Source organism: Hordeum vulgare, chromosome 6H, assembly GCF_904849725.1.
Source record: "Hordeum vulgare subsp. vulgare chromosome 6H, MorexV3_pseudomolecules_assembly, whole genome shotgun sequence".
Taxonomy (NCBI): domain Eukaryota; kingdom Viridiplantae; phylum Streptophyta; class Magnoliopsida; order Poales; family Poaceae; genus Hordeum; species Hordeum vulgare.
Window position 1 is genome coordinate 401074108 of NC_058523.1, and position 72089 is coordinate 401146196.

Consider the following 72089-nt stretch of genomic DNA (forward strand, 5'->3'; position numbering starts at 1 on the left):
CAAATATATCAAACTCGTCCTTGAAACCTGCATCAATCATGAATTCATCGAAAGGCCATTCACATGGTTGCACCGGTGCGTTCCTCGGCTGATAAGGATCGGGCTGCCGAATCGCGAGACGGGGACCCCTTTTGCTTGAGGAACCACCATGATAGTTCTTCCTGGACATCTTCCTTTTTCTGAAATAATTCTGAACTTTTTAGTGACTCAAAATAAAAGTGAACAAAGTTTAACAAAACTCATAGCAACTACTCCTACAAGTGCCTAGAGGCCATATCATGCATCAAAACTACTTGGGACCAACTAAAATTAACATGCAAAGGTCAAGAATAGGGTCACCAAGGCAGCAATGATATGCAATGAATATAGCACTAGAATAAAAACTAACTGGACCAATGGAGGGGTCACATACCAAGGAACAATTCCCCAAAACAGTTTGGTCATTGGGGCTTTGCACAAGGAGATCGAAAAATGTAGCAAAATGAGCAAGAACACGGATTTGAGCTATGGAATGATTTTTTCTGGAGGTAGACAAAGAAGATGGGTGCTGGAATAAGTGGAGGGGGGCACGTGGGACCCACGAGCCTACCAGGCGCACCCAAGGGGGGTGGGCGCGCCTCGTGGGCTCGTGGCCCACTGGTGCATCCCCTTGGCTAGTTATCTATCTCATAAATTCTTAAATATTCCAGAAAAAATCATATTTGAGTTTCAGGGCATTTGGAGAACTTGTATTTTCAGGCCATTTTTTATTGAACGGATAATGGAGGAAAACAGGAAAATAATGCTATATTTATTATTTTTCTACTAAATAACATAATGTAAAAGTTGGGAACAGAAGGTTGTGACTTCTAGATTCCTCCATCTCATGGTCATCAAAAGAAATCCGTCAATGAGGTTGATCAAGTCTCCTTGACAAACTTTTTTTTGAATCACATAAAATCGGAGAATTTTTGAATAATCACTAGGTTACCTCAACGGGGGTGTGCATATCCCCAATAACAAGTATATCATATTTCATCTTGACAGTAGGTATAGGGAATTCAAAGCTTCCAATAATAATTGATGAAGATTTTTCAATAGCATTAATGCAATGAACTCGATATTGTTTCTTCGGAAAGTGCACCGTGTGCTCATTACCATTAACCTGGAAAGTGACATTGCCTTTGTTGCAATCAATAAGAGCCCCTGTAGTGTTTAAAAAGGGTCTTCCAAGGATGACCGCCATGGCATCATCCTCGGGAATATCAAGAATTACAAAGTCCGTTAAGATAGTAACGTTCGCAACCACAACAGGCACATCCTCGCAAATACCGATAGGTAAAGCAGTTGATTTGTCGGCCATTTGCAAAGAAATTTCAGTAGGTGTTGATGACCCACAAGTATAGGGGATCAATCGTAGTCCTTTCGATAAGTAAGAGTGTCGAACCCAACGAGGAGCAGAAGGGGATGATAAACGGATTTCAGCAAGGTAATAACTGCGAGCACTGAAAGTAGCGGTAACAAGTGATTGTGTAGCGAGGTGAAACGTAGCGAGCAAAAAGTAACAAGTAACAAGTAGTAGCAACGGTGCAGCAAGTGGCCGAATCCCTTTTTGTAGCACGGGACAAGCCTGAACGAAGTCTTATAGGAGGAAAAACGCTCCCGAGGACACACGGGAATTTCTGTCATGCTAGTTTCATCATGTTCATATGATTCGCGTTCGTTACTTTGATAGTTTGATATGTGGGTTGACCGGCGCTTGGGTACTGCCCTTACTTGGACAAGCATCCCAGTTATGATTAACCTCTCTCGCAAGCATCCGCAACTACAAAAGAAGAATTAAGACAAAGTCTAACCATAGCATTAAACTAGTGGATCCAAATCAGCCCCTCACGAAGGAGCGCATAAACTAGGGTTTAAGCTTCTGTCACTCCAGCAACCCATCATCTACTTACTACTTCCCAATGCCTTCCTCTAGGCCCAAATATGGTGACGTGTTATGTAGTCAACTTTCACATAACACCACTAGAGGAAAAACAACATACAGCATATCAAAATACCGAACGAATATCAAATTCACATGACTATTATCAGCATGACTTATCCCATGTCCTCACGAACAAAAGTAACTACTCACAAGACATGATCATAATCATGACTAGAGGTGTAATGAATAGCATCAAGGATCTGAACATAAACTCTTCCACCAAGTAATCCAACAAGCATCAACTACAAAGAGTAATCAACACTACTAGCAACCTTAGAAGTACCAATCTGAGTTGCGAGACGAAGATTGGTTACAAGAGATGAACTAGGGATTGGAGAAGAGATGGTGCTGATGAAGATGTTGATGAAGATGCCTCCCCTCCGACGGGAGGAGTGTTGGTGATGACGACGGCGACGATTCCCCCCCTCCGGGAGGGAAATTTCCCCGGCAGGATCGTCCTGCTCGAGCTCTAGATTGGATCTGCTCAAGTTCCGCCCCGTGGCGGCGGCGAAACCACGAAAAAGCTCTCGTATGATTTTTTTCTAGGTCAGGACGCATCATATAGCAAAAGAGGGGGGTGGTGGCGGTGGGCAAGCTTGTGGGGCCCTGGTGGCCCCCCTCCGGTAGTTCTTTCGCCCAGTATTTTTAATATATTCCAGAAAAAATCCACGTAAATTTTCAGGGCATTTGGATATGTGCAGAATAGTGGACTAGGATTTGCTCCTTTTCGAGTCCAGAATTCCAGCTGCCTGAATTCTCCCTCTTCAAATAATCCTTGCAAAATAAGAGAGAAAAGGCATAAATATGGTACCACAAGTAATATAACAGCCCAAAAAGCAATAAATATCAACATGAAAGCATGATGCAAAATGGACGTATCGACTCCCCCAAGTTTAGACCTCGCTTGTCCTCAAGCGAAAACCAAGTTCCATAAACATGTCCACATGTTTGGGGACGAAGGTGTCGATAAAACATAATACAAACATGAGGGCATCATGATCACACATAGAACAGCTATATATCATAAAGATTCTTATGGGAAGATAACGATTCCTTCACAAAGCAAAGCATGAAGCAAAAAACCTTACCGAGAAGTAACCAACAATAGTCCATAGTCATTGAAGCAATTGCAATTTATCACAACATCAGAAAGAGTCAAATAAGAGCTTGTAAGGCAAACCCACATACTCAATCATCTCTTTTGTTTTCCACAATTGTTATAACTCACGTGGTACTCATGGTGTCAAAGTTTCAGCTGGACACAGAGGAATATAGGGGCTCATAGTTTTGCCTCCCAATGGTTTACCTCAAGGGTAAAGTCAACAATAATAAAGCATGAGTACTCAACTCCAAGTTGATATATGAATATAGATCTTTCCCAAGCATGTGACGGTAGCCAAGACAAAGGCAAAAAGGGAATTGGTGATGATCACCATGACTCTTACAAGGGTAAAAAGTAAAGGTACAAGATAGGCCCTTCGCAGAGGGAAGCAGAGGTTGTCTTGCGCTTTTGAGGTTTGAATGCTTGTCCTCTTAGTGCGGAGGAACGTCACTTTATATTGCCTCCTGTGATAAAGAACTTTATTATGCAGTCTGTCGCTTTTATGTCTTCCTCATCACAGGTTCGTACAAAGCTTATTTTCCACACACTAATAGATCATACATATTAGAGAGAATTTTTTATTGCTTGCACCGATGACAACTTACTTGAAGGATCTTATTCAATCCATAGGTAGGTATGGTGGATCTCATGGCAAAACTGGTTTGGAGGTTTATGGATGCACAAGTAGTATCTCTACTTGGTGCGGGAGTTTTGGCTAATATGAGGTGGAAGCAATCGTCACATGCTAAGAGATATCTAATCATATAGCATTGTTTGGAACCAAGCAAACACAATTCATTATTTTGTCTTCCTTGTCCAACATCTACTCCTAGGCATGTAATAGTTTGGTGAGTGCTCACAATTGTAGAAAGTGTCTAAGATGATATATTTATATGTGAACCTCTCTTTCCTTATTACTTCTTATTAATTGCAACAATGACTGAGGTCTATGTTAATTTATTCTCAACAAGTTTCAATCATCATACTTGTCATATGTGAAGTTATCACTTTCCATAAGATCATCTCATGATCTTTCATGCTATCTTTCTTTTCATACTTTTGATCATGGCCCAAAGCAAAGCCATTGACTAACAAACTCTATATTATATAGCTCGTAAGCTCGAATACAACGGGGGAGAGACAAAAGCGAAAGACTCAAACTAAAAACTAAAGACTTATTCCTCTAAAAGAAGAAATAAAAACTGAAAAGGAAAGAACTAAAACAAAGGTAAAAGCAAAAGATATAAAGGTGATACAATACCAGGGCAACTCCCCCAAGCTTGGCATAAGCCAAGGGGATTGCCCATACCAATGCTTAGTTGTCTTCCTTTGGTGTTGATGGTGGTGTTGTCGCTTTTGATTCCAAGAGAGCTATCAACCTTTGATTTATACCCCTGAGATCTGTGACATGGTTTTCCATCAAAACAACTTCACGAGAAAGAGAAATATTGCGAGCACGAGTTGTTTCGCAAAACCTCAAGACTTCAATCAAGGATGGAGACAACATGTGGAGGAAGGGTTGGAGAAAGTCTATTCCTTCAACGTCTTCAACGTTGAAAATAGGTTGAACTTCCTCCTTAGCTTGGGTTTTCTCCTTAGCTTGGTCCCTGGCTTCCGTAACTTCTACTCTTTTCAGATCAGCATCTACTTCCTCATGAACTTGATGAACATCATTCTCCCCAACAGATTCCTGAGACATCTTTGCTCTAAACTTGCGGCAGACAACAAGCTCGAAACGAAAACAGAGGAAAACTGCACGATACGGAGATCAAAACCTTCGGGCGACTATATATTGATTTTTCTGGGCCAGAAGGAGTCCTCCGCAAGAAAACAGAGTCCGGGAGGCACACGATGTGCCCACAAGCTTTCCCACCGCCACCAGGGGGTGGTGGCGGAGTGGGCCCTTGTGGCTGCCTCGTTTGCTCTCCGGACTGCTTTTCATTTTTCTAATTTTCCAGAAATTCCAAAACTGAGGAAGTTTCCTATTGGAAAAGTATCGGAGTCCAATTTCTTGCCGAAACAGATACATCTTCGTTTTCAAGGTCTGAAACAGGCTGATAAACATCCCTTATGTACTCCTCTGGAGTTATGACATTGATGATATTGGTCTCAACATTTATGGGAGTACCAGAGATGTAATGCTTGATTCTTTGCCCATTTACCACTCTAGGAAAATTTCCTTCTGTGTTATTGATTTTGATGGCACCGGAATGATATACTTCCTCGACAACATAGGGACCTTCCCATTTAGAGAGAAGCTTGCCTGCAAAGAATCTCAAACGAGAATTGTATAGCAAGACATAATCACCTACATCGAACTCTCGTTTCTGTATTCGTTTGTCGTGCCATCTCTTAACCTTCTCCTTGAACAACCTGGCATTCTCGTATGCCTGGGTTCTCCATTCATCTAACGAGCTGATATCAAACAACCGCTTCCCACCGGCAAGTTTGACATCAAAGTTGAGCTCTTTGATTGCCCAATAAGCTTTGTGTTCCAGCTCAAGAGGTAAATGACATGCCTTACCGTAAACCATTTTATACGGTGACATGCCCATGGGATTCTTATAAGCAGTCCTATAAGCCCATAGTGCATCGTCAGGTTTGCTAGACCAGTTCTTTCGAGATCTATTGACGGTCTTTTGTAGGATCAACTTGATCTCCCTATTACTGAACTCCACTTGACCACTGGACTGAGGATGATAAGGAGATGCAACTCTATGGTTGACATCATACTTAGCTAGCATCTTGCGGAAAACACCATGAATGAAGTGTGAACCGCCATCAGTCATCAAGTATCTAGGGACTCCAAATCTTGGGAATATGACTTCTTTAAGCATCTTAATAGAGGTGTGGTGATCAGCATTTTTAGTGGGGATAGCTTCTACCCACTTAGTAACGTAATCCACAGCAACTAAGATGTGAGTGTACCCATTGGAACTCGGGAAGGGTCCCATATAATCAAAGCCCCAGACATCAAATGGTTCAATGACAAGTGAATAATTCATAGGCATCTCTTGACGCTTACTGATGTTCCCTATCCTTTGGCATTCGTCACAAGACAAGACAAACTTACTGGCATCCTTGAAGAGAGTGGGCCAATAGAAACCTGATTGCAATCCTTATGGGCAGTTCTATCTCTAGCGTGGTGTCCTCCGTAGGCTTCGGAATGACACTTCTGCAGGATTTGTCCCTGTTCATGTTCAGGCACACAACGTCTAATGACAGCATCTACTCCTTCCTTATAAAGGTGAGGATCATCCCAAAAGTAGTGTCTCAAATCAAAGAAGAATTTCTTCTTTGTTGATAGGTGAAACTGCGTGGTATGTATTTGGCTACGATATAGTTTGCATAATCGGCATACCACGGTGCACTAAGTGAAGTGCAGATGACATTTAGTTGCTCATCAGGAAAGCTGTCATCAATTGGTAGTGGGTAATCAAGGACATTCTCTAGCCTAGACAAGTTATCTGCTAGAAGGTTATCAGCACCCTTTCGGTCAACTACGTGCAAATCAAATTCCTGTAGCAGGAGAACCCATCTGATCAGCCTAGGCTTAGCGTCCTTCTTCTGCATACGGTACTTAATAGCAGCATGATTAGAGTGAATAGTGACTTTGGAGTCAACTATGTAAGATCTGAACTTTTCACATGCAAACACGACTGCTAAAAATTCCTTCTCCGTAGTGACATAGTTTCTTTGGGCACTGTCTAGAGTTTTACTAGCGTAGTGAATGACATTCAACTTCTTGTCAACTCTTTGTCCTAGAACAGCACCAACAGCATAATCACTAGCGTCACACATGATTTCAAAGGGCAAGTTCCAGTCACGTGGTTGAACAATAGGTGCGGTTATCAAAGCCTTCTTAAGTATTTCGAAAGCTTCCTCACAATCCTCATCAAAAACAAAAGGAACATCCTTCTACAAGAGGTTGGTAAGAGGCCTAGAAATATTAGAGAAGTCTTTAATGAACCTTCTATAGAAACCAGCATGACCTAGGAAACTTCGTATACCTCTGATATCTGTGGGGCAAGGCATTTTCTCAATTGCATCAACCTTAGCCTTATCAACTTCAATGCCTCTTTCACAGATTTTGTGTCCTAAGACGATACCTTCATTAACCATAAAGTGGCACTTCTCCCAATTCAAGACGAGGTTGGTTTCTTCACATCTCTGTAAGACTCAATCAAGGTTGCTGAGGCAATCATCAAAGGAAGACCCGTAAACAGAGAAGTCATCCATGAAAACCTCGACAATCTTTACACAAAAGTCAGAGAATATAGCCATCATACATCTTTGGAAGGTGGCAGGTGCATTACATAAGCCAAAAGGCATACGTCTATAGGCAAAGGTACCGAAAGGGCACGTGAAAGTGGTTTTCTCTTGATCAGATTGTGCAACAGGTATTTGCAAGAAACCTGAATAACCGTCTAGAAAGCAGAAGTGTGTGTGTTTTGATAGCCTTTCTAGCATTTGGTCGATGAACGACAAAGGATAATGATCTTTCCTGGTTGCCTTGTTCAGTTTCCAGAAGTTTATCACCATTCTATAGCCGGTAATAATCCTTTGTGGGATTAGTTCATCCTTATCATTAGGAACGACGGTGATACCTCCCTTCTTAGGTACGCAATGTACTGGACTTACCCAATCACTATGAGCAACAAGATAAATGATTCCTGCTTCCACGAGCTTTAATATTTCTTTTCTAACGACCTCTTTCATCTTAGGATTTAATCTCCTTTGATGATCAGCAACTGGTTTAAAGTCAGGATCGGTTTTAATCTTGTGCTGACATAGAGTAGGACTAATACCCTTAAGATCATCAAGAGTATATCCAATAGCAGCGCGGTGCTTCCTCAGAGTTTTTAGTAACTTCTTCTCTTCGCGCTCTGAGAGGAGAGCACTAATAATGACAAGATATATCTCCTTCTCATAAAGATAGGCATACTTAAGAGTATCAGGCAACTTTTTAAGCTCGAACACAGGATTACCCTTTGGTGGGGGAGGATCCCCAAGCAGTTCAACATGAAGATTATTATTGAGAATAGGATGTTGTTCTAAGACAATTCTATCTATATCATCTCTCTCCTCCATATGCATATCCTTTTCATGCTCAAGCAGATATTGCTCTAAAGGATCCGCAGGAGGTACGACAATAGAGGCAAGAGCGATGATTTCATCTCTACCAGACGACTCTATTTCATGGGGTTGTCTTCCAAACTTGGAGAAGTTAAATTCATGAGACACACCCTCAAAACTTACTATGACAGTCTGCTTAATGCAATCAATGTGAGCATTGACAGTGTTGAGAAAGGGTCTACCAAATATGATGGGACAAAAGCTATCTTGTGAAGTACCAAGGACGAAGAAATAAGTAGGATACTTCGTCTTACCACACAAGACTTCTACGTCTCTCACAATTCCCAAAGGGCAGATAGTGTCTCTATTAGCTAGCGTGATAGTGACATCAATGGGTTCTATCTCAGCAGGTGCAATCTCATCTTTGATTTCATCATAGACAGAACGGGGTATTGCACTAACACTAGCTCCCATATCACATAAACCATGGTAGCAGTGATCTCCTATCTTAACAGAAACAACGGGCAGGCCAACTATAGGTCCATGCTTGTCTTTCGCGTGAGGTTTAGCAATTCTAGCGGAGTCCTCACATAATTTGATAACATGCCCGTCTATGTCTTCGGCTAAGAGATCTTTGATAATAGCAACACTAGGTTCAACTCTAATCTCCTCAGGCGGAGCAAGTGGTCTAATGTAACCCCTACGTATCACAGTTGGAGCTTTAGAATAATCCTTCATTCTAGCGGGGTATGGTGGTTTCTCAGTGTAAGCACAAGGAACAACAGGATCACTAAAAGCTATGATTTTCTCCTCAACTAGATTGGTTTTGGCTATGTTGCTTTCTACTGGAGGATGATATTTAAACCACTTCTCTTTGGGAAGATCAACATGAGCAGCAAAATATTCACAAAGAGAAGCTACTATCTCAGATTCAAGTCCATACTTAGCGCTAAAATCTCTAGAAGTGTTTGTCTCAACAAAAGATTTAACGCAATCAAACTGGAAATTCATACCTGAGTCCTTACCTTCCTCCAGCTCCCAATCTTCAGAGTTGCGCTTGATTCTCTCCAATAAATTCCATTTGTGATCAATATCCTTCTTCATAAAAGAACCGGCACAAGAAGTGTCAAGCATGGTACAATCTTCATGAGAAAGCCGAGCATGAAAGTTTTGAGTGATGATTTCTATCGAGAGCTCATGATTGGGGCATGAATATAGAATTGATTTAAGCCTCCCCAAGCTTGAGCTATGCTTTCCCTGTCACGAGGCCAAAATTTATAAATAAAGTTCCGATCACGATGTACTAAATCCATAGGATAGAACTTTTGATGAAATTCCAATTTCAACCGATTGTAGCCCCATGATCCAGCATCATCACATAGCCTATACCATGTCAACGCCTTATCCTTCAAAGATAAAGGAAATACTTTCTGATTTACCTCATCCTCGGGCAAACCTGCAAGCTTAAATAAACCACAAACTTCATCTACATAGATTAGATGAAAGTCTGGATGTGAAGATCCATCTTCGGTAAAAGGATTAGCCAACAGTTTCTCAAGCATACCCAAAGGAATTTCATAAAAGATATTTTCAGTAGGTACCTCAGGTTGAGGAGCAACTCCTCGTTCTTCCGTTCGTGGTGAACATACCCCGAACAAGCTCCTCAAAGGAAGATTTTCCATAATGACAAGTGACAATAAATTTCAGCACAGTATATAAATATTTCCTTACCAATTTCCACTTACCAAAGGCGCTTCACTCCCCGGCAACGGCGCCAGAAAAAAGTCTTGATGGCCCACAAGTATAGGGGATCAATCATGGTCCTTTTGATAAGTAAGAGTGTCGAACCCAACGAGGAGCAGAAGGCTCTGATAAACGGATTTCAGCAAGGTAATAACTGCAAGCACTGAAAGTAGCGGTAACAAGTGATCGTGTAGCGAGGTGAAACGTAGCGAGCAAAAAGTAACAAGTAACAAGTAGTAGCAACGATGCAGCAAGTGTACCAATCCATTTTTGTAGCAAGGGACAAGCCTGAACAAAGTCTTATAGGAGGAAAAACGCTCCCGAGGACACACGGGAATTTCTGTCATGCTAGTTTCCTCATGTTCATATGATTCACGTTCGTTACTTTGATAGAGTGATATGTGGGTGGACCGGCGCTTGGGTACTTCCCTTACTTGGACAAGCATTCCACTTATGATTAACCTCTCTCGCAAGCATCTGCAACTACAAAAGAAGAATTAAGACAAAGTCTAACCATAGCATTAAACTAGTGGATCCAAATCAGCCCCTCACGAAGCAGCGCATAAACTGGGGTTTAAGCTTCTGTCACTCCAACAACCCATCATCTACTTACTACTTCCCAATGCCTTCCTCTAGGCCCAAATATGGTGAAGTGTTATGTAGTCGACGTTCACATAACACCACTAGAGGAAAAACAACATACAGCATATCAAAATACCGAACGAATATCAAATTCACATGACTATTATCAGCATGACTTATCCCATGTCCTCAGGAACAAAAGTAACTACTCACAAGACATAATCATTATCATGACCAGAGGTGTAATGAATAGCATCAAGGATCTGGACATAAACTCTTCCACCAAGTAATCCAACAAGCATCAACTACAAAGAGTAATCAACACTACTAGCAACCTTACAAGTACCAATCTGAGTTGCGAGACGAAGATTGGTTACAAGAGATGAACTAGGGATTGGAGAAGAGATGGTGCTGATGAATATGTTGATGAAGATGCCTCCCCTACGACGGGAGGACTGTTGGTGATGACGATGGCGACGATTCCCCCCCTCCGGGAGGGAAATTTCCCCGGCAGGATCGTCCTGCCGGAGCTCTAGATTGGATATGCTCAAGTTCCGCCCCGTGGCGGCGGCGAAACCACGAAAAAGCTCCTATATGATTTTTTCCAGGTCAGGATGCATCATATAGCAAAAGAGGGGGCTAGTGGGCCAGTGGGCTGCCCACAAGCCTGCCCTGCGCCACCAGAGGGTGGTGGCGGTGGGCAAGCTTGTGGGGCCCTGGTGGCCCCCCTCCGGTAGTTCTTTCGCCCAGTATTTTTATTATATTCCAGAAAAAATCCACGTAAATTTTTAGGGCATTTGGAGATGTGCAGAATAGTGGACTAGGATTTGCTCCTTTTCCAGTCCAGAATTCCAGCTGCCTGAATTCTCCCCCTTCAAATAATCCTTGCAAAATAATAGAGAAAAGGCATAAATATGGTACCACAAGTAATATAATAGCCCAAAAAGCAATAAATATCAACATGAAAGCATGATGCAAAATGGACGTATCAGGTGTCAACTTATCCAATTCAAGTCTACGATATAAAGAGAGAGGCATAACACTAACACCGGCTCCAAGATCACATAAAGCAGGTTTGACATAATTTCCTTTAATGGAGCAAGGTATAGTGGGCACTCCGGGATCACCTAGTTTCTTAGGAGTCTCACCCTTAAAAGTGTAATTAGCAAGCATGGTGGAAATCTCAACATCAGGTATCTTTCTTTTATTAGTCACAATATCTTTCATGTACTTAGCATAAGGAGACATTTTAAGCATATCAGTCAAACGCATTTGCAAAAAGATAGGTCTAATCATTTCAACAAAGCGCTCAAAATCCTCATCATCCTTTTTCTTGGATGGTTTGGGAGGAAAGGGCATGGGTTTCTGAACCCATGGTTCTCTTTCTTTACCATGCTTCCTAGCAATAAAAGCATTCTTATCATATCTCTTGTTCTTAGGTTGTGGGTTATCAAGATCAACAGCAGGTTCAATCTCCACATCATTATCATTACTAGGTTGAGCATCAACATGAACACCATTATCAATATTATCACTAGGCTCATGTTCATCAATAGATTGTGTTTCGGCATCACAAATAGAAACATCATTTGGATTCTCAGGTGTAACAGCAACATGTTTACTAGCATGCAAGTTCCTATCATCTTTCTTTTTCTTCCTATTACCAGGATGACTAGGTGCATCAGTATTAACTCCTTGAGAATCTTGTTCAATTCTCTTAGGATAGCCCTCAGGATACAAAGCTTCCTGAGTCATTCTACCACCTCTAGTAACAACTCTAACAGAATTATCATTCAATTCATTAAGCAAGTCATTTTGAGCCTTAAGTACTCGTTCTACTTGAGTAGTGACCATAGAAGCATGTTTACCAATAAGGTTAAGATCATTAACATTTCTATCCACACAATCACTTATAGATTAATCATGCGAGCATTTTGTTTCAGTTGTGTGCTAACATAATCATTAAAACTTTGTTGTTTGGCAACAAAGTTATCAAATTCATCTAAGCATAAGCTAGCAGGTTTATCATAAGGAATATCACTCTCATTGAATCTACGAAGAGAATTTACCTCTACTACCTGTGTCGGGTTATCAAGACCATGTATTTCTTCAATAGGTGGTAGATTCTTAACATCTTCAGATTTAATACCTTTCTCTTGCATATATTTCTTGGCTTCTTGCATATCTTCAGGACTGAGGAATAGAATACCTCTTTTCTTTGGAGTTGGCTTTGGAGGTGGTTCGGGAATAGTCCAAGCATTATCATTTCTCAAGATATTATTAAATAGAATTTCAGCTTGTTCCACAGTTCGTTCCCTGAAAATACAACCATCACAACTATCTAGGTGGTCCCTAGAAGCATCGGTTAGTCCATTATAAAAGATATCAAGTATTTCATTTTTCTTAAGAGGGTGATCAGGAAAAGCATTAAGTAACTGGACTAGCCTCCCCCAAGCTTGTGGGAGACTCTCTTCTTCAATTTGCACTAAGTTATATATATCCTGCAAGGCAGCTCGTTTCTTATGGGCTGGAAAATATTTCCCAGAGAAGTAGTATATCATATCCTTGGGACTACGCACACAACCAGGAGCAAGAGAAGTAAACCAAGTTTTAGCATCACCCTTTAGTGAGAAAGGAAACAACTTAAAGATATAGTAATAGCGAATTTTTTCCTCATTAATGAATAGGGTGGCTATATCATTCAGTTTAGTAAGTTCTGCTACAACAGTTTCAGATTCATAACCATGAAAAGGATCACATTCAACCAAAGTGATTAACTCAGGATCGACAGAGAATTCATAATCCTTATCAGTAACAAAGATGGGTGAAGTAGCAAACTTAGGATCATATTTCATTCTAGCATTCAGAGATTTTTCCTTCTACTTGCGTAATAAATTCTCAAGATCATAGCTATCCTTACAAGCAACAAAATCTTCAGCTACCTCTCCCTCCATAACATAACCCTTAGGTATATTAGGTAATTCATATCTAGGAGAGCTAGGTCTAACAGGTGTCACAACAGGTTCAACTTCAATAATTTCATCAGTTTCAAAAGCATCATCAGATTCAGCAGTAACTCTAGCAATTTGTGCATCAAGAAATTCACCCAGTGGCATATCATTATCAAGCAAGGCATCATCATAAGCATCATGGATAGCAGAAGTAGCATCATCAAGCACACACGACATATCAGAATTACTAGTAGGCGGTGGTGTCGCAAATTTACTCATAGGAGAAGGTGAATCAAGTGCAGAGCTAGATGGCAGTTCCTTACCCGTCCTCGTAGTTGAGGGCAAGACTTTAGTTTTTGGATCTCTCGTATTCCTCATAGTGATCAACAGATATAAATCCTAAGTGACTCAGAGAATAGAGCTATGCTCCCCGGCAACGGCGCCAGAAAAAAGGTCTTCATAACCCACAAGTATAGGGGATCGCAACAGTTTTCAAGGGTAGAGTATTCAACCCAAATTTATTGATTCGACACAGGGGGTGCCAAAGAATACTCTCGAGTATTAGCAGTTGAGTTGTCAATTCAACCACACCTAAAAGACTTAGTATCTGCAAAAAAGTTTTAGTAGCAAAGTAGTATGATAGTAACGGTAGCGGCGGTAACAGTAGAGTAGTAATTTGTATAGCAAGCGTGACAGCAGTAGCGGTAAAGTAACTTAGCAAGGACCAGTATAGGAAAATCTCGTGGGCATTGGATCGGTGATGAATAATTATGTCGGATGGCATTCATCATGTAACAGTTATAACATAGGATGATATGTAACTACCTCCGGATCATTAATGTAATGTAGGCATGTATTCCGTATTTAGTCATACGTGCTTATGGAAAAGAACTTGCATGACATCTTTTATCCTACCCTCCCGTGGCAGCGGGGTCCTAATGGGAACTAAGGGACATTAAGGTCTCCTTTTAATAGAGAACCGGAACAAAGCATTAGCACATAGTGAATACATGGGATCCTCATACTATGGTCATCTCCGGGAGTGTTTCCGGCTATTGTCACTCCGGGGTTGCCGGGTCATAACACATAGTAGGTGACTACAACTTGCAAGATAGGATCAAGAACACACATATATTGATGAAAACATAATAGTTTCAGATCTAAAATCATGGCTCTCGAGCCCTAGTGACAAGCATTAAGCATAGCAAAGTAGTAGCAACATCAATCTTAGAACATAGTGGATACTAGGGATCAAACCCCATCAAAACTAACTCGATTACATGATAACCCTCATCCAACCCATCACCATCCAGCAAGCCTATGATAAGATTACTCATGCACGATGGAGAGCATCATGGAATTGGCGATGGAGGATGGTTGATGATACAACCCGAAGGTTTTGTCGATCCTAAGAATGCTAACAAGGTGTGCAAGCTCCAGCGATCCATTTATGGACTGGTGCAAGCATCTCGAAGTCGGAACAAACGCTTTGATGAGGTGATCAAAGCATTTGGGTTTATACAAGTGGTTGGAGAATCTTGTATTTACAAGAAACTGAGTGGGAGCTCTGTGGCGTTTCTAATATTATATGTGGATGACATATTACTGATTGGAAACAACGTAGAGTTTTTAGAAAGCATAAAGGATTACTTGAATAAAAGTTTCTCTATGAAGGACCTAGGAGAAGCTGCTTACATTCTAGGCATTAAGATCTATAGGGATAGATCAAAACGCCTGATAGGACTTTCACAAAGCACATACCTTGATAAAGTTTTGAAGAGGTTCAAAATGGAACAGTCCAAGAAAGGGTTCTTGCCAGTTCTACAAGGTACGAGATTGAGTAAGACTCAGTGCCCAGCAACTGATGAAGATAGAGAGCATATGCGCTCCGTCCCCTATGCTTCAGCCATAGGTTCTATCATGTATGCGATGTTGTGCACTAGACCGGATGTTAGTCTGGCCATAAGTATGGCAGGTAGGTTCCAGAGTAATCCACGAGTGGATCACTGGACAGCGGTCAAGAATATCTTGAAGTACCTGAAAAGGACTAAGGAAATGTTTCTCGTGTATGGAGGTGAAGAAGAGCTCGCCTTAAAAGGTTACGTCGATGCAAGCTTTGACACAGATCCAGACGACTCTAAGTCGCAAACCGGATACGTATTTATTCTTAATGGGGGTGCAGTAAGCTGGTGCAGTTCCAAGCAAAGCGTCGTAGCAGATTCTACATGTGAAGCGGAGTACATGGCTGCCTCGGAGGCGGCTAAGGAGGGTGTCTGGATGAAGCAGTTCATGACGGATCTTGGAGTGGTGCCAAGCGCACAGAATCCAATAACCTTGTTCTGTGACAACACTGGTGCCATTGCCTTAGAAAAGGAACCACGGTTTCACAAGAAGACCAGACACATCAAACGACGCTTCAACCTCATCCGCGACTACGTCGAGGGAGAGGACATGAATATATGCAAAGTGCACACGGATCTGAATGTAGCGGACCCGCTGACTAAACCTCTTCCACGGCCAAAACATGATCAACACCAGAGCTGTATGGGTGTTAGATTTATTACAATGTAATTCACATGGTGATGTGAGGGCTAGATTATTGACTCTAGTGCAAGTGGGAGACTGTTGGAATTATGCCCTAGAGGCAATAATACATATAGTTATTATTATAATTCCTGTATCAAGATAATCGTTTATTATCCATGCTATAATTGTATTGAATGAAGACTCATTTACATGTGTGGATACATAGACAAAACACCGTCTCTAGCAAGCCTCTAGTTGGCTAGCCAGTTGATCAAAGATAGTTAGTGTCTTCTAATTATGAACAAGGTGTTGTTGCTTGATAACTGGATCACGTCATTAGGAGAATCACGTGATGGACTAGACCCAAACTAATAGACGTAGCATGTTGATCGTGTCATTTTGTTGCTACTGTTTTCTGCGTGTCAAGTATTTATTCCTATGACCATGAGATCATATAACTCACTGACACCGGAGGAATGCTTTGTGTGTATCAAACGTCGCAACGTAACTGGGTGACTATAAAGATGCTCTACAGGTATCTCCGAAGGTGTTAGTTGAGTTAGTATGGATCAAGACTGGGATTTGTCACTCCGTGTGACGGAGAGGTATCTCGGGGCCCACTCGGTAATACAACATCACACACAAGCCTTGCAAGCAATGTAACTTAGTGTAAGTTGCGGGATCTTGTATTACGGAAGGAGTAAAGAGACTTGCCGGTAAACGAGATTGAAATAGGTATACGCATACTGACGATCGAATCTCGGGCAAGTAACATACCGAAGGACAAAGGGAATGACATACGGGATTATATGAATCCTTGGCACTGAGGTTCAAACGATAAGATCTTCGTAGAATATGTAGGATCCAATATGGGCATCCAGGTCCCTCTATTGGATATTGACCGAGGAGTCTCTCGGTTCATGTCTGCATAGTTCTCGAACCCGCAGGGTCTGCACACTTAAGGTTCGACGTTGTTTTATGCGTATTTGAGTTATATGGTTGGTTACCGAATGTTGTTCGGAGTCCCGGATGAGATCACGGACGTCACGAGGGTTTCCGGAATGGTCCGGAAACGAAGATTGATATATAGGATGACCTCATTTGATTACCGGAAGGTTTTCGGAGTTACCGGGAATGCACCGGGAATGACGAATGGGTTCCGGGAGTTCACCGGGGGGGCAACCCACCCCGGGGAAGCCCATAGGCCTTGAGGGTGGCACACCAGCCCTTAGTGGGCTGGTGGGACAGCCCAAAAGGGCTCTATGCGCCAAGGAAAAGAAAATCAAGAGGAAAAGAAGAAAAAAAAAGGAGGAGGTGGGAAGGAAGGGGGACTCCCTCCCACCAAACCAAGTCCAACTCGGTTTGGGGGGGAGTCCTCCCCCCTTGGACTCGGCCGACCCCCTTGGGGCTCCTTGAGCCCCAAGGCAAGGTCCCCTCCCTCCCACCTATATATACGGAGGTTTTAGGGCTGATTTGAGACGACTTTTCCACGGCAGCCCGACCACATACCTCCACGGTTTTTCCTCTAGATCGCGTTTCTGTGGAGCTCGGGCGGAGCCCTGCTAAGACAAGGTCATCACCAACCTCCGGAGCGCCGTCACGCTGCCGGAGAACTCTTCTACCTCTCTGTCTCTCTTGCTGGATCAAGAAGGCCGAGATCATCGTCGAGCTGTACGTGTGTTGAACGCTGAGGTGCCGTCCGTTCGGTACTAGATCGTGGGACTGATCGCGGGATTGTTCGCGAGGCGGATCGAGGGACGTGAGGACGTTCCACTACATCAACCGTGTTCTCTAACGCTTCTGCTGTACGATCTACAAGGGTACGTAGATCACTCATCCCCTCTCGTAGATGGACATCACCATGATAGGTCTTTGTGTGCGTAGGAAAATTTTTGTTTCCCATGCGACGTTCCCCAACAGTGGCATCATGAGCTAGGTTCATGCGTAGATGTCTTCTCGAGTAGAACACAAAAGTTTTTGTGGGCGGTGATGTGCGTTTTTCTGCCCTCCTTACTCTTTTCTTGATTCCGCAGTATTGGTGGATTGAAGCGGCTTGGACCGACATTACTCGTACGCTTACGAGAGACTGGTTTCATCGTTACGAGTAACTCCGTTGCTCAAAGATGACTGGCAAGTGTCGGTTTCTCCAACTTTAGTTGAATCGGATTTGACCGAGGAGGTCCTTGGATGAGGTTAAATAGCAACTCATATATCTCCGTTGTGGTGTTTGCGTAAGTAAGATGCGATCCTACTAGATACCCATGGTCACCACGTAAAACTTGCAACAACAAAATTAGAGGACGTCTAACTTGTTTTTGCAGGGTATGCTTGTGATGTGATATGGCCAATGATGTGATGTGATATATTGGATGTATGAGATGATCATGCTGTAATAGAAATATCGACTTGCACGTCGATGGTACGGCAACCGGCAGGAGCCATAGGGTTGTCTTTATACTAACGTTTGTGCTTGCAGATGCGTTTACTATTTTGCTAGGACGTAGCTTTAGTAGTAATAGCATGAGTAGCACGACAACCCCGATGGCAACACGTTGATGGAGATCATGGTGTGGCGCCGATGACAAGAAGATCGTGTCGGTGCTTTGGTGATGGAGATCAAGAAGCACGTGATGATGGCCATATCATGTCACTTATGAATTGCATGTGATGTTAATCCTTTTTGCACCTTATTTTGCTTAGAACGACGGTAGCATTATGAGGTGATCTCTCACTAAAATTTCAAGACGAAATTGTGTTCTCCCCGACTGTGCACCGTTGCTACAGTTCGTCGTTTCGAGACACCACGTGATGATCGGGTGTGATAGACTCAACGTTCACATAGAACGGGTGCAAAACAGTTGCGCACAGCGGAACACTCGGGTTAAGCTTGACGAGCCTAGCATGTGCAGACATGGCCTCGGAACACATGAGACCGAAAGGTCGATCATGAATCATATAGATGATATGATTAGCATAGGGATGCTTACCACTGAAACTATACTCAACTCACGTGATGATCGGACTTGAGCTAGTGTAAGTGGATCATGAACCACTCAAATGACTAGAGAGATGCTTTTTGAGTGGGAGTTTAGCGAATAATTTGATTAAGTTAAACTCTAATTATCTTGAACATAGTCTAAGTCCACTTTGAATATATTTGTGTTGTAGATCATGGCTCACGCGACAGTCATCCTGAATTTTAATACGTTCCTAGAGAAAGCTAAGTTGAAAGATGATGGAAGGAACTTTGTAGACTGGGCTCGTAATCTTAAGCTAATCTTACAAGCTGGCAAAAAGGATTATGTCCTTAATGCTGCGCTAGGAGATGAACCACCCGCTACGGCTGATCAGGATGTTAAGAACGCTTGGTTAGCACGTAAGGAGGACTACTCAATAGTTCAATGTGCAATCTTGTATGGCTTAGAACCGGGACTTCAACGTCGCTTTGAGCGTCATGGAGCATTTGAGATGTTCCGGGAGTTGGAGTTTATCTTTCAGAAGAACGCCTGGATCGAGAGGTATGAGACCTCCGATAAATTCTATGCTTGCAAGATGGAGGAAAACTCATCTGTCAGTGAACATGTGCTCAAAATGTCTGGGTACTCAAACCGTCTAGCTGAGCTGGGGATTGAACTCCCGCAAGAAGCTATCACTGACAGAATCCTTCAATCACTGCCACCAAGCTATAAAGGCTTTGTGTTGAACTACAACATGCAAGGGATGAACAAGTCTCCCGGCGAGTTGTTTGCGATGCTGAAAGTCGCAGAGTCTGAACTCCGTAAAGAGCATCAAGTGTTGATGGTGAATAAGACCACTAGTTTCAAGAGAAACGGCAAAGGCAAGAAGGGCAATTCGAAGAAGAGCGGCAAGCCTATTGCCAATCCGACGAAGAAACCCAAAGCTGGACCTAAGCCTGAAACGGAGTGTTTCTATTGCAAGGGTATGGGTCATTGGAAGCGAAATTGCCCCAAGTATCTGGCAGATAAGAAGGCGGGCAAAGAAAAATCAGGTATATTTGATATACATGTTATTGATGTGTACTTAACCGGCTCTCGTAGTAGTGCCTAGGTATTCGATACCGGTTATGGTGCTCATATTTGCAACTCGAAATAGGAACTGCGGAATAGGCGAAGGCTGGCGAAAGATGAAGTGACGATGCGCGTAGGAAATGGTTCCAAGGTTGATGCAATCGCCGTCGGCACAGTGTCACTTCAGTTACCGTCAGGATTAGTGATGAACTTAAATCATTGTTATTTAGTGCCTGCGTTGAGAATGAACATTATATCTGGATCTTGTTTATTGCGAGACGGTTACTCTTTTAAGTCAGAGAATAATGGTTGTTCTATTTCTATGAGTAACATCTTTTATGGTCATGCACCGAATGTGAGAGGATTGTTCATATTGAATCTTGATAGCGATACGCATATACATAACATTGAGACCAAAAGAGTTAGAGTTAACAATGATAGCGCCATATTTTTGTGGCACTGCCGCTTAGGTCATATTGGTGTAAAGCGCATGAAGAAACTCCATGCTGATGGACTTTTGGATTCACTTGACACGTGCGAACCATGCCTCATGGGCAAGATGACTAAGACTCCGTTCCCCGGAACAATGGAGCGTGCAAGTGACTTGTTGGGGATCATACATACCGATATATGTGGTCCGATGAGCGTGGAGGCACGCGGCGGATATCGGTATTTTCTCACCTTCACTGACGATTTAAGTAGATATGGTTATGTCTACTTGATGAAGCACAAGTCTGAAACATTTGAAAAGTTCAAGCAATTTCAGAGTGAAGTGGAAAATCATCGTAACAAGAAGATCAAGTTCCTACGGTCTGGTCGTGGGGGTGAATATCTGAGTTTCGAGTTTGGTGCTCACTTAAGACAATGTGGAATTGTTTCACAGTTAACACCGCCTGGAACACCACAGCGTAATGGTGTGTCCGAACGTCTATTAGAGATGGTGCGATCTATGATGTCTCTTACTGATTTGCCGTTATCGTTTTGGGGCTATGCATTAGAAACAGCTGCATTCACTTTAAATAGGGCACCATCAAAATCCGTTGAGACGACACCATACGAACTGTGGTGTGGCAAAAGGCCAAAGTTGTCATTTCTTAAAGTTTGGGGATGTGATGCTTATGTCAAAAAGCTTCAGCCTGAAAAACTGGAACCCAAAGCGGAAAAGTGCATCTTCATAGGTTACCCAAAAGAGACAGTTGGGTACACCTTCTATCTCAAATCCGAGGGCAAAGTGTTTGTTGCTAAAAACGGAGCTTTTCTCGAGAAGGAGTTTCTCTCGAGAGAATTGAGTGGGAGGAAGATAGAACTTGACGAGGTTGTCGAACCTCTCATCCCTCTGGATGGTGGCGCAGGGCAAGGGGAAACCTCTGTCATTGCGATGCCGGTTGAGGAGGAAGTTAATGATGATGATCATGAAACTCCAGTTCAAGTTTCTGTCGAACCACGCAGGTCGACGAGACCATGTGCTGCTCCAGAGTGGTACGGCAATCCCGTCTTATCAATCATGTTGTTAGACAACAATGAACCTGCGAATTATGTAGAAGCAATGGTGGGCCTAGATTCCAACAAATGGCTGGAAGCCATGAAGTCCGAGATAGGATCCATGTATGAGAACAAAGTGTGGACTTTGGAGGTACTGCCTGAGGGCCGCAAGGCCATTCAGAACAAATGGATCTTTAAGAGGAAGACGGACGCTGACGGTAATGTGACCGTTTATAAAGCTCGACTTGTGGCAAAGGGTTTTTCACAAGTTCAAGGAGTTGACTACGATGAGACTTTCTCACCCGTAGCGATGCTTAAGTCCGTCAGAATCATGTTAGCAATAGCTGCATTTTTCGATTATGAAATCTGGCATATGGATGTCAAAACGGCGTTCCTTAACGGTTTCCTTAAGGAAGAATTGTATATGATACAACCCGAAGGTTTTGTCGATCCTAAGAATGCTAACAAGGTGTGCAAGCTCCAGCGATCCATTTATGGACTGGTGCAAGCATCTCGGAGTTGGAACAAACGCTTTGATGAGGTGATCAAAGCATTTGGGTTTATACAAGTGGTTGGAGAATCTTGTATTTACAAGAAACTGAGTGGGAGCTCTGTGGCGTTTCTAATATTATATGTGGATGACATATTACTGATTGGAAACAACGTAGAGTTTTTAGAAAGCATAAAGGATTACTTGAATAAAAGTTTCTCTATGAAGGACCTAGGAGAAGCTGCTTACATTCTAGGCATTAAGATCTATAGGGATAGATCAAAACGCCTGATAGGACTTTCACAAAGCACATACCTTGATAAAGTTTTGAAGAGGTTCAAAATGGAACAGTCCAAGAAAGGGTTCTTGCCAGTTCTACAAGGTACGAGATTGAGTAAGACTCAGTGCCCAGCAACTGATGAAGATAGAGAGCATATGCGCTCCGTCCCCTATGCTTCAGCCATAGGTTCTATCATGTATGCGATGTTGTGCACTAGACCGGATGTTAGCCTGGCCATAAGTATGGCAGGTAGGTTCCAGAGTAATCCAGGAGTGGATCACTGGACAGCGGTCAAGAATATCCTGAAGTACCTGAAAAGGACTAAGGAGATGTTTCTCGTGTATGGAGGTGACGAAGAGCTCGCGGTAAAAGGTTACGTCGATGCAAGCTTTGACACAGATCCGGACGACTCTAAGTCGCAAACCACATACGTATTTATTCTTAATGGGGGTGCAGTAAGCTGGTGCAGTTCCAAGCAAAGCGTCGTAGCAGATTCTACATGTGAAACGGAGTACATGGCTGCCTCGGAGGCGGCTAAGGAGGGTGTCTGGATGAAGCAGTTCATGACGGATCTTGGAGTGGTGCCAAGCGCACTGAATCCAATAACCTTGTTCTGTGACAACACTGGTGCCATTGCCTTAGCAAAGGAACCACGGTTTCACAAGAAGACCAGACACATCAAACGACGCTTCAACCTCATCCGCGACTACGTCGCGGGAGAGGACGTGAATATATGCAAAGTGCACACGGATCTGAATATAGCGGACCCGCTGACTAAACCTCTTCCACGGCCAAAACATGATCAACACCAGAGCTGTATGGGTGTTAGATTTATTACAATGTAATTCACATGGTGATGTGAGGGCTAGATTATTGACTCTAGTGCAAGTGGGAGACTGTTGGAATTATGCCCTAGAGGCAATAATACATATAGTTATTATTATAATTCCTGTATCAAGATAATCGTTTATTGTCCATGCTATAATTGTATTGAATGAAGACTCATTTACATGTGTGGATACATAGACAAAACACCGTCTCTAGCAAGCCTCTAGTTGGCTAGCCAGTTGATCAAAGATAGTCAGTGTCTTCTGATTATGAACAAGGTGTTGTTGCTTGATAACTGGATCGCGTCATTCGGAGAATCACGTGATGGACTAGACCCAAACTAATAGATGTAGCATGTTGATCGTGTCATTTTGTTGCTACTGTTTTCTGCGTGTCAAGTATTTATTCCTATGACCATGAGATCATATAACTCACTGACACCGGAGGAATGCTTTGTGTGTATCAAACGTCGCAACGTAACTGGGTGACTATAAAGATGCTCTACAGGTATCTCCGAAGGTGTTAGTTGAGTTAGTATGGATCAAGACTGGGATTTGTCACTCCGTGTGACGGAGAGGTATCTCGGGGCCCACTCGGTAATACAACATCACACACAAGCCTTGCAAGCAATGTAACTTAGTGTAAGTTGCGGGATCTTGTATTACGGAAGGAGTAAAGAGACTTGCCGGTAAACGAGATTGAAATAGGTATACGCATACTGACGATCGAATCTCGGGCAAGTAACATACCGAAGGACAAAGGGAATGACATACGGGATTATATGAATCCTTGGCACCGAGGTTCAAACGATAAGATCTTCGTAGAATATGTAGGATCCAATATGGGCATCCAGGTCCCGCTATTGGATATTGACCGAGGAGTCTCTCGGTTCATGTCTACATAGTTCTCGAACCCGCAGGGTCTACACACTTAAGGTTCGACGTTGTTTTATGCGTATTTGAGTTATATGGTTGGTTACCGAATGTTGTTCGGAGTCCCGGATGAGATCACGGACGTCACGAGGGTTTCCGGAATGGTCCAGAAACGAAGATTGATATATAGGATGACCTCATTTGATTACCGGAAGGTTTTCGGAGTTACCGGGAATGTACCGGGAATGACGAATGGGTTCCGGGAGTTCACCGGGGGGGCAACCCACCCCGGGGAAGCCCATAGGCCTTGAGGGTGGCACACCAGCCCTTAGTGGGCTGGTGGGACAGCCCAAAAGGGCTCTATGCGCCAAGGAAAAGAAAATCAAGAGGAAAAGAAAAAAAAGGAGGAGGTGGGAAGGAAGGGGGACTCCCTCCCACCAAACCAAGTCCAACTCGGTTTGGGGGGGGAGTCCTCCCCCCTTGGACTCGGCCGACCCCCTTGGGGCTCCTTGAGCCCCAAGGCAAGGTCCCCTCCCTCCCACCTATATATACGGAGGTTTTAGGGCTGATTTGAGACGACTTTTCCACGGCAGCCCGACCACATACCTCCACGGTTTTTCCTCTAGATCGCGTTTCTGCGGAGCTCGGGCGGAGCCCTGCTGAGACAAGGTCATCACTAACCTCCGGCGCGCCATCACGCTGCCGGAGAACTCTTCTACCTCTCCGTCTCTCTTGCTGGATCAAGAAGGCCGAGATCATCGTCGAGCTGTACGTGTGCTGAACGCGGAGGTGCCGTCCGTTCGGTACTAGATCGTGGGACTGATCGCGGGATTGTTCGCGAGGCGGATCGAGGGACGTGAGGACGTTCCACTACATCAACCGCGTTCTCTAACGCTTCTGTTGTACGATCTACAAGGGTACGTAGATCACTCATCCCCTCTCGTAGATGGACATCACCATGATAGGTCTTCGTGCGCGTAGGAAATTTTTTGTTTCCCATGCGACGTTCCCCAAGAAATTCCACATTGTCTAAAGTGAGCACCAAACTCGTAAATGAGATACTCACCTCCTCGATCAGATCATAGGAACTTGATTTTCTTGTTACGATGATTTTCAACTTCACTCTGAAATTGCTTGAACTTTTCAAACGCTTCAGACTTGTGCTTCATCAAGTAGATATAACCATACCTACTCAAATCATGAGTGAAGGTGAGAAAATAATGATATCCACCGTGCGCTTCAATGCTCATTGGTCCGCACACATTAGTATGTATGATCTCCAACAAGTCACTTGCACGCTCCATTGTTCCGGAGAACGGAGTCTTAGTCATCTTGCCCATGAGACATGGTTTGCATGTGTCAAGTGATTCAAAATCAAGGGACTCCAAAAGTCCATCACTATGGAGTTTCTTCATGAGTTTTAAACCAATATGACCTAAGCGGTAGTGCCACAGGAAAGTGGCACTATCATTATTAAATCTACATCTTTTGGTCTTAGTGTTATGGATATGAGTGTCATCACTATCGAGATTCAATATGAACAAACCCCTCACATTGGGTGCATGACCACAAAAGATATTACTCATATAAATAGAACAACCATTATTCTCTCACTTAAATGAGTAACCGTCTCGCAATAAACAAGATCCATATATAATGTTCATGCTTAATGCATTCACTAAATAACAATTATTTAAGTTCATAACTAACCCTGATGGTAAATGAAGTGAGATAGTGCCGACGATAATCACATCAACCTTGGAACCATTTCCCACGTGCATCACCACTTCATCCTTTGACAACCTTCGTTTGTTCCCCAGTTCCTATTTTGATTTGCAAATGTGAGCAACAGAACCGATATCAAATACTCAGGCACTACTACGAGAGATGGTGAGGTACACATCAATAACATGTATAACAAATATACCTTGTTTGGCGTTGGCCGCCTTCTTATCTGCCAAATACTTGGGACAGTTCCGCTTCCAGTGACCAGTCCCCTTGCAATGGTAGCACTCAGTTTCCGGCTTGGGTTTCTTCGTCAGAGGGGCAACAACTTTGCCACTCTTCTTGGAGTTACCCTTCTTCCCCTTGCCATTTTTCTTGAAACTAGTGGTTTTATTGACCATCAAAACTTGATGCTCCTTCTGGATTTCTGAGTCTGCGACTTTCAGCATCGCAAATAGCTTGACGATTGATTTATTCATCCCTTGCATGTTATATTTCAACACAAAGCCTTTGTAGCTTGGTGGCAGTGACTGAAGAACTGTGTTAGTGATAGCCTCCTGCGGGAGAGCAATTCCCAGCTTAGCCAGATGGTTAGAGTACCCAGACATTTTGAGCACATGTTCACTGACACAACCGTTCTCCTCCATTTTGCAAGCATAGAACTTATCAAAGGTCTCATACCTATCCATCCGGGCATTCTTATCAAAGATAAACTTCAATTCCTGGAACATCTCATATGCTCCATGACGTTCAAAACGCCTTTGAGGTCCCTGTTCTAAGCCATACAAAACTGCACATTGAACTAACGAGTGGTCATCCTTGCGCGTCTGCCAGACGTTCATAACTTCACGCAACACGGGTTGGGGTGGTTCATCACCTAGCGGTTCATCAAGGACATAGGACTTTTGGGTAGCCTGAAGGACTTCAGTCAACTCAGACAAAGTTGCTTCCATCATCTTTCAACTGAGCTTTCTCTAGGAACGCATTAAAATTCAGGGTTGCTACTGCGTGAGCCATTGATCTACAACATAAAATTTTGCAAAGATTAGTTAGACTATGTTCAAGACAATTGAGTTTAGCTAATCATATTACTAATAAACTCCCACTCAAATAGACATCCCTCTAGTCATTCGAGTGGCACATAATCCAAATCCACTACCTCAAGTCCGATCATCATGTGAGTTGAGATTAGTTTCAATGGTGAACATCTCCATGTTGATCATATCAACTATATGATTCATGCTCGACCTTTCGATCTCTTGTGTTCCGAGGCCATGTCTGTACATGCTAGACTCGTCAAGCTTAACCCGAGTGATCCGCGTGTGCAACTGTTTTGCACCCATTGTATGTGAACGTTGAGTCTATCACACCCGATCATCACGTGGTGTCTCGAAACAATGAACTATCGCAACGGTGCACCATCGGGGAGAACACAATTTTATCTTAAAATTTTAGTGAGAGATCACCTTATAATGCTACCATCGTCCTAAGCAAAATAAGGTGCATAAAAGGATTAATATCACATGCAAATCATAAGTGACATGATATGGCCATGAACTTGTGCTTCTTGATCTCCATCACCAAAGCACCCACATGATCTCCATCATCACCGGCGCTGCACCAAGATCTCCATCATCGTGCTACCATCAAGGTTGTCGCGCTATATGTGATGTTACTACTAAAGCTACTGCCTAGCGATATAGCAAGAGCATCTACAAGCGCAAAATAAATTTAAAGACAACCCTATGGCTCCTGCCGGTTGTCGTAGCATCGACGTGCAAGTCGATATTTAACTATTACAACATGATCATCTCATATATCCAATATATCATATCATGTCATTGACCATATCATATCACAAGCATACCCTGCAAAAATAGGTTAGACGTCCTCTAATTTGTTGTTGCAAATTTTACGTGGCTGCTATGGATATCTAGTATGGTCACATCTTACTTACACAAAGCCACAACAGTGATATGCAAATTGCTATTTAACCTTCTCCAAGGACCGCCTCGGTCAAATCCGATTAAACTAAAGTTGAAGAAACAGACACCCGCCAGTCATCTTTATGCAACAAGTTGCATGTGAGTCGATGAAACCGGTCTCTCATAAGCATACGAGTAAAGTTGGTCCGGTCCGCTTCAATCCAACAATACCGCCGAATCAATAAAAGACTAAGGAGGGCAGCAAATTGAACATCAACGCGCACAAACTCTTTTGTGTTCTACTCGAGATGTCATCTACGCATAAACCTAGCTCATGATGCCACTATTGTGGAACGTTGCATGGGAAAGAAAATATTTTAATACGCACACAAATGACCCATCATGGTGATGATCATCTATGAGAGGGGAGATCGGATCCACATACCCTTGTAGATTGCTAAGTGGGAAGAGTTAAGAAACGCGGTTGTTGTAGTGGAACGTCTTCGCGATCCAAATCGCAGCCGTCCCATGATCCATCCCGATTTAGCGCCGAACGGACATCACCTCCTCCTTCAGCACACGTATAGCTCGACAGCGATCTCCGCCTTCTTGATACAACAAGAGGGGGAGAAGAGGTAGACGAGTTCTCCGGCAGCGCAACAACGTGACGGCGATGGTGGTGGAGCTATTCCAGCAGGGCTTCGCCTAAGCACCGCTGAAACTAGACTAGAAGAGAAAAAGATCTAAAGAGAGGGCATCACACGGCTGATTTCTATGTCTCAAAACCCTCAAAACCTCTAGTATATATAGGAGGAGGGGAGAGGAGGCAGCCTTGGCCCCTACTCCAAGGAGAAAGGGTCGGTCGAACCCTACAAGGAAGAGTCCACCTTCCCACAAGGGAGGTGGACTACTTTGGGAGGACTCCTCCTTCCTTTCCTTTTAAAGGACTTTTGCCTTTTATATCCACTCCTAGTCGCATGGGATTTTGAAAGAGGCTTTGGCCAGCCCACCAGGGGCTGGTCCACTTCCTCTCACGGCCCATAAGGCTCTTGGGTCGTCACACCCCTCCCGGTGGTCCCCCGGCACCCTGCCGACACTACTGGACTTCCTATATATCAATATTTGGCTCCGGACCATTCCAGGGCTCCTCGTGACGTTCAGGATCTCGTCCGGGACTTAGAATAACCTTCGGTCACCAGCACCTATAACTCAACTATACTGAAACGTCATTGAACCTTAAGTGTGCACATCCTGCGGGTTCGAGAACTATGTAGACATGAACTGAGACACTCTCCTGCCAATATCCAATAACGGGACGTGGATGCCCATATTGGATCCTACATATTCTATGAAGATCTTATCGGTTGAAACTCTATGTCAAGGATTCACACAATCCCGTATATCATTCCCTTTGTCCTTCGGTATATTACTTGCCCAAGATTCGATCGTCGGTATCGCCATACCTATTTCAATCTCGTTACCCGCAAGTCTCTTTACTCGTTCCATAATACAAGATCCCGTGGCTAACTCTTTAGTCACATTGCTTGCAAGGCTTGTTTGTGATGTTGTATTACCGAGTGGGCCCCGAGATACCTCTCCGTCACACAGAGTGACAAATCCTAGTCTTGATCCGTGCCAAGTCAACAGACACCTTCGTAGATACCTGTAGAGCACCTTTATAGTCATCCGGTAACGTTGCGACGTTTGAAACACACAAGGCATTCCTCCGATGTGAGTGAGTTACATGACCTTATGGTCATAGGAATGTATACTTGACATGCATAAAATAATAGCGACAAAATAACACGATCACATGCTAAGGTTATAATTTGGGTCTTGTCCATCACATCATTCCCCTAATGATGTTACCCCTTATCAAGTGACAACACTTGTCTATGGCTATGAAACCTTAACCATCTTTGATCAACGAACCAGTCAACTAGAGGCTTACTAGGGACAGTATTTTGTCTATGTATCCGCACATGTATTTATGTTTCCATTCAATACAATTATAGCACGGATAATAAATGATTATCTTGAAATAGGAAATATAATAATAACTATTTTATTATTGCCTCTAGGGCATATTTCCAATAGAATCATCGAGCAAAAACTTCTCGCACGGGCTCAATTCCATCTAAATTCACAAATACGCGCACCTCGTTAACCAGCAATGCATACCGCTCGACACAAGCACAAGTACAAACTCGTCGTGTGCTCGGGGTGGTGGCTCTTCGACGGTGACTCTCCGGCGATGGATCGGCGGATCTAGGGAGCCGGTGCAGCGGCTCGGTAGAAGAGGGTAGGGGCGCCCCCGCAACACGATTTCACCCGCATATTTGGCCGGAATTGCTGGCGACGGACAAGCGAAACCAATGGCAAGCGATGGCGGAAGGGGGTAGGGAAAGGGTGTGGACTGAAGTGTTCCTCCCGCCAACCGCTTTCCTCGGATAGAGGGCACCGTAGGGGCGAGGAGGAAACTTGCGTTTTTGCGGGTTGGGGATAGGATTTTGCCGTGCCCCTCAAAAAAATTACAGATCGGATGCGTTTGTGGGGTGTAATCAGACAACATTTTTCGTGCCAATCCGTATTTTGACGATTATTTTATGGGTCATGGCTTTATACGGAATCTGTTAGAGATGATCTTAGTACTCCAACCGTTATAGAGGGTGTACCAAGTAACAAGGCTAGTTCTTAATGATGTTTTCTCATAAGAAGGTATATGAAGCAAACAAATATTCAAAATTTCAAAAGATGTTCAGTATTTCAAAAAACTTCATGAATTTTAAAATGTTGCTACATTTCAGAAAATACTTTTAAAACTAAAAACAATAAAGAAATTATTCTTCAAACTGCTTTGAAATTCAAAAATTGCTTAGTGTAATCAAAAAATGTTCACTGTATATTAAAAACTTTCACTATATGTTAAAAAAGTCGGATTATACTTAAAAAATGGTCAACGCATATTAAAAAAATGTTTAGTGTGTATCCTACAAATGTTCCTATTATATTAGACTAGTCATGGTGGTAGTAACTTATCTAGTAAATTAAGTGACTCAACTTTGTACTAACTTTGTATTTAAGTTAGTATAAAGTTTAGTCACTTAATTTGAGACGGAAGGAGTATAACGCATTCCAAAGCCAATTTGTGTATGTGGCAAGTAGTTCATGAGGAGAAAAATGTTTGTGATAACACAGTATGTTACTGTAACATAACGAAACTCAAGGCAAAATGAGTGTGCAATCTAATAGATGCAACCATATATGATACTACTTTTATGATACTTTATACTATTTTAACTAGTGTCATATCCATAACAATAGTCTAAGTTACTTCCCACTGTGAATAGCCTTAAAGAATTGTTCATTGTGTACTAAAAAGGAAAAATGAAAAATAACTCAAACATTTTATGAAATCAGGTCCATTTTGTTTTGAAAATTCTTTTCTTTTAGAGTGCGAACAAATTTTCAAATTGTGAAAAAATTATGAAAACAAATACAGTTTTTGAAATTCTGAACAAAATTTGAAAACACAAAAAATATTTGAAATTTCTGATTTTATTTAAACTCCACACAGTCTTATAAACTTCACAATACAATTTCAAGGTAACTTTTCTGAAAAAGCAAAAAAGGAAAAAAGAAACCAAATACAAAACCTAAAATAGAAAACCATGAGAGAAAATAAATGAGAAGACAATGCATTGTTGGAGTTAGATTGGAATACGAAACAGCTCTATTCGAGGATTTCCATTATAGCCGAACCCAAGAAAGAAGAAGGAATAAAAACCATAAGAAAAAAGAACGAATAAGGATCAAGTGTACAACAGAAAGAAAAAACCTACAACCACGAACGGCATGCGGGTGTGGCATTCGATAGTTGATGCTATGGGCCTCAACTAGGATTTAACGGTCGAGACCCTCTATTGGACACCCATTGGGGGAGCTCCTATAGGACGCTGCACGCGCCGGTTCATGCTTCATAAAACATGAACCATAAAACATCTCCTGACGCTCCACTGTAGGTCTTAAAAAAAAATCATTGATTTTTAAAATGTGAATTAGAAAACGTATATTAAAATTTTATTGAATTAAAAAGCACTGAATCAGATTTACAAAAAGTTCAATGATTATGCAAAAAAAGATCACAGATTTTTAGAATATGTTCATGGACTTTCAAAAAGTTTATAAATTTCGAAAAAAATCATCCAATTTGGAAAAACAATTCATAAGTTTTTAAAAATAGTTCAATAATTTTGGAAAAAGTTCACAAATTTTGAAATATGTTCACAGATTTTCAAAAGAAGATCACAGATTTAAAAAAAACTTTATCAATTTCTAAAATAGTTCACAGATTTTCAAAAGAAGATCACAGGAATTGGCTGGAATGTACATGGAACTCATCGAAATTTGTCGTTGCACGTCAGAAGAAGCCGCTGCACGCCCGAAAATGCTGCTGCAGGTCCGAATTGCGGCTGATTCGACCTCCACTGCCGAGGCGAGGCTGTCCACGGGCAGGGCGGAGCAGGCCACACGTGGCCCGAATCAGGATGGGGCAGCACCGAAGAAGAGCGAGGCAGGGTTGGGAGGGCTCACACGGCCACGAAGGGGAATGCGCGCGGGGCTGCGGATAGTGTCGGGCTCAAATCGAGGACGGGTGGACGGGACATGAAGCGCGTGGTCGAGATGGGCAGTGCAAGGCTCCTCCATTGCATGCATGGCCCGGAATGAGCGGTGCCAGAATGAGGTGGGGGCGAGGCGGGCGGCGCCGGGGTGCTAAGGCGAGGCACGCCGTGGCCGGAGACGGCTCGGCGGGACCGAAGGAAAAATGAAACTAATGAGCTATAGTTGAATACACTTTCATTTACGGGGTTTGTTTTGTCCGGAGCAATTTTGCACCGTAAAAATGGTCTATAATTTCCTTTATACATGTTTTTAAGGGTTGATTTTTACAGGGTTTGCTAGAGATGCTCTTAGAGAAACTCCAGCCACGCTCCAAGGATGCCCCCATGACACCATTTTAGGTTCAGTATTAGGCTCGGAAGCGCTTTTTGACCGAAAAACGACCAGACACACCCCTAGCGCCCTCAGGATGTCAAAATAGCACCGACATACCCAGACTAAACCCGACGTGCTAGGAGCTCTTGGGGTGCCGACGGAAGTTTCGGCGATTCACGTCTTTCCACGTGTCTTTTTTTATTCACTTCATCATTTCCTTCACAAACTTTTGATTGAGGATGGGGGTGTGGCTCGGAAGATGCGTCCATATTATCATCGGTTGAGGCATTTGACCCTTACAAGACACCAATCTTTTTAGTTCGGTGATGTTTTTGGAGACTTCAAGGGCTGGAGATGCTCTTAGCCGGGTAACGAGCAAACACGCACAACCTTGGCGAGGACGGCAGCTTTTTCACCGCTTTTGTAATTCCGAGTTATTTGGTGGCTCCTTTCTCATGCCAACTCTCTGGACGTATGCTTTATATTACTTTGAATATATTTTTTAAAATAAATAATGTGGGATTCAGAAGCATATTTAGAAATTTAGAAATATTTAATACCATAAATATATTTTCCGATTTAAGTTTCCTAGATTTTAAAAATGGTCAGCGATTTTGAAAAATAATATTGAATTTATTTATATTCCAAAAAACTTAAAACATCCAAGAATTATAAAAACTGTCTGCAAAATTTGACAGTGCATAGACTTGATTTTTTTGGTGAATTGATATTTCTTTGTGAATTTGATTTTTTTTCATTAATTTACATAATATTGGTGAATTTAGAAAACGTTCGTGAATTGTAAAGTATGTTTGAAAATCTGAAACTTACAGTGAATTCTGAAAATACTTGTGTATTTAAAAAATGTTGATCGTTGAATTATTTTTCCCAAATCCTAAAATAAGTCACTCATTATTACAAGATCTATGAATTTGTAAATGTTCCCGAATTCAAAAAATACTCACAAAATAAAAAAAAATGACCAAAATTCACATACTCTACTCTCATCGATAGCTAGCTTGGCTCAGCTTGCTCTCTTTTCCGTGGTCTACGCATAAAATTAATTCTTTTTCTATTGTCAAATTAAAAAACACGAATTTGCAAGAATAATCATGAATGAAAATTGTTCGTGAATTTGAACAAAAATGCTCACAAATTTCAAAAAACAAATACAACTATTACAAAATTCCGTGGTTCATTAATGTTTTAAATTATAAAACATATTAGTGAATTTAATAAATGCTCCAGAATTGTAGGAAATATCTGTAAAATTTGAAAGAATTTTATGAATTTGAAATATGTTCTCCAGTTATAGAAATGTTCATGAATTTAAAAATTGTTGAGGGATTCCGTATAGAAGATGTTCACAAAGTATAGAAGACGTTCTCAAATAATTAAAAGTCTATGGAATTAATAAAATAGAAAGGAGATAAATCCAGAAAATCTAGAACAGAAAATCCGTAAAGATAAAAAATATGAAAAAATGGTAAACCTATCATAGGATTATTCTAAATTCCTCCAAACTAGGATAACCAAGAGTTTTTTCTCTTTGGACCGTGGGCTGTCCCTTTAATATACTTTTGTATCTGGCGCTATAAGCGTCAATCTGATATTGTGGCTGAACATAGGCCTAACTTCTGAGGTTGGAGATTGTTGGGCTTGACTTCGAGAAAATATCTAGTGTTAACTACGAGTTTTTTTTAGTTTTTTTTTTTTGCGGTCATAGTGTACCTATGTTACTGCATAGATACATCAAAACTTTGCTTTGGAGTTTTCGAGTAAAACTGATATATTATGTTGAGAAAGTGATGTTCTAAAGATATATAAGATTTCTACTCAAAATCAAATTCTTTTCAGTGGCATGTAAAATACAAATTAAGAAATGAATAGTGATAATCAATATATCATTCCAGTTCATGCATAATTTTTTCTTAATTATTAATTAAGTTGGGTTTAGACTTCCAGTTTCGTATGTTCATACAAATTACCTCGGTGACATACCTATTTTATGAGTTTTCTAAAGACTTTTATATGCAGTTTCCACCGAGTTTTCATTGCAATTCAGTTTCCACCAGATACTTTATTCTAGACTCTGATTGTATAGGATTGGCCACTCCTCTAACATCTTCACATTAAATTTTGGCATGGATAACCTGGCCGGGCCTAAAGGCCCTACGGCAGGTGGCTCCAATTTTCTGCAAAAAAACCCAATCCAAAAGTTTAAATACACTAGCACAATACTCGTGCGTTGCTACGGAACCGTAAGAGATCATCTGATGGCATACGACTATTGCATGATTTATAATTAAAAAGAGAACGTAAATATAATAAAAGGTCATGTTGTAGGCATAGATGATTTTTAAGCAACCATTGTAGGTCCTTTGCGAGATTTATAGTGAGATAACATTTTAAATTTTAAAACATAGGTAAATGATCATAAGTAATTTGAATGCAAGGTCATGGATTTGGTAGGAGGAGAACGTCTACAACCATGTTGAAGTTGCAATGTGTTCGCTCTCTCCTCCGCAAAAATAAATAAATGTGTTCACTCTCTTCTGTTATGCTATAGAACTGAAAGAATTGGTTGGACAGAGAAATTAATATAAAAGCCATGATTTTGAACTGGAGTCGTATGCATTTATAATCTATGTTTTTATAAGAGTGTTGTTCTTATATTAGGCGAGTGGTGTATTTGTTTATTTGGGATAGGTCTCACAAAAATGATATTTGTTTATTCTATGTTTTGAAAACCTGCTAGTCTCACATCTGGATACAAATACATTTATTTATTTATGTGGTCCCACATGTAAACTCACCACGGACACTAACCTTTATAAGTAGAAATAATAATTCTTTTATTCCTATTGAAAAAGGTGCACACAAGCTTTTTTAGATTCTAAAAATTAGTAAAATGGCGTAGTTTGAACAAGAAAGTCCATTGTTTACACATTTATGTGTATGATGTTTCTTCTTGACAAAATGGGGTCTTTCTTTTGCCAGGGATTTGCAAAATAGAGTTGTTATATATGAGTGTTGAATTCAAATATTGGAGGTCATGCACAATACATGGTGCCCCAAAGTGTCATTATCTAAAATTCTATTTATTCAATAGTCAAATATTTCACTCATTGGATGATATGAAAAAGGTCTCACTCATTGTTACACAAATGTGCAATGTGGAGATCTAGAGGCTACTATGACGATAGAAGTTGCAGTTCTACCTCTATGTAATGAGGACAAAATCCAAAATATTTCCCTGAACCAGAAAAAGACTAGTAGCTTCTCAGTGGTCAAGGCGGAATTCGTACGTCAACTATCTGGTTCGGTTATTCCATCTAATGGAGCCACTCATTCTTTTTTATGAAAGAAAGATAAGGAACATTTTTTTGATAAAGGACATTTCTTTAAATTGATTTATTAAAGTGATACAACTGCATCGAAAGAATGCCCGACCATTGCATAGCAAGATGCACACAGCCAACAAGTCCAAAAGACCTAAAAAGAGATATATTGTTTTGTAGCAAAAATAAATCAATCCAGCCTAGGGCGGGGTAGATCCTATCCGGAGATTACACTGTCATCCATGAAAGGAGAAAACCTCCCTCGCGTACGCTCTAGCCGGGTAGACACCTAAAAAAAGGTCTCTGTCCTCCGGCTTCTGCAGGATAGACCAAGTATGGAGCCATCGTGTACATGAATGGATAACCCGCATAGGAGAAGAAACACATTTATTATTAAAAACCACTTCATTCCTGGTAAGCCACAATGCCCATCATAGGGCAGCCGCCCCCACAAGAACATGTACAGAAAATTGTTTATCAATACCTTGCAACCAATTGCCGAACATGTTACGTGCACTATATGGGGGGTATAGATTAGAAGCTACTTGAACGATTGCCCATACTGCGAGAGCGAACTTACACTTAAAAAAATAAGTGTTTAATAGACTCGTCATGTTGGCAAAAGACGCATGTTTTACTATCTTGCCAGTTACGTCATGCCAGGTTATCTCTAGTTAAGATGACCCCTCTGCTTAAAAACTAGAGGAATATCTTCACTCTTAGAGGTATTTTTAGCTTCCATAATTTTGTGTTATCAATGGGAACATGACTATGAACCATTCCATCGTACAAGGACTTTACTGAGAAACTGCCATTCTGATGCAGTGTCACGTCCAAGATGCGGCCCCATCCTCAATTTGGCACGAATGCCTCGTCAAGGATAGAAGCGCATCTCGTCGTGTCGCAAGAATGGATATCGTTACAAGTACATGTACTGAAAAGATGAGATATATATATTGAATTGGCTTACACTTGCCACAAGCTACATCAGAGTCACATCAGTACATTACATAAATATCAAGAGTAAGAGCAGGGTCCGACTACAGACGAAAACAAACGACAAAAGAAGAACGACGTCCATCCTTGCTATTCCAGGCTACCGGCCTGGAACCCATCCTAGATCGATGAAGAAGAAGAAGAAGAAGCAACTCCAAATGAACAATCAACGCGCTCGCGTCAAGTAACCTTTACATGTACCTGCAACTGGTGTTGTAGTAATATGTGAGCCACAAGGGACTCAGCAATCTCATTTCCAAAGGTATTAAGACTAGCAAAGCTTAATGGGTGAGGTATGGTTAAGTGGTGAGATTGCAGCAGCGACTAAGCATATATGAGGTGGCTAAAACTTACGAGTACAAGAAATAAGAGGGGGAAGATCTACGCATAACGGACGTGAACTACTGATGATCAAATGAATGATCCTGAACACCTACCTACGTCAGACATAACCCCACCGTGTCCTCGATCGGAGAAAGAACTCACGAAAGAGACAGTCACGGTTACGCATATTTTTTTTAATGAAGTTAACTTCAAGTTATCTAGAACCAGTGTTAAACAAAGCTTCCACGTTGCCACATAACCGCGGGCACGGCTTACCGAAAAGATTTAACCCTGCGGGGGTGCTCCAACTAGTCCATCACAAATTACCACAAGCCGCATAGAAATCCTCAATCACGAAGCTCGCGATCTCGTCGGATTCCCTAGTGGAAAACCTCAACTCTGAGATTACCCAAAGCATCACCGGAATCCCGATGCACAAGATATCTCGTCAAAGGTAAAACTAATCCAGCAAGGCCACCCGGTGTGCCGACGAACCCGATAAGAGCCGCGTATCTCGTTCTCAGGACACACCGTCTATGCATAGTGGACGGTAGCCAAACCTCGAGTTGCCCCGAGGTGGCACCGCCGACTACAAGGTGGGTGGACCAACACTCATGCGGAGCACTGGCCCCGGGGGGGAGGGGGGTTGATTAAATTATCCTCGGGGTCCGGAAAGTCCCTATGCAATTTTATTAGGTGATTAGGCAAATGCAGTATCAATGTTGGGCCTCGCCAGACCAGCTTTAATCTAAAACGAATTATCAAGGAGGTCCTCATAACAAACCCGATCGTGTTAGGAGCGCTCATTTATGGAACATAACACCGGTAGCCGGAAACTAAGGGGGCAAAGGTGGAACAAAACACCAGGCTAGAAAGGCCGAGCCTTCCACCTTTTACCAAGTATATAGGTCCATTAAATTAAATAGCATTAATATGGTGATATAACAAGGAACCCATGCTTTCGCATGGAAGCATCTGCACCTGCAACTAGCAACGCTATCAACAGGGTTAAGCAAGCGGTAACATAGCCAATCAGAGGTTTGCTAGGTTGAACAGGTTGAAGGTTATCATGGCATTGTTGAGAGGCTGATATTTAACATGTGGTAGGCAACGAGACATAACGACAGAAACGATAAAACTAGCATGGAAATGATAGTAATGGTATCTGGGGAAATGGTCATCTTGCCTGAGATCCCGCTTGGAAGAAGAATGCCTCCGTGAAGCAGACGAACCGATGTAGTCGAACGGGTCCTCACATCCGACACGCTTGCGGAACTCTATCTAGACGGGGAAAACCGGAACAAGCATCAACACACGATATTCACCACACGATGCACAACACATATGATGCATGGACAGGCTGAATACAAACAAGTCACGGCAAGACAATTCACGACAAACAAACACTACACATTAAGTGAAGTTTAATATGCAACGAGTTGCATATTGACGAAACTCCACGTTAATTTATTTAGTTCTATCCCGATTAGGTACACGGCAATATTAAATGTGGGTAAGCATGGCAAGAGGTGAAGCGCAATTAAACTACATATCTAGGCATTTTAAATGAGGTCGGAAATGACATATAGCACCTCCGAGACGACCTCACATGTTAATTTACAATTCTGTCCAGATCTGAACTAACACATTTAATTGGTTGTTAAACAGCAAAACAAATAGGTTCACGTGATTCTACGCGTCATTTCAAGCAATCTACACATAGAGAACATCTCCAACGGAGCTACAGATCAAAAGTTACGGACACCGCAAGATATGATGGCATGAATGCAATATGTGTGCAACAACGGTCACGAGCACTTCAAAACATACAAACAGCAAGAGAAAATGAAACTACACGAGATTCTAAGCAAGTTTCATGTAGGACACGATCAAAACGGAGCTACGGTTCAAAAACTACAAGCAAAACAAGAAATCACTACAAACTGCCAAAATTAGCCACACAGCATTTTCTACGCCCCACAACTATGAGCTACTCAACTCCAATATACTCAACCAAGGCATGTCACTAAAGAGGGCAAGAAGCACTACCACAAACAACTAACAACAACTAGCATGGCATCAAGGATCATTAGGGAAAGAAGTCACAAAGTGGCATCCCACTCACTATTTCAGACTTAGTGAAAATTACACCTCATGAAAGTGCAGTTTTCGATCTAAAGCCATATTGACAGCAGCAAAACCTATAGCTACAGGTCTTCAAATGGCATGAAAATTCACGGCATGCTAGAAAAACACCATGACTACAACTAACTCCATTGGACCTACCTCAAAAGAGCTATAGATCACAAGATAGAAGCAAGACAAGACATCAACAAAATATAACAGATTCCAGACTTAGAAATATTTCAGCTCCTCCAAATCAGCACTATTTCTAGCAACTTGAGAGCAAGCAAATCACACCTAAACATGCATTTCTATTGCAACCAAAAATACCAGGGGCTAGAGTAAACACCCAAGAACAACTCTCTAGTTGACAACTTAATCAAACGAAGCACGGAATAAATCCTACGAAATAAACAAAAGGGCATCACGGCAAAATATCGCGCGAACTAACTTACTCAAAAGCTAAAACTAATTGCACAGAAAAATCCCATGGATTTTTCTACCACGGAAACATATAAAATATGTGGGGTTGCACAACAAAAATAAAGCCACACATAAATACGAAATAAAGACCTAAACACGGAAAAATAATCTAGCGGCAAATCCCTACGCGCAAAAATACAAATGACCGCTCTAAAATACATGGAAAAATGGTTCCTAAAACATGGACATTTCTACTACGGAGTTTGAGCAATCCGGACACGCACGAAAAAATAACACGGGACGATCCCCTATTGGGACAACACACTAAACTAGGCATGTGGCAAGACAAACTACGTCAAACATGCATGCAAGTTGCAAAATCGTAACCTACGCGAAAAACTACACAAGATACATATACAATACGTTCCGATCCGACTTACGAATTAAAAGATACGCGCGTTTTAAAATGCGTCTATTTCTCTGGAATTTATAATAATTCCGAAAATCCCTAAATACTCTTACGGGCCGAACTGGGCGCAACATAGCCATATCGTACAGGGGCGCTGTATAGTGGTGGGAAAGGAGCTGCTCACCTCGGGCCTTGCCTGGAGATGGGCCGGCTCGGAGGGAGCTGGGCCAAAGGCCTCAGGGGGAGCCAGGCCGAAGGGGGGGGGGGGGGCGATCTGGGCCGAGGCCCACGCGGCCAGGAGCCTCCAGGCGCGGTCAACGCCAACACGTAGCGGTTGGGTGGCCTCCCGATCCGGTTGGATCGAGGACCAGGACCGGCGGCGTCGCTGCTCCGGCAGCCGGCGGAGCGGGGCGAGGCGCCGGCGGGGAGCCGCGGGGACGGGATCCGGTGAGGGAGGTGCATTCGGTGCGGGGGCTTAGGGCGGCCGACGACGAGGCCTTGGCAGCACGACACGATGGCGAGGAAACCGCGGGATCTCGCGCAGGGCTTCCGGCCGGGGCAGCTCGGGGAGGCGGCTCTCCGGCGAGCGGCGATCGGGGGTGGGTCATGGCGGCGGCCGACAGCGGAGGGAGCTGCTCAGGGCACCTCGGCGAGGGGCTGGCAGCGGAGGTGCGGCGGCGCGGGCAGGGAAGCTCGGGCAGCGAGGGAGGTGCGACGGCGGATGGGCTTCGGCGGGCCACGCGCGGGCTCGGGCGGGCCCGTCGGTTGGTGGGAGGAGGTGCTGCGGGGAGAGAGAGAGTGCGGGAGAGCCTAGGGTTTGCACGCTTTTCGAGGCAAAGGAGGGGCTGTCTGAAAATAAGTACGGGGGGTCTATTTATAGGCAAAGGGAGGGCTAGGTTAACCGGAATCGCGTTCCGGATCCAACTGCGCGGTCGGATTCGACTAATTCCGAACGCATGACGGACGAGTGGCTGTGCAGAGTATGTATCCGGAGACAAGAGGGAAAGCGGGCGGCGGGGCAACGATTTTTAAAACACCGACGAACGTCCGACGGTAGACCGAAGACGGTGCCGCTAAGGTCGACCGTTCGGGTACCAGACGAACTCCGATCGCGACGAATTTCGACAAGTGACCTAGCTATATTAAAATAAGACCGCACGTCAAATTTCAACCCAATCAGAGAAAGTTTTACGCACACTTTTAAAACAGGGTTCCGAACGATGCCGCGGGCGCATGCGTGTGCGGTCGGGCTCAGAACGGACAACGACACGAACCGGCAACTAACAACGGATGCAAGTTTTGAAAAACGGGCGGCAACGGAGATGCCGATGCAATGCAGATGATGCACATGATGCGACAAATAAAAATAGACACACGACGGAAACGGAAAGAGAGGGGAATCTTCTGAAACGTCGGTCTCGGGCTGTCACATGCAGTTTCCATCGAAACTTGTCCAGCTCACTTGTCAGTTGAATATCCTTCACACGAGAGAGTAATTCATTCCATGCTGCCAAGCGAGGGCCAAAGAGGTCCCTATGAAAAGAAATATCAGGGTTTTCTTGTCCCAACACTTGTTTGATCATGACAAATTTGTGTCTCACAATCATGTACAACTGAGGGTACTGCACCATAAGTGGGGTGGTGCCTAGCGAGGTATCTTCCCAGAATCGATCCGGAGAACCCTCCTTAACTGATAAAGTACCAAATTGAAAAAAGAATTCCTTGGCCTTCATGACACCGTACCAAAAATGTGAATCACCGGGTTTCCAATGAACTTGAGAGATAGCTTTAGACCCCACGTATTTGTTACAAATGACACCGTACCAAAAATGTGAATCACCGGGTTTCCAATGAACTTGAGAGATAGCTTTAGACCCCACGTATTTGTTACAAATGATTTCCTACCACACTCCATTTTCAGTTAGTAATTTATAAACCCATTTACTCAGAAGAGCGATGTTTTTATCTCAAGATCTTGAATTCCAAGGCCCCTTTGACTTTTAGGGCGCCATAATATAGTCCACCTAGCCAGATGATATTTTTTGAATTCATTATCACATTGCCAAAAAAATCTGGATCGAAAGTAATCCAGACACCGAAGAACCCTTTTCAATAAGTGAAAGAAAGACAACATGTATCGAACCATATTGCTAAGGTCAGGATTGATCAAAATCCATCGTCCCCCATATGACAAGAGCTTGGCCTTCCAACTGGCTAGCCGTTTCTCAAGTCTCTCTTCCACATACTTTCACTCAGCGATAGTTAAGCGTCGATAGTGAAGAGATCAGGTAGACATAATTAAGGAAATAAAATAAATAAAAGTATTATCAATTTCAAATAGACATTGTGTGTGTGTGTGTGTGCAGTGTACTGAAGATCGAGGTGTTTCCTCTTACTAACTTTGTCAAAGAGCTTAAAAAATAAATAAATGATCAACTAAACTTCGAGTGGGTAGGATAAGGAGTAGTTGGAGGATCTGAGATGAGAATTAGAGAAAAAGAGCAACCCAGTAATATTGATGAGTACTACCTCCGTTTCTAAATATATTTTTAAAGTTCCACTAGCGGATTACATATGGATATATGTAGACGTACTTTAAAGTATAAATTTACTCATTTTGCTTCATATGTAGTCTCTAGTAAATTATTTATAAAAACTTATATTTAAAAATGAAGGGAGGATATCACGGGCATTAAGATTTAACCCAAGAAAGTTCTTCCAAAACATTGTAAAAGGTGGCCAGTAGTAGCTGAGACCTGCGTTTTGGGTACCGCCCGAGAAAAACGGTTACCGGACGGTAACCGCGTTTCTCGCCGCCCCACGAGAAAGATGTATCCGAGCAAAAAAAACGAAATTTTTGAATTCAAACACTAGGGTTATAGTCAAATAGCGCGGCGTCTCTAGAATGTGAATTGTGCAGTTGTGGCGTGGTGGTAGCAGTCTGCCTTCACCACAAGAGGTTAGAGGTTCGACTCATCTTAGTTGCATTTTTTTATGTTTTGTTTATTTTCCTCTAGATGTACACACAAAAAGAAATCTACCCAAACAAGAATCGAACCTATGACCTTAGGAATCAGAGAGCACGTACGGGACACACCACTGGGCTACTAACACTTTTCTTTTGTATTGCTGTTCAAGTATTATGTATTTCTAGTTTCAAAAATTTGAATTCAAAAATGCATTATAAATTTCGTGCGAAATTAATTTGGTATTTCTCGGTAACCGTGGTAACCGAGAATCTCGCCCCCCCACGAGAAATTTTGGTCATTTGGAATCCAAAATATTGGCTGAGACACATCTTTCCCTCAATGCTTCAAGTTTCAGACCAAATTGTAAGACATAGGCAAAACAGCGGCTCCGATTTTCAGAATGCTATATCAATGTACATAAATGGTAAAATTCAGGCTATAATAAGCCTCCTATAAGAAATACCTGCTGTCTGGGAGTTCTATTGCTCCAGCACCTCCCCTGTTTTTCAGTCTGATTATGAAATCACAGAGGGGAGCCACTTATTTCGGGTTTGGTTTCTTTTTTTGTCTTTTGACCACTGAAGTTGCTATTACAGAAACAAATCAACAAATGGTATAGGATGTTGGTGGGGCTCATGAACCCAAGAGGAAGCTGATGCCTGCTTCTCTTTCGGCACGGGCGTCTACTGAACGGCGAGGAAGGTGCTGCTTGTCGGGGCCGAGCTCGTCACCACCGTCGCTGGGGCAGGAGCGCTGCTGCTTCCGCTCTCTTTGTGCTTCTGAAACTCTATGGTGTACTTCATTTTGTCATCCTCGTTGCCGTCTTCGCCGTCGTCGTCATCGTCGCCGTCGTCGGTGTAGTTCGTTTCGATGTCGTCGCTGTCCGTCTCGTCCGTCGCCGTAAGCTCCTTCTGCTGGGACTGCATGTTTGGCTCCATTGACTGCATGTTGTCTTCGGACTTCTGTCCGAGGCCAGTTCCGATTAAGTTGTGTGCATTGCAATCGACTTTCCAAGTCTGAAAACGAAACTTCTTACTTGGAGAGAAATTCTAATGTCTGAATCATATTACCTTGCTTGTACCGACGGCATCAAGCACGGTGCTGGCCGCAGCCATCTCGGCGTCGCCGGGCGGGGCATCTGAGCTTCCTCCTCCAACTCTGTACCTCCTTCCGAAGTCGTTGCTGACCTTACCCTCGAGCTCGCGCCAGGGGTGGTTCTCCTTCTCGGAGGCGGCGGCGTTGACCGCGGCAAGAGTGTTCCCGGAGGCAGTGCCAGAGCAGCCGCCGCCGGCGTTGGCCACGGCGAATTGCTTCTTGCGGTAGATAGCGTCGAGCTGGTGGAAGTAGGGGCACGTCTTGGAGTCGTCGGGGCGCCTCTTGTTGCTCTCCTTGACCTTCTTGAAGTACTTGTTGATGTTCTCCCATTTCTCCTTGCACCGCTTGGAGCTCCGGTTGTAGCCGATCCTTCGCATGCCGGCGGAGATGTCCTCCCACAGCGGGCCTTTGGCCCCCATGTCCTGGCAGTGCTCGTCCTTCTCCATCCGCAGCTGGATCAGCGCATGGACCTCCTCCTTGGGCCACCGTGACATGCCCGCGCCGCTCTCTCGCCGGCCGCCCTCCTCCGACGCCGCGACCACCAGCTGGAGCGAGGCGGCCGGCGCGTCGGGATGAGGCGCCGGCATTGGCGTGGGCAGCACGGAGTTCCCGCCGACGCGCTGGAGGAACGCGATCAGGGCGGCGTCGCGGGCGGCCGCGGCGGCTCGCTCCCGGGCGTGCTGCTCTCTTTCGCGGCTTATGCGGGCCAGCTCCTGCCGCCGCCATGCCTCCTCTCGCGCGGTGCGGTCGGCCTCCCACTTCTCGAGCGTCTCCAGGAACAGTCGCTGCGTCGCGTCTTGCTTCTCCGTGATCTGCTTTATCATCCCCTCGAAGAGCGCCATCATGCTCTCGTTGCTCCTGCCGCCGCCGCCCGCCTGGTCTTCCCCTTCGTCTGACCCGTCGTCCGACTCTGACTCCGAGTTGGATGACAAGCTGAGGTCCGGCAGGCCGGCGGCAGGATATGCAGGCGCCATTGCCAACGGCCGAGGATCCGGCAAGATTGTCGTGGCGGTGGCCATTGGGTGGTTGTGCTGCGGGGCCGCGGCGTGAAGCGCTTCGAGCTCCTCGAAGAAGCGGTAGTTCTTGCCGTCCTGACGGCCGGCGCGGCCCTCCTTGGTGCGGCGGTAGTACTTGTCCACGTTCTCGAACTTCTCCTTGCACTTCTTGGCGCTCCTGCAGTAGCCCAGCTCCGCAAGCTTCCTGCAAAATCTTGTTGCTGTCAGAGGCCGTCCACTCGTCTCTTGCTTTCACGTCTCAACCAAAGGGGCGCGGCAACGAAGATGGCATGATGAATGGCGGTAAATCCATATAAAATTGACACAACGTAATCAGTAGTACTAGGACGAGTCAAAACTTATGACATTCTTTATCTTCCTTTCTCTGAGAGAGAGAGAGAGAGACTGAAGATGGAAGGAATTGGAAAGATGATGTCAAGATGATGGCACTGTCAGTGGGAGAGAGATGCAGATTAATTCATCAGAGCATGAGCAGCATCGGGATGGGAGCAAAAGACTTGCTCCCTCCTTCCTTCTTTTTCCCAAAGACCAGAGTGCATCAATGCCTAGAAAAAGTAAGAGCAGAGAAAACAATGCTGCAGCAGCCTGCGTGGCCTGCTCCTGGGCTGAGCAAGCAGCACGCCAGACGCCACACCCCCGTGGCAGTGCCGCACCACTGCTCCCGGGCGCCGAGGTTGTAGCCGACGAGCGACGCAGAAATCGAGGAGCATGCATATGGATAGCATTACGCCAAAACTAGATGGGGAATGGCAGGATAACTGGCCATCATTTGGCGTAGCGCAGGACAGGACAGGCCTGACGGACGGCGACGGCGAATTCTCTGAAACCGTTAAGCCGCATTGCAATGTGGAGAGGGAGAGGAAATTTTTTACCAGCACCACTCACTCACTCACTCACTCACTCACCTGGAGACCTCCTCCCAGACGGGGGCCTTGAGGGCGGCGTTGCGGAAGGCGGCGTCCATCTCCGACCGGATCCTGATGAGCGCCACCGTCTCCTCGCGCGGCCACCGGCTGCCGGACCCTCCCGCCCCCGCGTCCAAGGCGCTCCTGCCGCTCCCGCCGTCGACCGGCATGTCGTCGTCCTCGTGGAAGCTGACGGCGCCAGCGCCGCCGCCGGGGCCAGCGGCTGGCAATTGCTCGAAATTCGTCCCCGCTGGCTGCGCCTGCTGCGTCGGCGACGGCGACGGGATGATGCTGCTGACGGACACGGTAGCGGATGCCGGCTGCGGCAAGAACGGAGCCATCCCCGTAAGCGGCGGCCCGTACGGGTACCCGGCGCCACCCTGCTCGGGATGCTGCATGGCCGCCGCCTCCACCCCCGCACCACCTTCCTTCCAATTCCCTGCCCAAAACAACACACAATTCTGTTTGATCTACCTTACTGGACACTGGAGTGAGTGAGTGCAGGTGGCAAAAAACTCCAGTACACTACTACTACCTACCACAAGTCTTCTCTCCCTCTTCTCCTACACTAGAGGTATATATGTACTCCTACCAGCAAGTACTCTACAAGAGCAATTCAGGGGCTAGATTGGAGAATTCTTGCTTGTGCGCCCATCTCTCCCGGTGTATGCTCCTCCCCCGTCTCTTCCTCTTCTCACACAGATACAATGAGTGTCGCAAGGAAGGACATGACTTACGGCTTCCGAGTTCCGACGGCGGAGACGGGGGGAATTGGGAACGAGCAGGAGAGTGTGTATAGTGGCTAGCGGAGGAAGAAGAGGGACGGTGGTGAAAAAGATGGGGTCATAGACAACTGGAAAGGGCAAAGAGAGAGTGGGAAGGCAGGCAGAGAAAGCCAAGAGCCCTACAAAAGAGAGGGTGTCTTCACTGATATATCTCGGAAAAAAGGAGCAGACGTGTGTGTTATATACTAGGCTGGGTTCAGGTTTCGTAAATGTATCAAGCATATCTTGATCGACCATTTAATGTGTGAAAAGATATGTCCTAGAACAAAAGTCAGTAAATAGAGAATGATTTATATGTATATATCCCAACAGAAAGCGGGAAGTATCCATACAAAATGATTAGATATTTAGGTGTTAGTCATTACTCTCGCACATTAGTATATGTATGTATGTAGGCAGTTTCTTCCGTGTTAATAAAGTTTTTGTTGTTCTCGCAACAAGAAAAGTTCTTTTGTTGTTACACCAAGGAAATGCTATTTTAATATTTGTCCACTAGATTACTCTCGCATATTTGTCCTTCAATGTATAATGGAAATCGGTGCTTCGAGAAGATATGATCGTATCTATAATAACTTCAATAACGTAAGTAGACACAGTTACGGTTTTGCAGGAAGATATCACATCATACATAAAAGATCAATGTTTCATTAATAAGCGTATTTATTGATAACATGTTCTACCTTTGTCTCAAAATTCTTGTCTAAGATTTTTATAGATATGAATAAATCTAATCACGTTTTAGTATTTAGATATATTTATTTTTAAATAAACATAAGATAAGAATTGTTGGACGGAGGAGTATATTCAAGAAGGCAAAGAAATCATTTTTATGCACGGAGAGTAAAGAACTATGCATTGTAAAGCATTAATGTAGGAGTAGAAGATATTGATATAAAAAACATGGAGTTTGATGACACTAAAAAAAAGAACGACCTGATATATTTAGGTGGGATACCCTGCTCTCGGAACTGATATATCATCAAATAGGGGAAGTAATTAGAGAATCATTTATATCTATCTCTCGATAAAAAATAAATCCCTAAACATGATAAGATATTTATGTGTTAGTCATTGCGTAGTGATGGATTACATGTTAAGTGGTGACGAATGTGATATACCTATCTTCTAGTAATAATAGTAAAGAAATTGTTATACCAAGAAAACGCTACTTGTATTATAGTACTTTAATTACTCCCGTGAATAACGTACATAAATGCACCATGAAAACCGATCCTTCTAGATGAAGATATGATACGATCTAAAATAACTCTAATAACATGAATATGTTCATGATTTTGTGCGGATATACCATATCATACATAAAAGATATACTATAACATTAATAAGCGTATTCAATATAAACTTGAATCGTCCTAAAAAATATACACTTGAATCAATAGAAGATATGGAAATAAAAAGGCATTGTGTTATATCTATCTCTCAACAGAAAGCACATCCATATGAAATTATAAGATATTTATGTGTTTATTGTTATGTAGGGTTGGTTTTATTTATTATAAGGGGTAAGAATGAGATATATCTATCTCCAAACAATAATATATATATATTTTGCACTAAGAAAATGTTACTTCTATTCTAGTCCATTAGGTTCCCCATATATTATTCTTGCATATGCACCATGGTAATATATTCTTTTAGAGAAGAAGATACGAATAGATCTACAATAACTTCGATAACATTAATAAATGAAGTTGCTATCTTGCAGGGAGATTTCAGTACATAAACATGTTGTATTTCATATCATAAATAAATGTATTCATTGTTGACACTTGCACGAGTAGAAGATATGGAAATAAAAGCGGTTTGATGATGCTAAGAAAGAGAGTGTCTTATGTAAGTGCATGTAGTGCCCCTCAGGGTTTTGGACGATTAATGACAAAACATCTAAGGGACTAGTGTGTTTGTGAGTATAAACACGTGAATGTCGCGGATGATTTGGTTTAACATGAAAATTGTGGTGACAATGACATCTCTCGGAATGCCTCTTCAAGGAAGAATCAACTCACATAGAGGATTATGAGGCGTAGTGAAGACTTTTGTTTTCTAGTTTCATTTCTCCCTTTTTGTGTCATAGGACAAACTGTAATATCATGGGGAGGGGGTCTAAGTAACTATCGAGATTTAGGTCATCGATGATGCTCAATCAAAACCTACTCTTCAAGTGAAGACTTCGAAATCTCTTCATGCGTTGTGATTTTCGCTTTGAGTCCAAGACGACGTTCTTCGGGGCTCCGAGGAAGAATCAACTGTAGTTGAGTTAACTTGACTTGTTCAGCAAGCAATTCGTAGGCAACATTTGAATTCAGGTCGTTGTGCCATTTGTCCATTGTCCATTAGGTAGCTAGTGACTATTGGGCATTTCACACCTCAGGATTGCACCGACTATAAATAGGCAGCACACTTCAACTTTAGATGGTTGGCTACTTCAAAGAGAATTTACAAGAGTTGTTAGAGCAACCCATCCTCCCGAAAGAGATTGAGAGAAGTCCTAAGAGGAAAATCCTAGAGCCTAAAGCTACCAAGTGATTGAGCATCACCGAAGATCTAGACTAAACTTAACTTAACCTATTACTCTTGTGGATTGTGCATCCACTAGACGGTTAGGTGTCAAATCTGAGCCACCGAGAGTAATTGTGGACGACGGATGAACAAGTCTGTGTCGATCCTGGAGATCTACCTCAAAGATCTACCATGAGTGATTGTGAAGTCTTAGTGATTTTACCTCAAGTACAATAGATTGAAGACATGATCCTGTGAGTTAAATCTGGGTCCCTCCAACCAAACATAGAGTTGTGCCAGGAACTCGAACTAGTCGAACAAATCGTTGTGCTCGTCAATCTATGGGTTTTACTTTCTAGAACTCATTTAGCTCTATAACTTGTATGTGTTCATTAACGCCCCCGGTCTTCTTTCTCAGTGATTGATGTGAAGATTGTTCTGAGAACTTAGTTATTTCGTTGCCTACGCTATGTTTCCTTTTGCATGTATTGCTACTTAGATTTACCTATGTTTATCTAGTTATTTGTCAGTTTAGTTTTAGTTTACTTTGTATTTTCTCCAATAATCGTTCTTCCATTTTTTCTTTGAAAATCCTACATTTTTGAACTATTTGTTGAATCTCCCATTAGATCTCCATTCTTGTTCATACATGGTCCCACAATTGGTATCTCAGCATGGTACTGATGAGTATGAATGATCTGTACTACAAAATTCTTGATGTCACAAATATTTTAGACACACTCAATACTCATGAACTACAAATAGAGGAGAAATGTAATCTCTATGGGACGAGCTACATACATAGTTATGCTTTGATGGTCAAGGTGTTGGAAATATGCCCTAGAGGCAATAATAAAATGGTTATTATCTTATTTCCTTGTTCATGATAATCGTCTATTGTTCATGCTATAATTGTATTAACAGGAAACAATAATACATGTGTGAATAAATAGATCACAATGTGTCCCTAGCAAGCCTCGAGTTGGCTAGCTCGTTAGTCAATAGATTATCATGGTTTCCTGGTCATGGGCATTAGATGTCATTGATAACGGGATCACATCATTGGGAGAATGATGTGATGGACAAGACCCAATACTAAGCGTAGCACTAGATCGTATTGTTCGTATGCTAAAGCTTTTCTAATGTCAAGTGTATTTTCCTTTGACCGTGAGATTGTGCAACTCCCGGATACCGTAGGAGTGCTTTGGGTGTATCAAACGTCACATCGTAACTAGGTGACTATAAAGGTGCACTATGGGTACCTCTGAAAGTGTCTGTTAGGTTGGTACGAATTGAGATCGGGATTTGTCACTCCGTGTGACGGAGAGGTATCTCTGGGCCCACTCGGTAGAACATCATCGTGAGCTCAATGTGACTAAGGAGTTAGTCACATGATGACGTGCTACGGAACGAGTAAAGAGACGTACCGGTAATGATATTGAACAAGGTATAGGTATACCGACGATCGAAACTCGGGCAAGTTTTATACCGACATACAAAGGGAATTGTATACGGGATTGATTGAATCCTTGACATCGTGGTTCATACGATGAGATCATCGTGGAGCAAGTGGGAGCCACCATGGGTATCCAGACCCCGCTGATGGTTATTGGCCGGAGAGGTGTTTCGGTCATGTCTACCCGTCTCCCGAACCCGTAGGGTCTACACACTTAAGGTTCGATGACGCTAGGGTTATAGGGAATTGTTATACGAGGTTATAGAAAGTTGTTCGGAGTCCCGGATGAGATCTCGGACGTCACGAGGAGCTCCGAAATGGTCCGGAGGTAAAGATTGATATATAGGACAGATGTTTCGGACACCGGAAATGTTTCGGGCGTCACCGGTAACGTACCGGGTCCACCGGGACCACCGGAGGTGGCCCCGGGTCCACCGGAAGGGGGCAACGACCCCGGGAGGCTAAATGGGCCAAGTGCGGGGGGGGGGGGGGACCAGCCCCTACGTGGGCTGGTGCGCCCCCCACACTCAGCCCAAGGCGCACGAGGTGGAGAGGGGGGAAACCCTAGGCGCTGGTGGGCCTAAGGCCCACCTAGGGGTGTGCCACCCCTCCCCCTTGCCCTGACCGCCGCACCTCCCATCTCGGGGGGCTGCCACACCACCTAGGGTGGGAACCCTAGGGGTGGCACCCCCCTCCCCTCCTCCTATATATAGTGGGCACTTTTGGGCTTTTGGAGACACAGTTTTCCCTCTCCCTCGGCGCAGCCCTGCTCTTCTTTCTCCTCCTCTCTGCCGGTGCTTGGCGAAGCCCTGCTGGGAGACCTCGTCTCTCCATCGACACCACACCGTCGTGCTGCTAGACATCTTCCCCAACCTCTCCCTCCTCCTTGCTGGATCAAGGTGTGGGAGACGTCACCGGGCTGCACGTGTGTTGAACGCGGAGGTGTCGTAGTTCGGCACTAGATCGGAATCACACCGCGATCTGAATCGCCGCGAGTACGACTCCATCAACCGCGTTCTAGTAACGCTTCCGCTTAGCGATCTTCAAAGGTATGAATATGCACTCACCCCTCTCTCGTTGCTGGTCTCTCCATAGGAAGATCTGAATATGCGTAGGAATTTTTTGAATTTATGCTACGTTACCCAACAGTGGCATCCGAGCCAGGTTTTCTATGCGTAGATTCTATGCACGAGTAGAACACAAAAGGTTGTGGGCGATGATTTGTCAATTGCTTGCCGCTACTAGTCTTATTCTTTTCCGGCGGTATTGTGGGATGAAGTGGCCCGGACCGACTTTATATGTACGCTTACGAGAGACTGGTTCCACCGACAGACATGCACACCGTGCATAAACGTGGCTAGCGGGTGTCTGTCTCTCCTACTCTAGTCGGGTTGGATTTGATGAAAAGGGTCCTTATGAAGGGTAAATAGTTTTGGCATATCATCGTTGTGGCTGTCACATAGGTAAGAAGGCGTTCTTGCTAGAAACCCGAATCAGCCACGTAAAACTTGCAACAACAATTAGAGGACGTCTAACTTGTTTTTGCAAGGTTTGACATGTGATGTGATATGGACAAAGTTGTGATCTTGCATGTATGATGTATGAGATGATCATGTTATTGTAATAGGTTTCACGACTTGCATGTCGATGAGTATGACAACCGGCAGGAGCCATATGAGTTGTCTTAATTTATTGTATGAGATGCAACGCCATGTGCTTACTAATTTTACTTCATTCCTAACGGTTAGCTATAGTAGTAGTGATAGTAGTAGTTGGCGTGACGACTTCACGAAGACACGATGATGGAGATCATGGTGTCACGCCGGTGACAATGATGATCATGCGATGCCTGAAGATGGAGATCGAAAGAGCAAAGATGATAATGGCCATATCATGTCACTATATGATTTCATTGTGATGTTTATCATGTTTTTCATCTTATTGCTTAGAACGACGGTAGCATAATAAGATGATCCCTCCTAAAAATTTCGAGAACGTATTCCCCTAAGTGTGCACTGTTGCGAAGTATCGTTGTCTCGAAGCACCACGTGATGATCGGGTGTGATAGATTCTAACGTTCGCATACAACGGGTGTAAGCCAGATTTACACACGCGAAACACCTAGGTTGACTCGACGAGCTTAGCATGTACAAACATGACCTCGAATACAAGAGACCAAAAGGTCGAACATGGGTCGTATGGTTGAATACGATCAACATGAAGTTTCTCACCATGGTGACTAGTCCGTCTCACGTGATGATCGGACACGGGTTAGTCAACATGGATCATGTATCACTTAGATGACTAGAGGGATGTCAATTTAAGTGGGAATCCATACTTAATTTGATTAAATGAACTTAATTGTGATGAACTTAGTCTAAAAGTTGTCTTTATAAATATTGTAGATGGCCAATGTCAACCTCAATTTCAATGCATTCCTAGAGAAAACACAAGCTGAAAGATGATGGTAGCAACTATGCGGACTGGGTTCGCAACTTGAAGCTCATCCTTGAAGCAGCTAAAAAGGCTTATGTCCTTTATGCGCCGCTAGGTGACCCTCCCGCTCCGGCAGCAGCCCAGGACATTCTGAACGTCTGGCAAACACGGAGTGATGACTACTCTCTGGTTAGGTGTGGCATGCTATACAGTTTAGAAATGGGGCTCCAAAGGCATTTTGAGCAACACGGTGCATATGAGATGTTCCAAGAGCTGAAGCTTGTTTTTCAAGCTCATGCCCGTGTCGAGAGATATGAAGTCTCCGACAAGTTTTTTATCTGTAAGATGGAGGAGAACAGTTCTGTTAGTGAGCACATACTCAAAATGTCTAGGTTACACGGTCGTCTGACTTCACTTGGAGTCGAACTTCTGGATGTTGCTATAATTGAGAGAATCCTCCAGTCTCTCCCACCAAGCTACAATGGTTTTGTGCTGAACTACAACATGCAAGGGATGGAGAAGACCATTCCTGAGTTGTACTCGATGCTCAAGTCTGTAGAAGTAGAAATCAAGAAAGAGCATCAAGTGTTGATGGTCAACAAGACCACTAGTTTCAAGAAGGCAAGGGTAAGAAGAACTTCAAGAAAGACGACAAAGCCGTTGCTGCGCCCGGTAAGCCAGATGCCGGGAAGAATAAAAAGAATGGACCCAAGCCTGAGACTGAGTGCTTCTATTGCAAGGGAAAGGGTCACTGGAAACGGAACTGCCCCAAATACTTAGCGGACAAGAAGGCCGGCAACGTTAAAGGTATATGCGATATACATGTTATTGATGTGTACCTTACCAGGGCTCGTAGTAGCTCCTGGGTATTTGATACCGGTGTTGTTGCTCACATTTGCAACTCAAAGCAGGAACTGCGGAATAAGTGGAGACTGGCCAAGGACGAGGTGACGATGCGCGTCGGGAATGGCTCCAAGGTCGATGTGATCGTCGTCGGCACGCTAACTCTACATCTACCGTCGGGATTAGTTTTAAACCTTAATAATTGTTATTTAGTACCAGCTTTGAGCATTAATATTGTATCAGGGTCTTGCTTAATGCGAGATGGCTACTCATTTAAGTCAGAGAATAATGGTTGTTCTATTTATATGAGTGATATGTTTTATGGTCATGCTCCGCTGGTGAATGGTTTATTCTTGATGAATCTCGATCATGATGTTACGCATATTCATAGTGTGAGTACCAAAAGATGTAAAGTTGATAATGATAGTCCCACATACTTGTGGCACTGCCGCCTTGGTCATATCGGCGTTAAGCGCATGAAGAAGCTCCATACTGATGGACTATTAGAGTATCTTGACTTTGAATCATTTGACACATGCGAATCGTGCCTCATGGGCAATATGACTAAGACTCCATTCTCAAGAATAATGGAGAGAGCAACCGACTTATTGGAAATAATACATACTGATGTGTGTGGTCCAATGAACGTTGAAGCTCGCGGTGGCTATTGTTATGTTCTCAGTCTCACCGATGATTTGAGTAGGTATGGGTATATCTACTTTATGAAGCACAAATCTGAGACATTTGAAAAGTTCAAGGAATTTCAGAGTGAGTTCGAGAATCAACATGACAGAAAAATTAAGTGTCTACGATCTGATCGTGGAGGAGAATATTTGAGTCACGAGTTTGGCACACACCTAAGGAAGTGTGGAATCGTTTCACAACTGACGCCGCCTGGCACACCGCAACACAACGGAGTGTCTGAACGTCGTAATCACACTTTATTAGATATGGTACGATCTATGATGTCTCTTACCGACTTACCGATATCATTTTGGGGATACACATTAGAAACTGCAGCATTCACTTTAAATAGGGCACCGTCTAAATCCGTTGAGACGACACCATATGAACTATTGTTTGGCAAGAAACCTAAGTTGTCGTTTCTTAAAGTTTGGGGCTGCGATGCTTATGTGAAGAAACTTGAACCAGAAAAGCTCGAACCCAAATCGGAGAAATGCGTATTCATAGGATACCCTAAAGAAACTATTGGGTATACCTTCTATCTTAGATCCGAAGGTAAAACCTTTGTTGCCAAGAACGGATCCTTTCTAGAGAAAGAGTTTCTCTCGAAAGAAGTAAGTGGGAGGAAGGTAGAACTTGATGAGGTAATTACACCCCCTCTCGAACAGGAAAGTAGCGCAACGCAGGAAGTTGTTCCTGTGGCGCCTACACCAACTGAAGAGGAAGTTAATGATAATGATCATGAAGCTTCGGATCAAGTTACTACTGAACCTCGAAGGTCCACAAGGGTACGCTCCGCATCAGAGTGGTACGACAACCCTGTAATGGAAATTATGTTGTTAGACAACGGTGAACCTTCGAACTATGAAGAAGCGATGGCGGGTCCGGATTCCAACAAATGGCTTGAAGCTATGAAATCCGAGATAGGATCCATGTATGAGAACAAAGTATGGACTTTGGTGGACTTGCCCGATGACCAGCGAACCATAAAAAATAAATGGACCTTCAAGAAGAAGACTGATGCAAACGGTAATGTGACCGTTTATAATGCTCGACTTGTCGCAAAGGGTTTTCGAAAAATTCAAGGAATTGACTACGAAGAGACTTTCTCTCCCGTAGCGAAGCTAAAATCAGTCCGAATCATGTTAGAAATTTTCGCCTTTTATGATTATGAAATTTGGCAAATGGACGTCAAAACAACGTTCCTTAACGGGAACCTTAAGGAAGAGTTGTATATGATGCAACCGGAAGGTTTTGTCGACCCTAAGGGTGCTAACAAAGTGTGCAAGCTCCAGCGCTCCATCTATGGGCTGGTGCAAGCATCTCGGAGTTGGAACATTCGCTTTAATGAGGTGATTAAATCGTTTGGGTTCATACAGGTTTATGGAGAAGCCTATCTGTACAAGAAAGTGAGTGGGAGCTCTGTAGCTTTCCTCATACTGTATGTGGATGACATATTATTGATGGGGAATAATATAGAGATGTTGGAGAGCATAAAGGCCTATTTGAACAAGAGTTTTTCAATGAAGGACCTTGGAGAAGCTGCATACATATTAGGCATCAAGATCTATAGAGATAGATCGAGACGCCTCATAGGTCTTTCGCAAAGTACATACTTTGACAAGATATTGAAGAAGTTCAATATGGAAAACTCAAAGAAAGGGTTCTTGCCAGTTTTGCAAGGTATGAGATTGAGTAAGACTCAGTCTCCAACCACGGCATCAGATAGAGAGAAGATGAGTTCTGTCCCCTACGCTTCAGCTGTAGGCTCTCTTATGTATGCCATGTTGTGTACCAGACCTGATATAAACCTTGCCATAAGTTTGGTAGGGAGGTACCAAAGTGATCCCGGTATGGAACACTGGACAACGGTCAAGAATATCCTTAAGTACCTGAAAAGGACTAAGGAAATGTTTCTCGTTTATGGAGGTGACGAAGAGCTCGTCGTAAAGGGTTACGTTGACGCTAGCTTCGACACAGATCCGGATGACTCTAAGTCACAGACCGGATACGTATATGTTTTGAATGTTGGGGCAGTGAGCTGGTGCAACAGCAAGCAAGAAGTCGTGGCAGCATCTACATGTGAAGCGGAGTACATAGCTTCTTCAGAAGCGGCTCATGAAGGAATTTGGATGAAGGAGCTCATCACCGACCTTGGAGTGGTTCCAAGCGCGTCGGGTCCAATGACACTCTTCCGTGATAACACTAGGGCCATTGCCATAGCCAAGGAGCCCAGGTTTCACCGGAAGACGAAGCACATCAAACGCCGCTACAACTCCATCCAGGACCATGTCCAGAGTGGAGAAATAGAGATTTGTAAAGTACACACGGATCTGAATGTTGCAGACCCGTTGACTAAACCTCTTCCACGAGAAAAACATGATCAACACCATAATCCTATGGGTGTTCGATACATCACAATGTAACTATATTATTGACTCTAGTGCAAGTGGGAGACTGTTGGAAATATGCCCTAGAGGCAATAATAAAATGGTTATTATCATATTTCCTTGTTCATGATAATCGTCTATTTTTCATGCTATAATTGTATTAACAGGAAACAGTAATACATGTGTGAATAAATAGATCACAATGTGTCCCTAGCAAGCCTCTAGTTGGCTAGCTCGTTAGTCAATAGATGATCATGGTTTCCTGATCATGGGCATTAGATGTCATTGATAACGGGATCACATCATTGGGAGAATGATGTGATGGACAAGACCCAATCCTAAGCGTAGCACTAGATCGTATTGTTCGTATGCTAAAGCTTATCTAATGTCAAGTGTCTTTTCCTTTGACCGTGAGATTGTGCAACTCCCGGATACCGTAGGAGTGCTTTGGGTGTATCAAACGTCACAACGTAACCGGGTGACTATAAAGGTGCACTACGGGTACCTCTGAAAGTGTCTCTTGGGTTGGTACGAATCGAGATCGGGATTTGTCACTCCGTGTGACGGAGAGGTATCTCTGGGCCCACTCGGTAGAACATCATCGTGAGCTCAATGTGACTAAGGAGTTAGTCACACGATGACATGCCACGGAACGAGTAAAGAGACTTACCGGTAACGAGATTGAACAAGGTATAGGTATACCGACGATCGAATCTCGGGCAAGTTCTATACCGACAAACAAAGTGAATTGTATACGGGATTGATTGAATCCTTGACATCGTGGTTCATCCGATGAGATCATCGTGGAGCAAGTGGGAGCCACCATGGGTATCCAGACCCCGCTGATGGTTATTGTCCGGAGAGGTGTCTCGGTCATGTCTACCTGTCTCCCGAACCCGTAGGGTCTACACACTTAAGGTTCGATGACGCTAGGGTTATAGGGAATTGTTATATGAGGTTATCGAAAGTTTTTCGGAGTCTCGGATAAGATCCCGAACGTCACGAGGAGCTCTGGAATGCTCCGGAGGTAAAGATTGTTATATAGGACGGATGGTTTCGGACACCAGAAGTGTTTCGGGCGTCACCGGTAACGTACCGAGACCACGGGGACCACCGGAGGTGGCCCCGGGGGTCCACCGGAAGGGGGCAACGACCCCAGGAGGCTAGATGGGCCAAGTGAGGGAGGGAACCAGCCCCTAGGTGGGCTGGTGCGCCCCCACACTCAGCCCAAGGCACAGGAGGTGGAGAGGGGGGGAAACCCTAGGCGCTGGCGGGCCTAAGGCCCACCTAGGGGTGCGCCACCCCTCCCCCTTGCCCTGGCCGCCGCACCTCCCATCCGGGGGGGCTGCCGCACCACCTAGGGTGGGAACCCTAGGGGTGGCACCCCCTCCCCTCCTCCTATATATAATGGGCACTTTTGGGCTTTTGGAGACACAGTTTTCCCTCTCCCTCGGCGCAACCCTGCTCTTCTTTCTCCTCCTCTCTGCCGGTGCTTGGCGAAGCCCTGTCGGGAGACCTCGTCTCTCCATCGACACCACGCCGTCGTGCTGCTGGAGATCTTCCCCAACCTCTCCCTCCTCCTTGCTGGATCAAGGTGCAGGAGACGTCACCGGGCTGCACGTGTGTTGAACGCGGAGGTGCCGTAGTTCGGCACTAGATCGGAATCACACCGCAATCTGAATCGCCACGAGTATGACTCCATCAACCGCATTCTAGTAACGCTTCCGCTTAGCGATCTTCAAAGGTATGAAGATGCACTCACCCCTCTCTCGTTGTTGGTCTCTCCATAGGAAGATCTGAATATGCGTAGGAATTTTTTTGAATTTATGCTACGTTACCCAACACAAGGTTGATTCCGCCTCTCATGAAGAACTCTTTGGATGTGACTCTAACGATCCTAAATTGTTTGACCAAGACCATTCTCTGCTGGTAAATATGTTCAACCACTTAAAAAAAGAAATTTATTTTCGAGGAAGAACTCGAAGAATGACTCCAAGATAGCTTCTGGCTGAAGTTCCTCATCATACCCAAAGAAACGCACTTGCATCAAATGCAAAAAAATTTGGAAAACACATTGCTAATTGTCTTCGGGGGGATGTTGAAGCTAATAATAAAAGCAAGAGAAAAGATGAGAGTTTTGAGAAGAATAAGAAAAATAAACAAAGCCCATCATTAAAGTCCTAGTCTATCAGCTTAACGATAACCGGGGTACCACGACCCTCCATACCTAGGGCTTGATGGTGCCCGGAGAGCACGACATCACTCAAGATGACGTGATTGGAGGACTGCCCGCTCCATGAATTTGGAGTATGGGCTGCCTGAGTACTGTTTGGAGTACCTCGCGTGCTTCATGGCTCTCGTAAGTGCTCCCGCAACGAGAAGCGCGTCGCCCAACATGAAGAACTTCCACAAAGGGAGGGGGAACCCAAGAGTCAACGACATTGGGTTTGATCCTTCCCTCCCTCATGGGAGCTAGTATCAGCGAAAGGGATAGAAGCATCGGATTCGTCCTCAACGTAAGGGCTCCGGCAGGGCACTCAATTGCTACAGACATCAAGAGTGGGCTCTGAATATTCATGTGATACATGTGTATGCTACACGAGTAGTAATATGGTACCACCAATTCTGTATGAGCAAGCATACAACAGATTGTCCACTGAACAATCGACTGTCCCGGCAAACATCATCTCTATGAAAATGGGCCCATGATACTCATGATTTGCGTTGGGTTTCTCGTGAAGAGGAATGGGTTTTCGCAACACAAAGTAGGTTAGTATTTCTCTCAGTTATCTAACTAAGGTTTATGAAAACAATAGGAATATCAACCACAACTGTCTTCAACGACTGCACACAAAAGAATAAGGTGCCACTTTGAGGCACAAGTGTGGTAAAGGATAGTAGCAAAGTCCTTTCTCTCTTTTTCACTCCTTAATTTTATTATTATGGTGGGCTAATTTGGCCTCCCCCATTTTCATTTCCTCACTGGGACAATGCTCTAACAATGATGATCATCACACTTTTATTTACTTACAACTCAACATGAAAACTGATATGATGATATGACTCTGAATGAATGCCTCTTGCGGTGTACTAGGATTTGCAAAGTTCTAGCGTGACATGTATAAAAATACGATGAATGGTGGCTTTGCCACAAATACTATGTCAGGTCCATATGATGATTCAAAGCATTATGATGATGAACGAACTGATCATGTGAAGTGATGATGGCATCTGCATGGCAATATATCTCGGAATGGTTATGGAAATGTCATGATAGGTAGGTATGGTGGGTGTTTTGAGGAGTATACAAAAAGTTTTATGTGCAACAAAGCGTGTCATGTCACGGGGTTTGGATGCACCGACGAAAGTTGCACCGATCCTCAAGGTGAGTATGGGCGATGCACAATACCGAAGAGGCTAGCAAATATGAGGAGGTGAGAGTGTGTATGTCCATGGTGTCACATTAGTCATGAAGAACTCATATACTTATTGCAAAGTTTTATTAGTTTTATCACAAATCAAAGTAGTACTCGCATTCCCGGAGGGAGAGGGTTGGTAGGAATTAACCATCGCGCACCTCCGACTCAAAATAACACAAGGATTTCAATGAGGAATATAAATGCTCACACATCATGACCATGCCTTTTTTATTTTTTAGATGAACAAGTAGTTTAACATCTCTTAATATTGACACCTATCTGAACTAATAAAAATGCACACACACCTTTTTCTTATATCATTACATCAATATCATTAACCCACAATTTCTCTATATTTGGTACATGATGGTTTTTATCATCACTCATTGGATACTCATTATTTTTGATCTAGTCTTATGACTCAAGCAAATTAGCGTCAGTATTTGTCCAGCTCTCAAACAAATATAAGTGAAGAACTAGAGTGTAATATTTCTATAAAATCTACATGCCGCCATGCTCAAAAATATATAACTGAAGTAATGGAGCAAATGCTAAGGTCAAAAGATATAAGTAAAGCACATAGAGTATTCTAACAAATTGGGATGATGTGGTATGTCTCTCAAATAGGTGTGTCCGGAAAACAATGATTGTGGTAAACTTAAAGAAAAAGCAAAAAAAGAAAACGTCGCTCCAAGCAATACTCATATAATGTGATGAATAAAAATATATCTCCAGGTAACATACCGATGGATTGAGACGAAAAGAGGGGATGCCTTCCGGGGGATCCCCAAGATTAGACGCTTGAGTCTTCCTAAAATATTACCTTGGGGTGCCTTGTACATCACCAAGATTATTGTTGCTCCTCAATCCTTTGTCCATCGGGACAATATCCAAAACTTGAAAACTTCAATCACATAAAACTCAACAAAACTTCGTGAGATCCGTTAGTATAAGAAACATATCAAATACTTTCAGTTGTTGTTACAAATTGATTCTTATTTTATTTTAGCATAGGGTACCACATCTTAACTCCTTAATGGCTTATACCCCCCGATATAATCCATAGCATCATCAAAACAAGAAAACTACACATGCAAAAACAAAATCTGACTGAAACAGAACAATGTGTAGTAATATGTAATGAACATATACTTATGTAACTCCAACAATTCGAAAAAATTAGGACACCCTGACGAATTTGTATATCAATAATGTTTAAAAACTCAGCCGAAAAATACGCTCCAGTAAAATCATAGAAATTCTGCATTAGACGTCAATGTTTCTGTTTTTGCATCATATCAATTCTACTTATGATGCAAATCATCCCAAAGGCTTTACTTGGCACAAACACTAACTAAAACTTAAAAACAATCACTACAGAGGCAATAATACATTTTTCACTAACAAATAGAAATAAAAAAAATAAAAAAAATAAGATAACTATTGGGTTGCCTCCCAACAAGCACTATTGTTTTACCCCCCTAGCTAGGCATATAACATAGTTTCAAGTGTTGTCATCTTTGAAAGAATGACCCATTATACTATAATCATATTCCCTTCTTTCTGCAGAAAAATTTATGATATGTAAGAAAAACATTGGAGGGACTAAATATCACAATATTAAGATCCGGAAGGTCTACTTCGGGAGCAACATAGAGGCTCTTCCTCGGTTTTTTCATAAGTGATAGTTAGTTCCTCATTGTATAAATTCCAATGGTGGTATTTCCTTTATTTTGTTTGAAGATCATAATCCAAACCAAGCTTTTGTAGAGAAAATTGATCATTGTGTTCAGAAATCTTATCAACTAGGATATTAAGTGGTACATTTTTTCTAAGGTTCTCATCGTAAGAAATATAGTTTGTGGATCTTAGTTTTCTTATTTTTTCCAACTCATAAAGAATTCCCTCTATGGGTGGGCACTCACCGTTAACCCTATAATGAGAGAATATATCCCTAGCTTCTTGTATGATATTACTAAATTCTTGACAAAGAAATATAGTAGCTAGACGTTTAGTGGAAGCTTCATGGATATTAGAGAATTCTAGGAACAACCATTGTATAAAAGGATGCATGTGCACAAACTCTCTATCTAGTTGTGCTATAAGCAACGATATTGCATCCGCATAACTTGTAGTTCTAGTAACAATAGAACCTCCTATCTAAGGTAATGATCCCGCACAAGTGAATAAATCTTGGATCACACTCTTTCCAATAATATTACAACTTCCTATGCAAAATGTCTTAGTTTGCATAATAGGTTCCACCTTAGGAGGAGGATCATTCGCAAGATTATCAAGTTTTTCATTAGAAACTTCATCAAAATTTCTTTTGGCATTATAATTATGAGGTGAATTTGGAAAATCAAGGGTTTCTGCACTAGAGATAGAAGCATTGCTAACTTCAAACTTAGACATGATAGCAACTTTCAAGCAAACTAGAGAGCAAAGATGAATCTAGTGACAAGCTAAGCAAGGAAAGATAAATATATTTTTGTATTTTTATTTTTTTGAGATACCTAAATATATCAGCAAATAAAAAGAGGAACAAGTGAATGAAATTTCTGTGGAGTTACTTGGTAGTTGGTGATGATATTCCCCGACAACGGCGCCAGAAATCCTTCCTGATACTCATGATTTGTGTTTTGTTTTCCATGAAGAGGAACAGGTTATCGAAGCACAAAGTGGGTAAGTATTTCCCTTAGTTATGAAACCAAGGTTTATCGAACTTATAGTAATATCAACCACAACCGTCTTCAACGGCTGCATAGAAAAGAACAAACAACTTTCACCCAACGCGGGCAAGAGGGTTGTTAATCCTCTTGTCTTGTTATTTCAAGCAAGTGAGGTGTGTAGATAGCAGGATAAAATAAAAAAAGTAAATAACATCAAGGCAATAAATATTTTATCAATATATTGTGGATAGACCCGGGGGCCATAGCTTTCCCTAATGGCATCTCTCATGAAAAATCGCATATGGTGGGTCGACGAAATACTCTTGGGCAATTGACAAAAAAGCGGATAGTTATGTGATGTTCATGGCAATGATCATGTGTATATAGGCATCACGTCCATAAACAAATAGGCCGACTCCTGCAGGCACCTATTACTATTACTCCACTCATCGATCGCCATCCAGCATACATCTAGAGTATTAAGTAAAACAGAGTAATGCATGGAGAAGGATGACATGATGTAGATAAAGTAAACTCAAGCAATATGAATAAAACCCATCATTTTATCCTTAGTAGCAGCAACAAGAACACGCATATTGTCATTTTTTGTCACTGGGATATAGAATCTTGAGAGGTTGAACCTACCACAATGCGGCTCTCTCACTGAAGAAATATCAATCTAGTTGGCCAAACTATTCCATTAGATAGGAGAGAATTACGAGGCTATCATAGTCATGCACATAAGAATTGTATAAGTATTCAGAGGTGAATCAAATATTTATCAAGAATAATATGGACATAAACCTATAATTCATCGGATCCCAACAAACACACTGAACAAAAGGATTACATCATATGGATCAAAGCGAAGACACAATGATAATTGTATTGAAGATCAGAGAGAGAGAGAGAGAGAGTGAGAATGAGAGAGAGAGAGAGAGATAGAGAGAGAGATTGCCATCTAGGTACTGACTATGGACACCTAGGTTTGTGGTGAACTACTCACACATCATCATGAGGGCTGCAAGGTTGATGAAGATGCCCTCCGTGATCGATCCCCCTCGAGCAGGATGCCGGAATAGAGCTCGAGATGGCCTCCCATCGGAACAGAGACTTGTGGCGGCATAAAAAGTGTTTCAGGACTCCTTCTAGCGTTTTTAGGGTAGATGAGAATTTATAAGCCAAAGAAGAGGGCCAGGAGGGAGGCACAAGCTATCAGGGTGCCCCGAGGCCATGCCCTGTTGGCTTGTGGACCCTCATGAGGCCTCTAGGCTTATTTCAATGATCGTTGGTCTTCTATTGGTCCAAAAAAGTCACCAAAAAGTTTCTTGGCAATTGGATTTCGGTTGGTATGGAAAACCTGAAAAGTGAAAAACACGCAGAAAACAAAAACTATTACTAGGCACTAGGTCAATAGGTTAGTGCTAAAAAATAATACAATTTGGTAAATAAATAGCCCAAAAGTATTATAGAATGATAATATATCATCATGGAACAATAAAAAATTATAGACGTGTTGGAGATGTATCACCCAACCACGAACGACGACCTCACACCGGTACAAGTCATTTTAATCTTTCCTTTTGTTTATGCCAAGCCAACAGGAGACCTCCGGCAGTGAGCAAGGAGCCCTAGAATAGTATAAGCGGGGAGAGACAACCACCGTTAGGGTCGACTCATTCACAAGACATTTTCTTAGTACCACGCAAAGACATTTTGTAGCTCTACCCACAACAATATCAAACCAAAGGAGGAGTAGGGTATTACACCTCCACGATGGTCTGAACCTAGGTAACTCCGGTGTACTCTTGCATCCTTTTCTCATCTCTCGTGAGCGATGACATAGATAGTGAAATGTGTTTAGTCTCTTGACAAACTCTCAAATTGTTGTACCCCACAGCCCAATGTCAGGTTCTTAGACATCGACATGTGGCATTTCTTGTTTACCCAATCCGAGCCATTTGCCCCTCTCCTCAGACACATTCCTTCTCAGTGCTACCGTCCGCGTCATTCCTTCGATAAGGTGCCTATATCGGCCACCTCTTCAGCGTCAAGCATGGATGGCTCACGGTAGGCTACCTTGGGCCATGGTGTACTGGCACGTGCATCGGCCCCCTAGGCGGTCTATAGACGTAGAGGACGCGATGCGAGGGATGTATTGTCCCCAGGAGACCATGGAATGTCAAGGCCCATGTACATATCCCTCCGCTACCTCCAGCAGAGCAGCCCAGGGACTATGTCCATGGCTTCCGCCAGATGCACGAGAATACATCCACTCAGTGTTATTGTTATTGTTTTCTTCTAGTTGGTGCACATTGATGTAGTCCCCGAGACGATGTCGACTGTTTTTAGTCGGCGGGAGTCTTAGAACTTAGAATTTTGTGGTATTCTTGTACTTTGAGTACATTCCACCACTTAGCTAACCGAGTGGTTGATATGGTTTCTAGAACCTTAGTGAATGTTAGATAGTTCTCACACTGATCGATCTTGTTTCCTCCTCAGAATGATTTTTGTATTACTGTCGACCGATCAACTTTTCCTTATTCCGTTCCAACATAAGACTTGCAAGCTCGGAATTTGCTAAGTTAATATGGAACAGGAGTTGGTACTGCTTTGCATCAACCTAGAGGTTGGAAAACACAAGAGCGCTTGTCTCGAGTAAGAGAAACATATTTTGGGAGGTAAGATTTTGCAAGCCACGTGTTTTTCGTAGTGTTTCTTACCTTCGATCCAAGTGACTTCGCCTTAACACATGTTCATAGTGAAAACACACTTTTGCAAACGAGGCTCAACACATGTATTTCTGTAGGAACCATGAAGTAGGATCTTCAGGACATGGACAACAAGCTTGATCAAACTTGGAAAATCACCAATGCAAATACCAAAACAGCCAAGGATGCTCTCAAGAGCACCGAATATCTCAAGGACACAAATAAAAAATTGAAGACGGAGACATGTCTCCAACGTATCTATAATTTTTCATTGTTCCATTCTATAATATTATCATTCTATGATGCTTTGTGGGTGTTAATATACCAATTAATATTATTTTTGAGCATTAAACTATTGACCTAGTGCCCACTGCTAGTTGTTATTTTCCGCATGTTCTTGGCTTTTCAGATTTACACTACCAAACGAAGTTCAATTGCCCCGAATTTGTTTTATGATTTTTCTGGACCAAAAGAAGACCTGGAAGCTTCGGGAGGAGACCGAGGTTGCACGAGAAGGGAACACACATCAAAGCGCGCTGATACGTCCATTTTGCATCATGATTATATATCAATATTTATTGCATTATGGGCTGTTAATACACATTATGGTACTGTACTTATGACTTTTCTCTCTTATTTTACAAGGCTTACATGAAGAGGGAGAATGCCGGCAGCTGGAATTCTGACCGGAAAAGGAGCAAATCTGAGAGACCTATTCTGCACATCTCCAAAAGTCCTAAAAAATATGGAGAATTATTTTGGAATATATAAAAAATATCAGGCGAAAGAAATACATCAGGGGACCCACCAGATGGCCACAAGCCACGGGGGGCGCGCCCTGTAGGCTTGTGGGCCCCCTGGCAGGCCTCCGGTGCCCATCTTCTGCTATATGAAGGGTTTTGACCTGGAAAAAATCATATCAAAACTTCGGGGCGAAGCGCCGCCGTCTCGAGGTGGAACTTCACCAGAACCAATCTAGAGCTCTCATGACCCACAAGTATAGGGGATCAATCGTAGCCCTTTCGATAAGTAAGAGTGTCGAACCCAACGAGGAACAGAAGGATCTGACAAGTGGTTTTCAGCAAGGAAATATCTGCAAGCAGTGAAATTGTCGGTAACAAGTGATTGTGTGGTGAGATGATTCGTTGCGAGCAACAAGTAACAAAAGTATCAACGGTGCAGCAAAGTGTCCCAATCCCTTTTGTAGCAAGGGACAAGCCTGGACAAAGTCTCATAGGAGGAAAAGCGCTCCCGAGGACACACGGGAATTTCTGTCATGCTAGTTTCATCATGTTCATATGATTCGCGTTCGTTACTTTGATAGTTTGATATGTGGGTGGACCGGCGCTTTGGTACTGCCCTTACTTGCACAAGCATCACACTTATGATTAACCCCTGTCGCAAGCATCCGCAACTACGAAAGAAGAATTAAGACAAAGTCTAACCATAGCATTAAACTAGTGGATCCAAATCAGCCCCTTACAAAGTAACAAATAAACTAGGGTTTAAGCTTCTGTCACTCTAGCAACCCATCATCTACTTACTACTTCCCAATGCCTTCCTCTAGGCCCAAATAATGGTGAAGTGTTATGTAGTCCACGTTCACATAACACCACTAGAGGAAAAACAACATACAACATATCAACATACCGAACGAATACCAAATTCACATGACTATTATTAGCATGACTTATCCCATGTCCTCAGGAACAAAAGTAACTACTCACAAAGCATAATCATAATCATGATCAGAGGTGTAATGAGTAGCATCAAGGATCTGAACATAAACTCTTCCACCAAGTAATCCAACTAGCATCAACTACAAAGAGTAATCAACACTACTAGCAACCTTACAAGTACCAATCGGAGTCGTGAGATGGAGATTGGTTACAAGTGATGAACTAGGGTTTGGAGATGAGATGGTGCTGATGAAGATGTTGATGGTGACGAGTCCCCTCCGATGAGAGGAGTGTTGGTGATGACGATGGCGACGATTTCCCCCTCCGGGAGGAAAGTTTCCCCGGCAGGATCGTCCTGCCGGAGCTCTAGATTGGTTCTGCTCAAGTTCCGCCTCGTGGCGGCGGTGGAAACCACGAAAAAGCTCCCGTCTGATTTTTTTTTCTGGACGAAACCCTCCATATAGCAAAAGAGGGGGACCAGTGGGCCAGTGGGCTGCCCACAAGCCCCCATGGCGTGGCCTGGGGGGTGGCCGCGCCGTGCAGGCTTGTGGGCACCCCCTGGTGCCCCTCCGTCACTTCTTCGGTCCAGTATTTTTTATATATTGGGAAAAAATCTCCGTTGATTTTCACGGCGTTTGGAGTTGCGCAGAATAGGTATCTCAACTTTGATCCAGTTTCAGGCCAGAATTCCAGTTGCCGGTATTCTCCCTCTTCATGTAAACCTTGCAAAATAAGAGAGAAAAGGCATAAGAATAGTACCGTGAAGTGAAATAACAGCCAAAGAAGCGATAAATATCAACATGAAAACATGATGCAAAATGGACGTATCAATTCCCCCAAGCTTAGACCTCATTTGTCCTCAAGCGAAAGCCGAGCTCAATAAATATGTCCACATGTTTAGGGAGAGAGGTGTCGACAAAACAAGATACGAACATGCATGCATCATGATCAAGATCAGAACAGCAATACCAACATATAATCTCTCATGCTAAAGTGTTAATTCCTTCACAAAGTAAAGCATGGATCAAGAACCTTACCAAGAAGTAACAACCGATAGACTTTAGTCATCGAAGCAATTGCAATTTATCACAACATCAGAAAGAGTCAAGTAAGAGCTTGTAAAGCAAATCCACATACTCAACCATTCTTTCGTTCTCTACAATTGCTACAACTCACGTGGTACTCATGAGATCAAAGTTTCAGCTGGACACAGAGAAAGATAGGGGCTTATATTTGCCTCCGAACTGCTTACCCCAAGGGTAATGTCAACAATAATAATTCATGGATACCTACCTCCAAGTTGACATATGAATATAGATCTTTCCCAAGCATGTGACGGTAGCCAAGATAAAGGCCAAATAGGGAATTGGTGAAGATCACCATGACTCTTTCAAGGGCAAAAAATAAAGGTACAAGATAGGCCCTTCGCAGAGGGAAGCAGAGGTTGTCATGCGCTTTTGAGGTTTGGATGCGTGTCCTCTTAGTGCGGAGGAACGTCACTTTATATTGCCTCCTGTGATAAAGAACTTTATTATGCAGTCTATCGCTTTTATGTCTTCCTCATCACAGGTTCGTATAAAGCTTATTTTCCACACACTAATAGATCATACGTATTAGAGATCAATTTTTATTGCTTGCACCGATGACAACTTACTTGAGGGATCTTATTCAATCCATAGGTAGGTATGGTGGACACTCATGGCAAAACTGGTTTGAAGGTTTATGGATGCACAAGTAGTATCTCTACTTAGTGCGGGAGTTTTTGGCTAATATGAGGTGGAAGCAATCGTCACATACTAAGGGATCTCTAATCATATAACATTGTTCAGAGACAAGCAAACACAATTCATTACGTTGTCTTCCTTGTCCAACATCTACTTCTAGGCATGCAATAGTTTGGTGAGTGTTCACAATCATAGATGGTGTCAGAGATGATATATTTATATGTGAACCTCTCCTTCATTATCGCTTCCTATTAATTGCAACAATGACCAAGGTCTACGTTGGCCTACCCTCAACAAGTTTCAATCCTCATTCTTTTTATATGTGAAGCCATCACATCCCATAAGACCATTACATGATCTTTCATGCTTTTGTTCTATTCTCACTCTTTTGATCATGACAAGAGGCAAAGCCCTTCAACTAAGACACTCTTTATTATATGGCTCACGAGCAAGAATACATCGGGGGTGACACAAAGAAAAATCAAAACTAAAACACTAAGACTTTTAAACTACTAGAGAAAAAGAAAACTGAAAAGGAAAACTAAAACAAAGGTAAAGGCAAAAGATGTGATGGTGATACGATACCGGGGCAACTCCCCCAAGCTTGGCACAAGCCAAGGGGATTGCCCATACCAATGCTCAGTTATCTTCCTTTGGTGGTGATGGGATGAAGTTGTTGCAACCTTTGACTCCAAGAGGGCCATTAATCTTTGATTTATACCTTGGAGATCTGCGATATGTTTTTCCAGCAAAACAACTTCACGAGTGAGACAAGTATTGCGAGCACGAGTTGTTTCACAAAACTTCAAGAGTTCAATCAGATGGAGAAAGTAGGTGGAGGTAGGGTTGGAGGAAATCCACTTCTTCAACTTCTTCCTTGTTGAGCACAGATTGCACATCATCCCATGCCTGATACTTCTCCTTAGCTTTGCCCTTGGTTTCTTTCGGTAGCCTCTCCTTAGCCTCCATGACCTCCATGATTTTCAGATCAGCATGAACTTCTCTATAGATTTGACGGAGGTTGTTCTCCCCCACAGATTCTTGAGAGGACATCTTGACCTAGATATGCGGCAGAAAACAGGCTCGAAACGAAAAACAGAGGAAATCTGCGTGATGCAGGGGTCAGACCAAATGGAAGTATATATAATGATTTTTTCCAGACCAGAAGGAGTACCCTGCACAAAAACGGAGTCCGGGAGGCACACGAGGTGGCCACAGGCCCTCACGGCGCGGCCGGGGGGTGGGCCCGCGCCGTGCAGGCTTGTCGCCTGCTCGCGCACTTTCCGGACTACTTTCAGTTTTTGTATTTTTTTAAATATTCCAAAACGGAGAAAATTTCCTATGGGGAACGTTTTAGACTCTGTTTTCTTACCGAATCACATACCTCTTCGTTTTCGGAGTCTGAAACAGGTTGATAAATGTCCCTTAGGCATTCTTCCGGAGTTATGGTATTGATGATATTGCTTTCAACATTTATGGGAGTATCTGAGATATAATGCTTGATTCTGTGCGCATTTACCACTCTTGGACAATTACCTTCCATGTTGTTGATCTTGATAGCACCGGAATGATATACTTCCTCAACAACATAGGGACCTTCCCATTTAGAGAGAAGTTTGCCTGCAAAGAATCTTAAACGAGAGTTATATAGCAAGACATAATCACCTACACTGAACTCATGCTTTTGAATCCGCTTATCATGCCACCTCTTAACCTTCTCTTTGAAAAGCTTGGCATTCTCATACGCCTGAGTTCTCCACTCATCGAGCGAGCTAATGTCAAATAACCTCTTCCCACCGGCAAGTTTGAAATCAAAGTTGAGCTCTTTGATTGCCCAATAAGCTTTATGCTCTAGCTCAAGAGGTAAGTGACATGCTTTCCCATACACCATTTTGTACGGAGACATGCCCATGGGATTCTTATAGGCAGTTCTATAAGCCCACAGTGCATCATCGAGCTTCTTAGACCAATTCTTTCTAGACCTGTTGACAGTTTTTTGTAGAATTACTTTAATCTCTCTATTGCTTAGCTCTACTTGACCAGTGGACTGAGGGTGATAGGGAGACACAATTCTATGGTGGACATCGTACTTAGCAAGCGTTTTACAGAAAGCACCATGAATGAAGTGTGAACCACCGTCGGTCATTAGATATCTAGGGACTCCAAATCTAGGGAAGATAACTTCTTTCAGCATCTTGATAGAGGTGTTGTGATCAGCACTACCAATGGGGATAGCTTCTACCCACTTAGTGACGTAATCAACAACAACTAAGATGTAAGTATACCCATTGGATTTTGGAAAAGGTCCCATATAATTAAAGCCCCAGACATCAAATGGTTCAATGACAAGTGAATAGTTCATAGGAATTTCATGACGTTTGCTAATATTACCTATTCTTTGACATTCGTCACACGACAAGACAAACTTACGGACATCCTTGAAGAGAGTGGGCCAATAGAAACCTGATTGCAATACCTTGTGTGTAGTTCTATCTCCCGCATGGTGTCCTCCGTAGGCCTCAGAGTGACACTTCTGTAGGATCTGTCCCTGTTCATGTTCAGGTACACAACATCTAATGACACCATATACTCCTTCC

The 72089-nt window shown here is 43.1% G+C and overlaps 1 protein-coding gene across 5 annotated transcripts; it reads right to left on the reverse strand.

The window, feature by feature from the left end:
* Positions 1-43528: 43528 nt before the first annotated feature.
* LOC123404480 (trihelix transcription factor GTL1-like) lies at positions 43529-47251 on the reverse strand. 5 transcript variants are annotated; one of them, XM_045098417.1, is made up of 4 exons: positions 46911-47251; positions 46174-46612; positions 44228-45452; positions 43529-44116 (listed from the first exon to the last, which is right to left on the reverse strand). In XM_045098417.1, exons 2-4 carry the CDS (start codon positions 46569-46571, stop codon positions 43841-43843), a joined length of 1899 nt encoding a protein of 632 aa, XP_044954352.1. In that variant the 5' UTR covers positions 46572-46612; positions 46911-47251; the 3' UTR covers positions 43529-43840. The 5 variants fall into 5 exon arrangements, with proteins under 5 accessions (XP_044954352.1, XP_044954351.1, XP_044954350.1 ...); XM_045098416.1 differs by having other exon boundaries at positions 46713-47251; XM_045098415.1 differs by having other exon boundaries at positions 43529-44119; positions 46766-47247.
* Between the last annotated feature and the right edge of the window lie 24838 nt (positions 47252-72089).

What these genes read in the sequence shown, in the direction of transcription:
- LOC123404480 (XM_045098415.1), bottom strand. Translation starts at nt 46,571, where the DNA reads ATGCAGCATCCCGAGCAGGGTGGCGCCGGGTACCCGTACGGGCCGCCG. An exon ending in GTCTGGGAGGAGGTCTCCAG is followed by an intron (nt 45,453 to 46,173) that starts GTGAGTGAGTGA and finishes AAGATTTTGCAG; the next exon opens with GAAGCTTGCGGAGCTGGGCT. An exon ending in ATGCCGTCGGTACAAGCAAG is followed by an intron (nt 44,120 to 44,227) that starts GTAATATGATTC and finishes GGCCTCGGACAG; the next exon opens with AAGTCCGAAGACAACATGCA.